The 72,089-nt window shown below is 41.7% G+C and overlaps 3 protein-coding genes across 3 annotated transcripts; 1 reads left to right on the top strand and 2 right to left on the bottom strand.

Annotated features, from left to right (window-relative positions):
- Positions 1 to 27,362: 27,362 nt before the first annotated feature.
- zmynd11 (zinc finger, MYND-type containing 11) lies at positions 27,363 to 48,821 on the bottom strand (the record flags this gene model as incomplete). Its single annotated transcript, XM_079213918.1, has 17 exons — positions 48,772 to 48,821; positions 45,759 to 45,894; positions 41,398 to 41,557; positions 40,655 to 40,678; positions 38,629 to 38,790; positions 37,136 to 37,213; positions 36,896 to 36,988; positions 36,494 to 36,581; positions 35,738 to 35,793; positions 35,336 to 35,413; positions 34,930 to 35,048; positions 34,244 to 34,406; positions 34,085 to 34,198; positions 33,399 to 33,467; positions 32,172 to 32,453; positions 28,218 to 28,403; positions 27,363 to 27,485 (listed from the first exon to the last, which is right to left on the bottom strand). The coding sequence occupies exons 2-17, from the start codon at positions 45,887 to 45,889 to the stop codon at positions 27,363 to 27,365; spliced, it is 1,926 nt and encodes a 641-aa protein (XP_079070044.1). The 5' UTR covers positions 45,890 to 45,894; positions 48,772 to 48,821.
- A 13,139-nt stretch (positions 48,822 to 61,960) lies between these two features.
- On the bottom strand, positions 61,961 to 64,826 carry epdr1 (ependymin related 1). The gene is made up of 3 exons (XM_079231497.1): positions 64,574 to 64,826; positions 63,916 to 64,124; positions 61,961 to 62,882 (listed from the first exon to the last, which is right to left on the bottom strand). Exons 1-3 carry the CDS (start codon positions 64,810 to 64,812, stop codon positions 62,689 to 62,691), a joined length of 642 nt encoding a protein of 213 aa, XP_079087623.1. The 5' UTR covers positions 64,813 to 64,826; the 3' UTR covers positions 61,961 to 62,688.
- A 2,455-nt stretch (positions 64,827 to 67,281) lies between these two features.
- On the top strand, positions 67,282 to 70,691 carry nol7 (nucleolar protein 7; the record flags this gene model as incomplete). Its single annotated transcript, XM_079218366.1, has 8 exons — positions 67,282 to 67,466; positions 67,586 to 67,646; positions 68,083 to 68,138; positions 68,224 to 68,249; positions 68,354 to 68,405; positions 68,492 to 68,613; positions 69,497 to 69,574; positions 70,333 to 70,691. 8 exons carry the CDS (start codon positions 67,282 to 67,284, stop codon positions 70,404 to 70,406), a joined length of 654 nt encoding a protein of 217 aa, XP_079074492.1. The 3' UTR covers positions 70,407 to 70,691.
- Positions 70,692 to 72,089: the final 1,398 nt, after the last annotated feature.

Here is a 72,089-nt window from a genome sequence, read left to right as displayed (position 1 = left end):
GCCTTTCAGCTGCTCTATTTCAGAGTGATTACCCCTCAGTGTCTCTTCAAGCGTTTGAACCTGAGTCCTCAGGATGTGTTCTTGAGTTGCCCATTCTGATTCACTCTCTTTGGCTTTGCCTTTCAGCTGCTCTATTTCAGAGTGATTACCCCTCAGTGTCTCTTCAAGCGTTTGAACCTGAGTCCTCAGGATGTGTTCTTGAGTTGCCCATTCTGATTCACTCTCTTTGGCTTTGCCTTTCAGCTGCTCTATTTCAGAGTGATTACCCCTCAGTGTCTCTTCAAGCGTTTGAACCTGAGTCCTCAGGATGTGTTCTTGAGTTGCCCATTCTGATTCACTCTCTTTGGCTTTGCCTTTCAGCTGCTCTATTTCAGAGTGATTACCCCTCAGTGTCTCTTCAAGCGTTTGAACCTGAGTCCTCAGGATGTGTTCTTGAGTTGCCCATTCTGATTCACTCTCTTTGGCTTTGCCTTTCAGCTGCTCTATTTCAGAGTGATTACCCCTCAGTGTCTCTTCCAGCGTTTGAACCTGAGTCCTCAGGATGTGTTCTTGAGTTGCCCATTCTGATTCACTCTCTTTGGCTTTGCCTTTCAGCTGCTCTATTTCAGAGTGATTACCCCACAGCATCTCAGCGAGCGTTTGGAGTTGAGTTTCCAATTCTGATTCACTCGCTTTGCCTTCGATTTTCAGCTCTAATTCAAAGTGATTACCCCTCAGTGTCTCTTTCAGCGTTTCAACCTGAGTCCTCAGGATGTGTTCTTGAGTTGCCCATTCTGATTCACTGGCTTTGGCTTTGATTTTCAGCTGCTCTATTTCGGACTGATTACCCCACAGTGTCTCTTCCAGCGTTTTGACCTGAGTCCTCAGGCTGTGTTCTTGAGTTGCCCATTCTGATTCACTCTCTTTGGCTTTGCCTTTCAGCTGCTCTATTTCAGAGTGATTACCCCACAGCATCTCAGCGAGCGTTTGGAGTTGAGTTTCCAATTCTGATTCACTCGCTTTGCCTTCGATTTTCAGCTCTAATTCAAAGTGATTACCCCTCAGTGTCTCTTTCAGCGTTTCAACCTGAGTCCTCAGGATGTGTTCTTGAGTTGCCCATTCTGATTCACTGGCTTTGGCTTTGATTTTCAGCTGCTCTATTTCGGACTGATAACCCCACAGTGTCTCTTCCAGCGTTTTGACCTGAGTCCTCAGGCTGTGTTCTTGAGTTGCCCATTCTGATTCACTCACTTTGGCTTTGCCTTTCAGCTGCTCTAATTCAGAGTGGTTATTCCCCAGCCTCTCAGTGAGTGTTTGGATTTGACTCGAGCTAGTTGCCCATTCTGATTCACTCGCTATGGCGAGAAGTAGCTTTACTTCCTCCTGATGACTTTTCTGCGTCTCTTCAAGAAGGACGCGACAATGCCAGTTCAGGTCTGCAGAGGCCAATTCTTCTTCCCTCTCTATTGCTTTAAGGCGAAGAAGCTCTAATTTAGCTTGGTGACTCTGCTTCGGTTTTGCAGGCTTTTGGCGCTCAGCTTCCTCCAATTCTTTCTTGGGCTTGGCAATTTCCAGGTCTTTGTCCACATTGCGCGCTAGACTTCTCTCCAGGCGGCTATATTTCACTTCCCCTTCGTGAACTCGTTGGATGAGATTCCACTTTTCAATATCAGCTTTGGCAAGTCTCTTTAACATCTCGCTTTGTTTGGCATTTAGCCAGGAGATGTGATAGTCCTTATAACCCATTGCAGTTTGTGGGAAATCCTGAGGGGAAATTCGTGCAGACTTGAAACCCTCCTTTTCACGTACGTCCACCGCACCAACTATAGCCCGTGGTGGATTGGCATGTTGGTTCTGTGGAGCACACTTGAAACCCTCCTTCTTACGTATATCCACCGCACCAAATATGGCTTGTTGCGGATTGGCATGTTGGTTCTGTCTATCAAAAGACTTGGAAGTCATCTTCGCACGGGATATGTTTAGCAGTTTGTGCACTTGTATGACAAGTTCAATACGAGAGATAAACTCTATGGGGTGGTGTATGACAAGTTCAATACTAGAGAAACTCTATGGGGTGGTGTATGACAAGTTCAATACTAGAGAAAAACTCTATGGGGTGGTGTATGACAAGTTCAATACGAGAGAAACTCTATGGGGTGGTGTATGACAAGTTCAATACGAGAGAAACTCTATGGGGTGGTGTATGACAAGTTCAATACGAGAGAAACTCTATGGGGTGGTGTATGACAAGTTCAATACGAGAGATAAACTCTATGGGGTGGTGTATGACAAGTTCAATACGAGAGAAACTCTATGGGGTGGTGTATGACAAGTTCAATACGAGAGATAAACTCTATGGGGTGGTGTACGACAAGTTCAATACGGGGGAGAAACTGCTAAACTGCGAAGGTTGCGAAGGGTTGTGTGGGTCGTGCGGACAATGTATGACGAGTTCAATACGTAAGCAAAGAATCTCTCCCAAGCGGCTTGACTTATGGACTAAACATCAATGCCACGTTGAGCGATATCGCATCACTAACAGTTCAAAGCCACAGGGACTTTCCCTAAAACGTTCCATAATGACGCATTCCATCTCCATGGATACGACATGGACTACAAACCAACGGCGACGGGGAAACGGGGCCAGATGTCTTGTTTGACAGATGTTGCTTAGCTTAGCTTAGCGCTGTCGGCTAACATATAGTTTCTACAACACAGGGACTTCATGCTAGCTTGTTAGCCTCGGCCAGTGCTTCGTCAGAGGCCGTGCGTTTAATATTGTCTTCATAAAAACACGACAATAAGACTTAAATCTATGCAATTAAAGAGCAGCTTTTAAATATGTAGCTTACCGGGAAGAGGAGGGTGCAGGTTCAGCAGGTTGGCCTCCATGTCAGGTTTTAGACAGACCGAGGCTGCAGGATACTCAGCAGTATCTTTACCAGTATTTCAATATTTATAATATATGTACTGTGAGTGAAAGTAGTGGAGGCACTTTATAGAAAGGATAATATTTTGCTCAGGGACAAGGGTCAGTAAAGACTGCTGATGTGGCTTTATGGAGCTCATTGAGAAACTGTGGGAGTTTACACTGCTTGTGTTTCATTAGACCACCATTTGTTCTGTGACAATGACACTTGTCTAAATGTTCAAATTCAGAAGCATTCATTTGTCTTTATAAACTATTTTGAAGTGGATGCAAGAGGTGTATTTGTGTGCTTTACAAACAATAACTCCATTCCAAAGTCTGTCCACAACAGTCTATTTTGCAACTGCCAAATATCCAGTTGAGCGCACATCTTGTTCACAGTTTTTTTTAATAACCAAACTGTCTAAGCCCATCCTAACGAAAACAACACTAGTGTCAGGAAGATGTCGGATGACTTGTCACTACTTTCTTACACTGTCCTAAAAAAAGAAAAAGGATGAGCACAAATACAGAACAAAAACAAGCCTTTGTTTCCTTCAGATAATCCATCAGGATTATACTTGTATTTAATTATGTTTAACTGTATATTATGTTTAAATGTATACAGTAATTCGATTTACTGTAATTAGCTCATGAAATATGAGCTCACCACTCATTCATTTTTCCTTTCAACACACAAGTCAATGGCATAAACTTAAACTCTGCTCTTCATTTAAAACATTTTGTATTTTACCAGTCCCAGTTAAATTAAATGAAAGCGGAGTGACGATGTTTGCTGTCGACTGAAGTCCACTCCGAGAAAGAATCAGTTCTCAGGTAAACGGCAGTAATAATGTTTCCCGCTCTTTACAGACTAATCTACCGCCTGTGTGTTTGGGCGAATGTACATTTGATGTCGCGTTAATGTCGTAATTCCCCCAAACTAACCTTCTGCTACCTGAATAAAACCACGATGATCTACACCTCCTCGTTTAACCCTCACAGGCTGAGATGGCTCCTGAGACCACGCTGAGTCCACAGAAAGGTAGGGGATCCGTTTGTCATGGCTCCTTTTTGAAACCTCTGCTGTGGAAACTCCCATGACACACAAAAGTGAAATCCATCTTTTTTTGTCCTTTTCTTTGGTGATCCTCTAGGAGCCAGTGAGATCTCAGATGCCTGCAAGCCCCTGAAGAAGCTGTGGCTTTCAAGGAAGGAAGGAAAGAAGAACTTCTTTCTACTCATGACTCAAAGTCCTTGGCGACGGTGGCCTCGGTTAAACTGGTTGTTGTTGTTGGGTTTTTTTTATTTGGGGAGGGGGAGGTACATTTAATCAGCTAAAATAAAGTATTTAATTGGCGACAAGAAAAATCAGAATCAGAAACATTTATTTGCCAGGTATGTTTACACAAACGAGGATTTTTTCTTGACGGAAGGGGCATAACATTAGACATTAGACAAGACAATCAACGACAACACCAGTGCAATAGATGTTAAATTAAGTGTAAGATAAAGTGCTCAGACAAACATAACAGTAATGTAAAGTGTATGTTAAAGTGACATGTGTATTTAAATATGAAGTGTGAAGGGATGTGCAGGGGAGTGACCGGTAAGAAACTGATATCAAGCTGGAAGGAAACGTTTATTCACTTATTCATTTATTATTCATGTGCCTGCAACAGCTCACAAATCTCCGTTTGCCAAATCACAGGCGAAATAGTCTCAAAAAGTTATTTTTATAAAAAATAATCAAATGGACACATCAAATGGAATAGAGGAGCCAGGGCTCGATCCACCGGGCCTCTGACTTATGCTGTGTTCACACCGACCGCGACACGATTTTGTCACGCAACCAGATTACATGCAAAGTCAATGCACGGACGCAACAGGTTGCGAAGGCGCGACATTTCCGCCGGGCGACGCGAACAGACCGTTTGACGCAGGGCGAACTGAGCGAAGGACGCTGGGCGAAGTCGCACGAGTTGAAATAGTTGCGTCAGCCAGTCAGCGTTGAGAATCAGCGTTGAGAAGCTCCGCCCGTCATCACCTCCGTCTTTGCCGTTGCTGAATCAAACCGTTGCTGCTCCTCCAGAAGTAGCGCTGGTAGTCATTCAGACGCTGTTGTGGGACTACGGGTAATATTATGAACCCAGGCACCATGGAGTTTGATGTACCGACGTATGTGGAATTTACACAACAAGTATAAAGCAGAACTAGTTATTTCCATGGTGGATGAAGGAAACGGTAACTGTTTTTACGGAGATAAGCCAGACGCAGTTCCTGGAGGAGTCGGTGAAATTCACCGAGCTGTGTGCGGCTACGGATGATGTTATGAACCCAAACTCGAGGGTGCTTGATGTTGCGACATGTTTGGGACTTCCACAACAAGTATAAAGCAGAAATAATAGTTATTTATTCCATAGTCGATAGCGGAAATGAAAGCTATGAAATGAAGAGCTATGAGAGCTATGAAATGAAAGTGAACTATTCACTCTTTTTGTTCATTGTAATGATTTTATTCATTGAAGAGAATAACTGTACATATTCTGTGTGAATATCAAGCAGTTTAACTTTACATCTTATTTCATACAGAGTCTGTTTACTGTGGTGATTGATTTTCACGTCATTAAGACATTTTATTAAATGTATCCCGTTACATATAAACACATTCGTGGGACGCGTTCATCTCTTAAACTCTGCATCTTGACACATTATATGGAGAATATCCATTTAAACCTTTGTTAAATCCACAGACATTTATTTCCACTTCCAGAAGAAAGCGCCTTCTTTAAAGACACCAAATACATGAAGCTGAAGTCTGACTTTGAGTAAATCTGGTAAATTAATTATATCTGATGTGCAACCACAGAAAACATGTTGATTAATAGTTTTGTCATAAAGCTTCATTTAAGAGTGAGGCCTATTACATTTACAGAATACAGTATGTGTTATTGGGTGATGAAAGTTAATAAATAGAATAGATGCAAATGTTTTTTTGGTGTGAAAAGTGGTTTGAATAACTATTAGTCACTTTGGCCAACTTTGATTTGTTTTGTGAATATTGGTGAGATGGATGTGGAGTTTACGGACAATTAAAAAAAGATAATCGTTATGTATTTTTTGGACTATAGACTGTATTGTTATTACACTTGTTATCATAGGGTGACCAGGCGTCCTCTTTTTCCCGGACATGTCCTCTTTTCGAGACCTAAAAAATGGGTCCGGCAGGGATTCCAAAAACGTCCGGGGATTTTGCCTCGTTGGATATTTGTGTTCCTCTGGGTCTTTCACAAACTAGTTATTACGCCCTTACAAGTTTTGGAAATGGTATCTCCCTTATGTTCCACCTTCTTGCGCGAGCTCTGACTGTCATTGGTCGACCGATCTCAGTGTTGCCAGATGCACGATAATTATCCTCCAAATACGACCATTTTGAGCCTTTGGTACGATACTTGGCCATTTCCAATCTGGCATCACTGAGCACCTTGCCACCTCCACTAGTTGCATTGTTTACAACAGCACATGACATCTGCAGCCATGCCGAAACCTAAATGTAAGTTCACGGACAAACTGAGAAAAAAATACCCATGTTTTCGCCTCGGTCGTGATGCTTCGGAAGCTGAGTGCATGACATGCAGAGCAGGCACTTACGTGTCAGTGGCAAATAAAGGTGGCAGCGATTTGGAAGCTCACGTGCACTCTGCAAAACACAAAACTGCAGCAAGAGGAGCGAGCTCATCCAGTAAAGTAACAGACTTTTTTGTGAGTAAAACAGACACTTCTGTTACGGCTGCAGAGGGTACCCTTGCTTTTCATACAATAAAGCATCACAACAGCTACAGATCAATGGACTGCACATCTGGTTTTTTATTTGTTATCATTATTGCTTTAATATATGGACAAGACACATTAAAGAAGCACCGGACTAAATGCCCCAAAAAAGATTTGTTTTACATTTACACTTTGCAATTTTGTTAAAGTTCAATAAACATGTTCATATAGTAATTTTTGTCATTTCATTTGTGACATTTGAATGCATTCACATATATTCATATGTGGCATGCTATACACTAGCAGCAGCGTTAGCTAGCAGCAGCGCTAGCTCGCTACAGCGGGGACACCCACCGAATGTAGAAGCGGCTTGTAACCCGACTTTTACGGTATGTTTAAATAGCGTCCCTAGTGGTAGCTAGCATGTATTACAATGTGTTTACAGGTAAAGGTCAAGCCAAAGGATTAACACTGAATGTACACAATTACATTAAAGTAGTAACACTGAATGTATTATGAGCCTATATTAAGGAATAACACTGAATGTAGTAGGTGAGTTTAGCAGAAATGTACGTATAAGAGACAATATTTAGGGCCCAAGTACTGACGTAGTCAGATCGAGGACCTATTGAAATGCTAAGTATTATTATTCCCGACCTATGCGCAGGGAAAAGAGGTGCTTGGGATAAACCTACATTCTTCAAACTTTGCACACCCATCAGACTCGGCGAAAATTTTAATATAATTTGGGTGTCGACCAAAAGTCTGAGAAAATGTCCCTATAGCGCCCCCTTTAGGCAGAAAGGCTACGCTTTTTGCCAACTATGGCCGATTGACTTGAAATTTTACACACATGTCCGGGTGGGACTGCTCTACAAAAAACTCATCCGTGAAATTAAAATGCGCCTAATTAGATTTTCCGCCATTTTGAATTTTGTAAAAAACACATTTTTGCCCATTCCTCCTAAACGCTGGGTCCGTTTCTTACGAAATTTACTGTGAATCATCATTGGCTCAATGTAATCAAACGGTATTGTCAACCGTGTTGATATCTCATTACGTTCAGAAGTTATTAACCAATTAACCTCTTAGGGGCGTGGCTCAATATGTCAATACACATAACTTCCAAATTACTTGGCCTATCTTCACAAACTTTGTAGCATATGTCAACATCGTGTCCCTTAACGTACCCAAATTGTTTCATAATATTTAAACACTAGAGGGCGCTGCAGTGAACCGATCAATTTTGGCATTTTCCTTGTTTCCAGGCGTTGTATTCAGATGAACTCCTCCTAGAGATTACACACGATTGATTTCACATTCGGGCAATATGATGTTGAGACCTTTGCAGGGAAAATTTATCAAAGGATTTTCAAAATATCGAACTATGTGAGCGCAGAGCAGCGGCAAAGAGACACCATTTTCCATGAAAATGGAAGTTGCTTTAACTCGGCCGGACATGATGGAATCTACTCCATATTTGTCATATGCCATGACCTCTTGACCCTGAAGACATCCATATGATCATTTTTAATCCTAGTCATAGCGCCACCTAGAGGCAACAGGAAGTTACATGTTTTCTACTTGTACACCGTGCTATATATATAGATATACAATATTTGATAGGCGTATGTACCACATATAAACTTAAAAATAACTCTCTTGGGACCATGCTCTAAACCGTACTAGAAGTCGGACAATTTCATTTTCGTCCTTCATTTCTAGTTCAAATTGCCATAGTTTCCCAGTAGGTGGCTATCTGACTATGAGTTCATATTGGCATGCAGAAGTCTTCCAGCCATGCCTCTCATAAAGCATGTTAACTTTGGAACAGTTTTGACAAAGTACAGTGGAGTTACAACAGCTTGCTGCATGATCACGAACCATATGCAATAGTCGTCACACCACTTCCACGCCGTTCCATGAAACCTCAAGCTTTTGATCACTTTTAATACATAGTTTTATCTTTTATATATATACTTACATGTACAAAATATATATACATATATTCCATTTTCCAGAGGTCAACCTTTCTGCGAAAAAGAGGAAATACGTGTCTGTCATCACATCAAATGACAGAACTCAGTCTGCGCTTCCCAGATCTTTCTGCCATTGAGAACGAATTCAAGCTGTTCTCGACTCTTGATGATGCAGAAGAAGTGAAGAGAGTCTGAACTAGAACTGATGGAGATGCAGTGATGAATCTCTGAAGAACCAGCTTCACTTTCTCTCCCTACCGACTTCTACTGGAGCTTGGAAAAGGCCAAATTTCCTCTGATGTGATTTATATATACATATATATATATACGTATATATATATATACGTATATATATATACATATATATATACATATATACGTATATACATATATATACATATATATATGTATATATATATACATATATACATATATATATATACATATATACATATATATATACATATATATATACATACATATATATATATATATACATATATACATATACATATATATATATATATATATATATATATATATATATATATATATATATATACATAATTGACCTCATTTGATTCATTTGGCCATATACCTTACCTGAGTAGCCCAGACTTTCATATATTTTTCTGTTTGTGGCCCTCGGTGAAAAACGCTTTGACACCCCTGATATATATGTGTATATATATATATATATATATATATATATATATATATATATATATATATATATATATATAATCTTCCTCTATATTAAAGCTGCGAGCAGCTGTGACTGGGCCCTCGCTTCAAGCACGTCGGGGTAAGCCGAAGGGTCGCCGGCTCGTCCGTCCGAGAACGTTCGCCTGCCAGGCGGATGTTCGAGGCCGGGAGGTTCGTATCCTCGGTAGTAAGTCAGACACGTTCCCGGTGGGTGTTGGCCTCCGCCAGGGCTGCCCTTTATCACCGGTCCTGTTCGTGACCTTCATGGACAGGATATGTAGGCGCAGCCAGGGGGCGGAGAGGATCCGGTTCGGGAGTCTCGGGATCGCCTCTCTGCTGTTCGCGGATGATGTGGTCCTGTTTGCCTCCTCGGATTGTGACCTCCAGCATTCACTGGGGCGTTTTGCAGCCGAGTGTGAAGCGGCAGGGATGAGAGTTAGCGCCTCCAAATCTGAGGCCATGGTGCTCTGCCGGAAACCGGTGGATTGCTCCCTCCAGGTGGGGACAAACTGCCTACCCCAAGCGAAGACCACAGTGAGCGTTTTAAATTTAGTTTTTTTATTGATCAACAAGAGGTTTGACTGACACACAACATCTCTAATCACACAACCATGTTCCCGGTTTGTCGCACACATACACTCATAAAAACAGAATGGTAATTTCATACTGCCATTGTACACCTGAGAGTATATATGTTGGTTCAGGCCACTTAAGAACAGGGTCCTTTGACACCGGCTGCAGGCAGGACGAGTGTCACGACATCTTAGAAAAGAGAGCAGGGACATCGTGGCAGAAAAGCAATCTGAGGGATGAAGGAATGTCAGACGTACACATTGCTCCATGATGTGTTGTGGCAGGGATTTCATTGGTATTTAGACGGTTCCAAATTGTAATTGGCATTGATTGCAGAGGCCGTGTTTTTACATTTTTTTTTTATATAAACTGGGGGTATCCGTTTAGAAACTATCAGACAGGAAGTAGTTTGTTGCAATGGCGAGGATGGGAGCTCCTGTTGGGACACCGGGGAACGGCCCACTGGACCCAGCGATGTCAATGTGGGAGTACGGCAGAGGGGCGTTAGAATCCACGCCATGCTGCGTCGGAAATAAAGAAATAAAAGTTAGTCACAGGCAGTCCAGGTTCTATTGTTCACACTTACAGATAAATAACAGCTCAGTCTGACAATATGCGAGCACCTTGTCGAGCCCCGCGGCCAGGATGAGGAACGCTGCAGGGGCCTGATGTCCTCGAGGTGTCATGGTGGACGGCAGGTCGTTGCTCTGCAGAATGTCCTCGTACTCAGACTTTCCCTTGTGGAAGGCGTAGTCCTCTCGTCTGACGCTGGACACCTCGAACACGTCGCCCAGCGCCTCTCCAGCTGCACGAGAGCGGACGAAGACCAAGAGTTTGTTGTTGGTGGAAGAAATAAAGCCTCAAATCACCATGAAGCAGTCGTGCTGGAACTTATTTACTGTTTTACAAGTCAAAATGGCGACATCTGCTGGGCAGCCAGAGTTACTGCAGTTATACAAAGACTATCCAAGATGTGTAGAGACATGGGTGGAAAATAATGTTCAGTCCAGGGGGACATTTGGGCCAAATTTGAAAAATCCCCCCCCGAGGCGTTCTGGAGATACTGTGTTCACGAGAATAGACCGGACGCCTGCGGCCATGACAGTCGTGGAGGCATAAAAATGAGCTTTCACCGTTAAACTGTTTTCTTCTTCTTTTATTAAACATTTATTCAATAATTTGCACAAGTACAATTTCATAAATTGACAGTAGCAAATGGCAAAATACATCGTTAATCCAACAAGTCAGGGGCAACTGCAGAGAGGAAGAAAAAAAAGACGAGGCATACAATTAAATAAAAAAGAGGAAACTAAGCACGATTGTGTAATTACAAACATATATTACTGGCAACGCATGAACTACAGTTCTCATGGCCTTTTTTTTTTTTGGAACAGCCTTTCAGAGTTTTTATACATAATTCAAATTCTTTGCAAAAAACACAAAAAAATAGGTTTTGGTTTGTAAATTTACATTTGTGAATATAAAATTTAGCAAAGATGATTAATACATTCATAATATGTCTTTTCCTCAAATTTTCTGTCATAGCTAACAAATCCAAATATAACATGTTCATTAAATAATATAACATCTTTGTACAAAACATTGCTAATACATTGTGGGACATTTTTCCATAACATTTTGGAGAACTGACAATGCCAAAAAAGATGAGGCACCAGCACAACAATACAGGAAACCACAAAGTGACATGTTGAGAAGAATACAGGCAAAAGCAATATTACATGGATAAAGAATGGTAAATTATAAGAAAGCATAATATAATTGGCCGAGCACATACAACGTAAAGGCAGATATTGAGTATCGCAATTCAGTGGCGGGCCGTGTATTTTTTACCTAGGCCTGCTGTCTGATATCGTATACATAAATACGCGCACGACGGGATGCTGTTTGGCGCACACTTTGTGGACATCGGCGCCGTGAACAGTTATCTCTTGCACAGCTGTTCACGTTGAGGCAGGACCCCACCCAGACCAAGCCCTTCACCCACAAGGCCTTCAGGGAGCAGTTGGCCAAGGAGATGCTGGAGTTTGCCCAACCCTCCACCACTTGCATGCCCGTGTATATCGGCAGCGAGGAAACACAGGTTAGGAAGCATTGCAAGAGGTGCCTTGATGCTGGAATGCCCAGGGTGAAGACTTCCGTGATTTACAGGAAGTGTAATGCTCCTCTCTGCTCCAACTCCAAAAAGAACTGCTACCAGCTGTGGCACGATGCACAGTGACTTCCTGATGGACGTGTGCAAGTAAATGGACAATTTGGTTTGTGTATTTTTACAGTTTAAAAAATCCAATTGTGTAAATAATGTAAATAGTTTATTTGTTTTATTTGTTTTTAATTTGCATTGTGAAGGAAATGTTTGCAGTTTTCTAAAAGTAAATCTGCTATGTTTGGATTCAACATTCAGTTAATTTGTGTGGTTATTTTTGGAACGGGAAAAGAAGTCTTGTTGAGATTTCAAAAAGATAAAAACTGCTTTATATGCATGTATTGAATAACATTAGTGGTGGAGACGTGAAATGTATTACAGTAACTTACTCTAACAGCTTTAAACAGCCTGAGGACTTTAGTAACTTGTAACTGAATCTCTGATTTTAAGTTTAGTATTGTATATCATATTGTCTGGTGTTCCTGTTGTGTAGAAATAATTATTTTCTTGTACAAAGATGGTCGTTCTTTGCTGAATGCAAATCTGATTTTACCCCAAAAAGACCCAGTTGTGATGTGATGGTACAAATGGATGGGATCAGAACTGTGGTGAGTTCAGGCTGAAACCACCAAGTGAACTTTTTACATTTCTGTTTGTGTCCAGATGAAACAAACTAGACACAACGTGTTGATAAGTGAGCTTCAGCGCTGTTTTCAGACCTGAGATGGAACCAGGCTGCTGTTTCTCCCTTTATGCTAAGCTAGGCTAACCACATTCTGTCTGTAGCTGCATGTTTACCACATAGACTTCTCTTTACTCACTTGGCGAGAAAGGGCAAGGGATCACTTTCCAGGCATGTCGATACACAAAAACATCGCCTGGTTTTTTTTCCCTGGATGACTGTATTTTACTTACAGTAACTCTAACTGGGGTCATATCTATCTCTCTTGGTGTTGCTTTGATTAAAATGTGGATGAACACAAAATACCACGTTGATTACTTGTTCCTGTGTTACTGCATACTGCATATTGTTGAAGAACTTGTAAATAGTGGCATACTTCTTTTTTTGCCTGTACAGTTCTGCTTCTAAATGTGTGTGACTGTTGAGACGACACTCTTTTTGTACATGACTGTCTTTTTATTTGAGCATATTGATTCTGTCCCTTTTCATTCTAAAGTTGAGTTTGAAGAGTTCAGACATGCCTGCAGTTTGACTTTAATAAAGCTGTACTCTGTCTCGGTGAAAGGCTCTCGCTGCATGGGATTCATTAGAACGCATTCAGTCAACTACTTTGAAATAAAAATGCAACACATTAAGATAGATTGAAATATTGCTTCCAAGCGTGGTAGAAAGAACGCAATTAATCATAATTACCCACAGTTCATAGCAATGTTATGTTAAACACATAGTTCCAAAAGGAAGAATGGAGAGGTTAAAAAAAAAGGTAAACAAAGAGACACGTGGGCGTTTAGCCCGATAAAATACATTTAATCAGAGGAATGCAAGCAGAAATTATATTCATAATATTTATTTACATTCATCAAACATTTCGTTTTGACAACACGAGTAAACAGATCATTTAAAATGACTTCTCATCTCGTGAGGAAGACGTTCAAATCAGTGAATAAAAAGTATAAAATAAATACACAATTGTACACAATATTTGGTTATGTAGTCACGTGATGTGTTGCAGCAAAGTGCTGTCCCATTCATATTTACACCATCAAGCCCTCACAGACTCTCACACTCAACCACTCAGCAGCTGACGTCAGTGAGTCCCTGAGGGTTCAGGGTTTGAGGGTTTAGGGGACATTGGGATTGTCCAATGTCTCAATCTCTAGTTTTTAGTCTTCTTCAATACAGCATGAAGTTCATTTATTAAATTATGGTCCATTTAGAGTCAAACAGACCATAATGCAGAGTATGCTTTAGGGGCGGGGATTACTGTGATTGACAGGTCTCTATCATATTAACACTAATTATTATTAGCTTTGTGTATCCAGTGGTTCACATTCAGAAAGAAAACATGTTCAATTAGTTTACAACTCTGTTAATGATTCAATTATAAAACCGGTAAATAATGTGAATATAAAAGATATCCATAAACGCGTCAGTAATGAAGGTCCTATGTTTCTTACTGTCGAATATCATTGATTACAGAACGAGCTCCTGTCGTTAACCTAAAATACTTATTTTATAACATTGATCATTTTATGAAAATCACAACTTAAACAGATTCCAGTACTTCTTCTTTGAAGTCACCATCATGTTATACAATTGTATTAATACTCTATATATTTAATAAGAGAGAAGGGACCATAGATTTGATTTGATTTTTTATTCATTCATTTGAGGGGAAACCTGGTCACCAGGAGTAAACCCATCATGAATAGGACTAATTGGAAATTAGTGTGTACATTTTTGGAGGTCATGTCATACAATTGTATTAATACTCTATATATTTAATAAGAGAGAAGGAAACATAGATTTACTTTTAATTTTTTTTATTATTCATTCAAGGGGAGGACCTGTAGTAGACCCATCAGTAGTAGTCCATAGTGTTTTTTGATTATGTGGGAGAAACCTGAGTACCAGGAGTAAACCCACGCGAACACAGGGAGAATATGCAAACTCCACTCAGAGACAAGGGTGGAGGTGTCTCTGTGAGGCTGCAGTGTTAAATCACTGCAGCCACTGTACTGTCCTTGATTGGTTCCAGCTGTCTGCCCCACACCTGCCTGAATAGACTGGCCTGGGTAATTGAACCGTGCCATACTACCTCAACCAGAGGGGTGTCCTCAGCAGCCAGGCTGTTCTGCGCCACTAGGGAGAGCGGTCTCCTCTCCCCATTCAATTAACATGGACTCACCGACTGCTACATACCATGCAGTGGGCGATGGCTCGGGAGTGTCTCTTGCTATCACGGAGACCTCATTATGTCTGTCTTGTATTCTAGTTTGTTGTTATTTGTCACTTTGTTAAGATTTTGTTTCCCCAATGATATGTACAGGTTAAGATGGGGAACAAAAGCTTAGCAAAGTGATAAATAACAACAAACCAGAAATCAAGACAGACATAATGAGGTCTCCGTGAAAGCAGGAGACCTCATTATGTATGTTTTGAATTGTAGTTTGTTGTTATTTGTCAGTTGGTTAAGATTTTGTTGCCCCAATGATATGTACAGGTTAAGATGGGGAACAAAAGCTTAACAAAGTGATAAATAACAACAAACTAGAATTCAAGACAGACATAATGAGGTCTCCCAGGAAGCAGGAGACACTCCCGAGCCATATCCCAAGCATGGTATATAGCAGTCGGTGAGTCCATGTCAATTGAAAGGGGAGAGAAGACCTCTCTCTCTAGTGGTGCAGAATAGCCTAGCTGCTGAAGACACCCCTCTGGCTGAGGTAGCATGGCACGGTCCAATTACCCAGGTCAGTTGATTCAGGCAGGTGTGCTGCAAACAGCTGGAACCAATCAAGGCCAGCACAGTGGCTGCAGTGATTTAACACTGCAGCCTCACAGAGACACCTCCACCCTTCTCTCTGTGTGGAGTTTCAACATTCTCCCTGTGTTCACGTGGGTTTACTCCTGGTACTCAGGTTTCCTCCCACATACTCAAAAAACACGTGGGTTTACTTCTGGTACGTCGGTTGCAGGTAACTGGCGGAAACTGTTCGCACTCGTGTCAACTCCACATATCTAAATTGAGTGCATTCAATAAAGATAAGGGATACACAGGTGTTTTCAGCTCCATCTAAAAGGTGTTCACTGCAGAGATCTAGAAAACATCACCTCCCATTAGGCCTGTCGCTGTTACGGCAGGTTCCAAACTTCACACAGAGACAAAGGTGGAGATGTCTCTGTGAGGCTGTAGTGATCAATTAAATCACTGCTGACTGTCTTTGGGGAAAGGGGACGGGAGGGAGATGGTGGGAGGGAGGGGGAGAAAGAGGTCACTGCTGATCTACATCAGCTGTAACCTCTTCCGCCTGTCCACCACCATCGCGTGTTGACTTTCTGCCAAGTCGGCCAAAAAAACCCGTCTTCACCTTTTCCTTCTTTTTCTCTTCCTTCTCCTTGTTTTTTTTCACCATCTTTTGAAGCTCTGTTGTTCTATCCACGATCTTCTTTCCAAATAGACCTCTGATTTTCTTCTTCTGCGCAAGGCAGACGTCTGCGAGGTCCTTGTTCTCTTCGGTTAGATTATGGATTTCAGACTCCTTACTCCTCAGTGGCTCTACCAGCGTTTGAACCTGAGTCCTCAGGATGTGTTCTTGAGTTGCCCATTCTGATTCACTCTCTTTGGCTTTGCCTTTCAGCTGCTCTATTTCAGAGTGATTACCCCTCAGTGTCTCTTCAAGCGTTTGAACCTGAGTCCTCAGGATGTGTTCTTGAGTTGCCCATTCTGATTCACTCTCTTTGGCTTTGCCTTTCAGCTGCTCTATTTCAGAGTGATTACCCCTCAGTGTCTCTTCAAGCGTTTGAACCTGAGTCCTCAGGATGTGTTCTTGAGTTGCCCATTCTGATTCACTCTCTTTGGCTTTGCCTTTCAGCTGCTCTATTTCAGAGTGATTACCCCTCAGTGTCTCTTCAAGCGTTTGAACCTGAGTCCTCAGGATGTGTTCTTGAGTTGCCCATTCTGATTCACTCTCTTTGGCTTTGCCTTTCAGCTGCTCTATTTCAGAGTGATTACCCCTCAGTGTCTCTTCAAGCGTTTGAACCTGAGTCCTCAGGATGTGTTCTTGAGTTGCCCATTCTGATTTACTCTCTTTGGCTTTGCCTTTCAGCTGCTCTATTTCAGAGTGATTACCCCTCAGTGTCTCTTCCAGCGTTTGAACCTGAGTCCTCAGGATGTGTTCTTGAGTTGCCCATTCTGATTCACTCTCTTTGGCTTTGCCTTTCAGCTGCTCTATTTCAGAGTGATTACCCCTCAGTGTCTCTTCCAGCATTTGAACCTGAGTCCTCAGGATGTGTTCTTGAGTTGCCCATTCTGATTCACTCTCTTTGGCTTTGCCTTTCAGCTGCTCTATTTCAGAGTGATTACCCCACAGCATCTCAGCGAGCGTTTGGAGTTGAGTTTCCAATTCTGATTCACTCGCTTTGCCTTCGATTTTCAGCTCTAATTCAAAGTGATTACCCCTCAGTGTCTCTTTCAGCGTTTCAACCTGAGTCCTCAGGATGTGTTCTTGAGTTGCCCATTCTGATTCACTGGCTTTGGCTTTGATTTTCAGCTGCTCTATTTCGGACTGATAACCCCACAGTGTCTCTTCCAGCGTTTTGACCTGAGTCCTCAGGCTGTGTTCTTGAGTTGCCCATTCTGATTCACTCTCTTTGGCTTTGCCTTTCAGCTGCTCTATTTCAGAGTGATTACCCCACAGCATCTCAGCGAGCGTTTGGAGTTGAGTTTCCAATTCTGATTCACTCGCTTTGCCTTCGATTTTCAGCTCTAATTCAAAGTGATTACCCCTCAGTGTCTCTTTCAGCGTTTCAACCTGAGTCCTCAGGATGTGTTCTTGAGTTGCCCATTCTGATTCACTGGCTTTGGCTTTGATTTTCAGCTGCTCTATTTCGGACTGATAACCCCACAGTGTCTCTTCCAGCGTTTTGACCTGAGTCCTCAGGCTGTGTTCTTGAGTTGCCCATTCTGATTCACTCACTTTGGCTTTGCCTTTCAGCTGCTCTAATTCAGAGTGGTTATTCCCCAGCCTCTCAGTGAGTGTTTGGATTTGACTCGAGCTAGTTGCCCATTCTGATTCACTCGCTATGGCGAGAAGTAGCTTTACTTCCTCCTGATGACTTTTCTGCGTCTCTTCAAGAAGGACGCGACAATGCCAGTTCAGGTCTGCAGAGGCCAATTCTTCTTCCCTCTCTATTGCTTTAAGGCGAAGAAGCTCTAATTTAGCTTGGTGACTCTGCTTCGGTTTTGCAGGCTTTTGGCGCTCAGCTTCCTCCAATTCTTTCTTGGGCTTGGCAATTTCCAGGTCTTTGTCCACATTGCGCGCTAGACTTCTCTCCAGGCGGCTATATTTCACTTCCCCTTCGTGAACTCGTTGGATGAGATTCCACTTTTCAATATCAGCTTTGGCAAGTCTCTTTAACATCTCGCTTTGTTTGGCATTTAGCCAGGAGATGTGATAGTCCTTATAACCCATTGCAGTTTGTGGGAAATCCTGAGGGGAAATTCGTGCAGACTTGAAACCCTCCTTTTCACGTACGTCCACCGCACCAACTATAGCCCGTGGTGGATTGGCATGTTGGTTCTGTGGAGCACACTTGAAACCCTCCTTCTTACGTATATCCACCGCACCAAATATGGCTTGTTGCGGATTGGCATGTTGGTTCTGTCTATCAAAAGACTTGGAAGTCATCTTCGCACGGGATATGTTTAGCAGTTTGTGCACTTGTATGACAAGTTCAATACGAGAGATAAACTCTATGGGGTGGTGTATGACAAGTTCAATACTAGAGAAACTCTATGGGGTGGTGTATGACAAGTTCAATACTAGAGAAAAACTCTATGGGGTGGTGTATGACAAGTTCAATACGAGAGAAACTCTATGGGGTGGTGTATGACAAGTTCAATACGAGAGAAACTCTATGGGGTGGTGTATGACAAGTTCAATACGAGAGAAACTCTATGGGGTGGTGTATGACAAGTTCAATACGAGAGATAAACTCTATGGGGTGGTGTATGACAAGTTCAATACGAGAGAAACTCTATGGGGTGGTGTATGACAAGTTCAATACGAGAGATAAACTCTATGGGGTGGTGTACGACAAGTTCAATACGGGGGAGAAACTGCTAAACTGCGAAGGTTGCGAAGGGTTGTGTGGGTCGTGCGGACAATGTATGACGAGTTCAATACGTAAGCAAAGAATCTCTCCCAAGCGGCTTGACTTATGGACTAAACATCAATGCCACGTTGAGCGATATCGCATCACTAACAGTTCAAAGCCACAGGGACTTTCCCTAAAACGTTCCATAATGACGCATTCCATCTCCATGGATACGACATGGACTACAAACCAACGGCGACGGGGAAACGGGGCCAGATGTCTTGTTTGACAGATGTTGCTTAGCTTAGCTTAGCGCTGTCGGCTAACATATAGTTTCTACAACACAGGGACTTCATGCTAGCTTGTTAGCCTCGGCCAGTGCTTCGTCAGAGGCCGTGCGTTTAATATTGTCTTCATAAAAACACGACAATAAGACTTAAATCTATGCAATTAAAGAGCAGCTTTTAAATATGTAGCTTACCGGGAAGAGGAGGGTGCAGGTTCAGCAGGTTGGCCTCCATGTCAGGTTTTAGACAGACCGAGGCTGCAGGATACTCAGCAGTATCTTTACCAGTATTTCAATATTTATAATATATGTACTGTGAGTGAAAGTAGTGGAGGCACTTTATAGAAAGGATAATATTTTGCTCAGGGACAAGGGTCAGTAAAGACTGCTGATGTGGCTTTATGGAGCTCATTGAGAAACTGTGGGAGTTTACACTGCTTGTGTTTCATTAGACCACCATTTGTTCTGTGACAATGACGCTTGTCTAAATGTTCAAATTCAGAAGCATTCATTTGTCTTTATAAACTATTTTGAAGTGGATGCAAGAGGTGTATTTGTGTGCTTTACAAACAATAACTCCATTCCAAAGTCTGTCCACAACAGTCTATTTTGCAACTGCCAAATATCCAGTTGAGCGCACATCTTGTTCACAGTTTTTTTTAATAACCAAACTGTCTAAGCCCATCCTAACGAAAACAACACTAGTGTCAGGAAGATGTCGGATGACTTGTCACTACTTTCTTACACTGTCCTAAAAAAAGAAAAAGGATGAGCACAAATACAGAACAAAAACAAGCCTTTGTTTCCTTCAGATAATCCATCAGGATTATACTTGTATTTAATTATGTTTAACTGTATATTATGTTTAAATGTATACAGTAATTCGATTTACTGTAATTAGCTCATGAAATATGAGCTCACCACTCATTCATTTTTCCTTTCAACACACAAGTCAATGGCATAAACTTAAACTCTGCTCTTCATTTAAAACATTTTGTATTTTACCAGTCCCAGTTAAATTAAATGAAAGCGGAGTGACGATGTTTGCTGTCGACTGAAGTCCACTCCGAGAAAGAATCAGTTCTCAGGTAAACGGCAGTAATAATGTTTCCCGCTCTTTACAGACTAATCTACCGCCTGTGTGTTTGGGCGAATGTACATTTGATGTCGCGTTAATGTCGTAATTCCCCCAAACTAACCTTCTGCTACCTGAATAAAACCACGATGATCTACACCTCCTCGTTTAACCCTCACAGGCTGAGATGGCTCCTGAGACCACGCTGAGTCCACAGAAAGGTAGGGGATCCGTTTGTCATGGCTCCTTTTTGAAACCTCTGCTGTGGAAACTCCCATGACACACAAAAGTGAAATCCATCTTTTTTTGTCCTTTTCTTTGGTGATCCTCTAGGAGCCAGTGAGATCTCAGATGCCTGCAAGCCCCTGAAGAAGCTGTGGCTTTCAAGGAAGGAAGGAAAGAAGAACTTCTTTCTACTCATGACTCAAAGTCCTTGGCGACGGTGGCCTCGGTTAAACTGGTTGTTGTTGTTGGGTTTTTTTTATTTGGGGAGGGGGAGGTACATTTAATCAGCTAAAATAAAGTATTTAATTGGCGACAAGAAAAATCAGAATCAGAAACATTTATTTGCCAGGTATGTTTACACAAACGAGGATTTTTTCTTGACGGAAGGGGCATAACATTAGACATTAGACAAGACAATCAACGACAACACCAGTGCAATAGATGTTAAATTAAGTGTAAGATAAAGTGCTCAGACAAACATAACAGTAATGTAAAGTGTATGTTAAAGTGACATGTGTATTTAAATATGAAGTGTGAAGGGATGTGCAGGGGAGTGACCGGTAAGAAACTGATATCAAGCTGGAAGGAAACGTTTATTCACTTATTCATTTATTATTCATGTGCCTGCAACAGCTCACAAATCTCCGTTTGCCAAATCACAGGCGAAATAGTCTCAAAAAGTTATTTTTATAAAAAATAATCAAATGGACACATCAAATGGAATAGAGGAGCCAGGGCTCGATCCACCGGGCCTCTGACTTATGCTGTGTTCACACCGATTCAATTCAAAGCTTCACACACCAAAGCCATGGTGTCGTTATGATCACTGCCTGTTTTACGTTTATTGTCCACTTGGTGGCGCAGTAGAGCAAATGAAGCTCCATGAAGCTTCGGCCCATGAGCGAACCAATTGGATGGAAAGCTTCAATGCTTTAGGAAGCTTCATCTCGCCGTCACTACCTTCAGGGACACCGGGACAAATAACTGGCCAAAACACTCTTTTATGGTCGGCATGGGCCTTCACAGTAAAGCGTTCACAAATTGAGTATTTTATGTTTTGTTTGCTTTTGTTCGAACCCTAGTCATACAAAACTCATCTTACATCACTGACTCACTATCGAGTGTCTTTATACATTCATTGTTCAAGCTTGAAGTTTACCAAATCTCAAACTGTGAAAACATCTGAGTTTGTACATAATAAGTATAGTTACTTCCATAACAATTATTGTAGTTCCCTCCCATATAACCTGGATGCTGATTGTTCTGTCTGCATGTTTTCTCTCAACATAAACACAGACCTTCCCGTCTCACCCAGGACACAGATTTGTGCTGAAATGTTGAGATTATTTGAATTTTCTCATGTACCAAACCATATATTTCACTTGTATATTATTTATGGCAGGGTTCATACACATTCTGACCAAAGGATTTCCATGACTTTAAATGAAATTTACATGACCAAACATTTTGTGAAATCTGGGTGTAAACATGAAAAAGTGAGAAAATGTAGTATTTAAACTAACAATGAGAATACAAAGCATACAGTAAACCGTAAAATGTACGTTATACTGTATGCTTTGTATTCTCATTCATTTGTGTCATTTACGGCATAAATGACACAAATGAATGAGACAATAGTTTGATTAAAAGAATAAACATTTATATAGATGCCTGTATGTATGCCTGCTTATATTTTGAGCGTCTTTCTTTTAAAAGCATATTCATTATTTCAAACTCAGCGTAAATGAACGACATGAACACATGAATATAACACATTTATATGACTTTTACAAAACTTCTGGGATTTAAATTTTTTCAAGGACTTTTCCAGGCCTGGAAATACAATTGTGTGACTGTGGCTAAGTGGTTAGCATGCCCATCTTTCAATCAGAGGGTTGGTAGTTCGTGCCCTGGCTCTGCTAGTCCTTGTTGTTGTGTCCTTGAGCAAGACACTCAACCCCTAATTGCTCCCCGTTGCTGTGTCTGGAGCAAACATGTAAGTCTCTTTGGATAAAAGAGTCAGCTAAATGAAATGTAATAAAAAAATACCCATTTTAAAATTCCATGACTTTTCCAGGTTTCGGGCTTTTATTTATCAAAAAAAAAAAAAAAAAAATCAGAAAACAAGCTATGATTTACAGTTATAGATAACAAATGGGATAACCAATTTAGATATGCTTTTAATTATAATTATTGTGGTCAAGTGTTGATTTCATAAAATATGGACAAAACATTCAGAGCCAGCAGAACTTGTTGATACATTTATTTCCTCCATGTTAGCACACAGAATATATTTATATACATATTGCTAGCTAAAGCATAAAAAAAAGAAAGAAATGTCAGGAGCATAAAAAATGTTAAGCCACAATTAATAGTTTACAGATGATGAGCGACGAGAGGGAAGAGCGGACGTCACGCTGGTTTGATTCCAGCACAGAACGACTGAGTTCAAGCACGACGTTCCAGTACTCACGTGGTACTACTATAGTACACAGTGAGTACTATAATACTCACTGTGTACTATAGTACTCACGTGGTACTACTATAGTACACAGTGAGTACTATAATACTCACTGTGTACTATAGTACTCACGTGGTACTACTATAGTACACAGTGAGTACTATAATACTCACTGTGTACTATAGTACTCACGTGCTATAATGAGCCCTGTGTCCTATAGTACCCAGTGCCACGTGACGACTATAGCACTCGCATGGCACTGCGTACTATGTGGAACTAGTACTAGTACTAGTGAGTACCAGTGAATGTCCGCTTATGGCCGACCTTCTGATCCTTTCCTCACTTTTTCCACCAAACATCTTCAAAAGACTGAAGTTCCAGAACTTAAAAACAAAACAAAGTATCATCGCCACATCGCGTCACTGAGCAACTCGTCTTCTATTTTACATGAAGGACAGGAAGAAGGACATGAAGAAGGATAGGAAAGGAAACACATCTTCACTCATGCAGTTTAAAAAATTAAAAAAAAACTGGAACGACGTCAAAATGTTTTCACACCAAAATCTTTTTCCTTTTTTTTACGGCTGGATGGACGAATATAAAATAAAATAAAAACATAAAATACGTCACCGTCCACAAAGTGTGTCAGTTTGGGGAGAACAAACAAATGCATTAGTTTGGCGTCCATCTTGAAATATTCAGATACAAATCGGAGGCGAAGTTCAAAGACAAAAACCTCAGAGCGACAGACGTGGGCGTGATTAACGGTTGTACATTGTACAAAACTAGAACCAACAGTCATTCGGATCACTGAACACACAACTCGACACGACGGAAACAGAGTCCTCGGGAATACATTTACAATGTGCATATGAAGCAGGAGGAAAAGGTATTTACATGTAGTGCAATGATGAGGAGGCAAAGAGGCCGTTAGAAGAACTTTGCCAGAAAAATGTAAATCAAATTAAATTTAGAAAGCCGTCGCGTAAGAAAAGGTTCAACCTGTACAACATGTTACATCTCAAAGTGATACATGTTACATCTCAAAGTGATACATGTTACATCTCAAAGTGATACATGTTACATCTCAAAGTGATACATGTTACATCTCAAAGTGATACATGTTACATCTCAAAGTGATACACTTAAATGAGTTCCCAAAAGAGTCTCGGCAACGAGGAGGTGAGAAGTTTTGATGTATTTAAAGTCGGGAACAACGGGGACCGTAAATTCTCTAATAGTGGACTGTTTTCAAACAATGATCATAATAATTATTATTATATATTTCGATGGATCTTCTTATTCTGGTTCACTTGTCATAAAGAAAACACATGAATGAGGTCCAGCACCATGAATGTTGGGTCAAAATCATCAAATATTGAACAACAAAAAAACAAATTTGTATGTTTGGGTCAAAAAAGTAATGCTCCCCCCAAAAAAAATACTCACTGTATGTATTTATACATGGTTTTAACGCAGTAGGAAACAAAGAGCTTGGAGCCACAGGCAGGAAGTCAGGCGGTTATTAAGACAATGATTACACTTTGTTGGTTTTAATCAAAATATATAGAACAATATCAGCCTTCGCTCATTTATGAAACGCTTCATATTTCCAGAACACGATTCCCCAAATGAAAACCTTCCACAACGATAAAAGTACATTTAGCAAAATGTATCGGCCACAATTTTCACAAGCGATGAATCAAATCAAACATTAATAATAATTGCTTATTGCAACTTCGACACAAAGTGAACATTACAGTCCTTTGAAGAGCAAAACTTTCCAACAGCAAACGGAGAAATAGAATATTTATTTTATACATCACAGAGAACTGGGAGGCGCTACTCTGATACTTTTCAATTTAAAAAAAAAGTTTTCTTGTGAAGGTTAATCGTCAGTTGCGTAATTTAAACTTTTTTTTTTACTTGCACACATATCGTATCATTACTTGTTGGTATAAAACGTTGAAGCGTGAGGATTTCTTTTGTGACACCTGCAAAAACAGTACACCAATATTAGTATAAAGTACACACTTGATTCACAGAGTATGTAGTACATAATTGGGAGTAATACCGACATAAATATACATCAGGTTAAAAAGTATTAAGTCATTGAAAAACACTTTTGTTTCGTCCGTTTGCAGATGTGTCGCCGTAGTCCCTGTTGAACGTGAACAAGTGTAACAGTTTCAGCAGGTAACTTAATGCGCAGTACATATTGTACAAATACTACGTAGTAGTGTGGTATTTGCACCTGAAGCGTCAAAAATACATTTTAAAATGTAATTTACAGCAAGAAGAAGCAACAGGTTGTTTTTTTTTAAAAGGGGGAATAAAAAATGTTTGATATAAAAGTTTTGTTCCATCCATTTAGTTGAGATGAATAAAAAAAAAAAAAGGTCCTGCCCACTATGTGAGAATTTACGGTATTTTATTTGCCACAAGTTCAAAGTAAAAAGCATCTGTACAGAGTCACCGATTCATTTTCCTCCGTTCAGTCAATCTTCATCACTGAGGAAACAGTCAACGGCTTTAAAAGTGTCACACGGCTCAGAGGAATAAAAACAAACAAACAAACGGACAATTGTATCGCCGCTTTAAACAAAAACAAAAAGTTTCCAAGCACCATAACTGTAATACACTCAACACCCAGTGCAGGGAAAGCTTTAGAAAAGATTAATTTGATCATTCACATTTGCATAAAGTTTTATATTGGTCCATCCGCCGTCACTGCTTATTAAAAACACCAGCGAGCTTCTGGTCTTTTTTTTTTTTTTTCCCTTTTCTTTTTTTAACCGTATTGAAAGAAAAAAAAGACAAATTATGAAACCATCAACATGCATGTCGCCATACTGGGATCAAGAGAAACCATCAACATGCATGCCATGTCGCCTTACTGGGAGCAAGAGAAAGAAAAAAGAAAGAGAAACAGGCACTGAGCACCAACTAGAGCATACGCAGTGAAAGAGTCACTTTAGGTTTCTTAAAAGAGTGCGCGTCACTTTAAGAAGAAGAGGAAGTCTCGTCTGAATGGTTTCTCCTTTCTTAGTTTACGGCTGAAGAACAGGAGGGAAAAAGCTCTCTCAGCTCCGTTTTAATTAGTTTCTCATCTATGAACATTTCCCCTCCAAATGTCTGTTGTTGTAGCGGCCACAAGGTGCTAAAAATTAGATATGTTATGAGTTTACAGGTCATGTAAATAAAAAGAAAACATGAGCGCTGATATTCCCATTTAGAACATGGGGTCGCGGCGCACATCTGCCTTTTGTGGCCAAAATAAGTATTAAAAACAAAACACAATTAAACTAAAAATTATCCTCGCAAGATCTTTTTTTTTACCCAGTTTTTAAGTTGCCTGGAAAAATATATTTATAGTTATTTTAGAGATTGTAGGAGGACTCACCAGATTTTTTTCGGTTCAACCAAATGTCCGATTTTTAGTTTTAGTTTTCTGGCAATATTACAAGCATTTTGGGTTAAAAGTGTGAAAAAAAAAAAAAGGGTAAAAAAACAGTCAAATCATGGAACCTCTCTAAGATCCAGCTCAGGAAAGATTGCTCTACATTTGTCCAATTTAGAACCGATCAAAAACATTTTTTTTATATCCCACTCAAAAACTAGTCTAATAAGAAAAGAGCTCCCAAAATGTGCATAACAATAATATAATAATACATGGAAGATGTTTTGTCGACGTCTTTTCGTGACCCTGTTCCCAATAAGTGACATAAGGACAATATGATTGTAGGTAGAAATGATAAAAAAGGTGCCAACCACCTCAATAGTTTAATGAAAATAATAAAAGATGCTAACGCGGTGAGCATGTCGTCCACAACATCGAAGCAGTTTTTTGTCTTTTTTTTTTTCTTAAATATTTTTTTCTCTATGAAAGCGGGGTTGGCGTGAAGCTGCGATCGTACTCGCGGTATCTTTTAATTCTTCCTGTACGGTTGACGGCGCGTGTTTGTTGCATTTACAGTAAGAAAAATGGATTTATTTAAAAAACTCGGGTAGTAAAATGTCTTCCGTTAACGACACACTTAAATAACACATTCTGACATTAGCGCTTCGGTAAAGAAACAACAAACTAAATAAAACAAATCATTCTACAACTCTGCATTTGAGCCATGCTCTCGAGCAATCTGTCCACGATCCAGGAGGAAAAACAACAATAATATAGAAATCAATACAATGGGTATATTAAATAATAATAGAAAACAAAACGAAAAACACAAAAAGGGAACAAATTGCTCTTTTCACGCAGAAAACGTTGAGTCCAAAGTTTTCTGGAAGGCAAGTAGAGAAGCAGGAGGGAAGTGTGTGTGTGTGTGTGTGTGTGTGTGTGTGTGTGTGTGTGTGTGTGTGTGTGTGTGTGTGTGTATAGACACTGACTGACAGGCGGAGGAGAGGGCGGGAGCCAATGGCGTGCTGTGTATGGTCAAAGGGGGCGGGGCTTGTTCATCTCTTCCGGCGGCAGGTTCGTTTGTGGTCGGCGTGCCAGTGCTCCTGCTGACACTTGATGGAGCAGTACGAGGTGTTCCAGCAGCAGTGATACATGGCCTCCTCCTCACAGTTATAACACTGTAAACAACAACACACAAGCTCACAAACAACACACAAACAACCTCAGGGGGAGCAACACACACACAAGCTCAGGGGATCAACAAAACACAAACAACCTGTGGGGGAGAAACAGGAGAAGCAACCTCAAGCAACCTCACAAACAACACACAAGCAACCTCACAAACAACACACAAGCAACCTCACAAACAACACACAAGCAACCTCACAAACAACACACACGTAACCTCACAAACACACAAACAACCTCACAAACAACACACAAGCAACCTCACAAACAACACACAAGCAACCTCACAAACAACACACACGTAACCTCACAAACACAAAAACAACCTCACAAACTCAGGGGAGAAACAACACACAAACAACATCAAATCTACTTAACTTTTTTCTCAATAAAAGTTAACGTTTTAACATACTATATTACAAATACTATATTACTGATACTATAATACTAACACTATATACTACATTACTAATACTATATTCCTAATAATATCAGCGCAGCTTTTGTTCAAACAGAATGAAGAGACGTGCAAAAACAAAACAAAAACAATGTTTACAGCTTTCTCTGTTTTACGTCATATGTTTTTTCATTTTGAAAAAAAAAACGTCCCACCAGTTTCTGACATTTTATCGTCCAATCGATTAATTGATTAAACTAGAGAGTAATTGACAGTCGCAGTCGTTTATGGACTTTTATGGACCCATTTCAGCTCCAGAACTCACCCACTGCTTCTTCTTGGTCTGGGAGACCAGCTGTTTGTTTTGGGCCACCACCTTCTTCACCTCCTCCACCAGCTCCTCTTTACACTTCTCCTTCACCTGCTTGCACTTCCTCTCCATCTCCGCCTGAGCGCCGGCCACCGCCTTGCTCACCGCCTGCCGCTTCTCCTCCTCCATCTCCGTGCGCAGCTGATAGAGACAGGTTTCTTATTAAGACCTGACGGACACAGACCCCACCCCCTTTTCCTCCAGACTCCGCCCCTTCTCCTCCAGAGCCCACCCCCTTTTCCTCCAGACTCCGCCCCTTCTCCTCCAGAGCCCGCCCCCTTCTCCTCTAGACCCCATCTCCTCTTCTAGAACTAGTCCCCTCCTTCTCATCCTCTAGAACTAGTCCCATCCTCCTCCTCTAGAACCAGTCCCCTCCTTCTCCTCCTCTAGAACCAGTCCCCTCTTCTAGAACCAGTCTCCTCCTCCTCCTCTAGAACCAGTCTCCTCCTCTTCTAGAACCAGCCCCCTCTTCTTCTAGAACCAGTCTCCTCCTTCTCCTCCTCCTCTAGAACCAGTCCCCTCCTTCTCCTTTAGAACCAGTCTCCTCCTCCTCTAGCACCAGTCCCCTCCTTCTCCTCCTCCTCTAGAACCAGTCTCCTCCTCTAGAACCAGTCTCCTCCTCCTCCTCTTCTAGAACCAGTCTCCTCCTCCTACTCTAGAACCAGTCTCCTCCTCCTCCTCTAGAACCAGTCTACTCCTTCTCCTCCTCCTCTAGAACCAGTCCCCTCCTTCTCCTCCTTCTCTAGAACCAGTCCCCTCCTCTAGAACCAGTCCCCTCCTCCTCCTCTAGAACCAGTCCCCTCCTCTAGAACCAGTCCCCTCCTTCTCCTCCTCTAGAACCAGTCTCCTCCTCTAGACCCCATATCCTCTTCTAGAACCAGTCCCCTCCTCCTCCTCTAGAACTAGTCTCCTTGTCTAGACCCCATCTCCTCTTCTAGAACCAGTCTCCTCCTTCTCCTCCTCCTCTAGAACCAGTCCCCTCCTCCAGAACCAGTCTCCTCCTCTAGAACCAGTCTCCTCCTCCTCTTCTAGAACCAGTCCCCTCTTCTAGAACCAGTCCCCTCTTCTAGAACCAGTCTCCTCCTTCTCCTCCTCCTCCTCCTCTAGAACCAGTCCCCTCCTCTAGAACCAGTCCCCTCCTTCTCCTCTAGAACCAGTCCCTTCCTTCTCCTCCAGAACCAGTCTCCTCCTCTAGAACCAGTCTCCTCCTCCTCCTCTAGAACCAGTCTCCTCCTCCTCCTCTAGAACCAGTCTCCTCCTCCTCCTCTAGAACCAGTCTCCTCCTTCTCCTCTAGAACCAGTCTCCTCCTTCTCCTCTAGAACCAGTCTACTCCTTCTCCTCCTCCTCTAGAACCAGTCCCCTCCTTCTCCTAATTCTCTAGAACAGTCCCCTCCTCTAGAACCAGTCCCCTCCTTCTCCTCTAGAACCAGTCCCCTCCTGTAGAACCAGTCCCCTCCTTCTCCTCTAGAACCAGTCCCCTCCTCTAGAACCAGTCCCCTCCTTCTCCTCCTCCTCCTCTAGAACCAGTCTCCTCCTCCTCCTCTAGAACTAGTCTCCTTGTCTATACCCCATCTCCTCTTCTAGAACCAGTCCCCTCCTTCTCCTCCTCTAGAACCAGTCCCCTCTTCTAGAACCAGTCTCCTCCTCCTCCTCCTCTAGAACCAGTCTCCTCCTCCTCTTCTAGAACCAGCCTCCTCCTCTTCTAGAACCAGCCCCCTCCTCTTCTAGAACCAGCCCCCTCTTCTTCTAGAACCAGCCCCCTCCTCTTCTAGAACCAGCCCCCTCTTCTTCTAGAACCAGCCCCCTCTTCTTCTAGAACCAGTCTCCTCCTTCTCCTCCTCCCCTAGAACCAGTCTCCTCCTTCTCCTTTAGAACCAGTCTCCTCCTCCTCTAGAACCAGTCCCCTCCTTCTCCTCCTCCTCTAGAACCAGTCTCCTCCTCTAGAACCAGTCTCCTCCTCCTCCTCTAGAACCAGTCTACTCCTTCTCCTCCTGCTCTAGAACCAGTCCCCTCCTTCTCCTCCTTCTCTAGAACCAGTCCCCTCCTCTAGAACCAGTCCCCTCCTCCTCCTCTAGAACCAGTCCCCTCCTCTAGAACCAGTCTCCTCCTCTAGGACCAGTCCCCTCCTTCTCCTCCTCTAGAACCAGTCTCCTCCTCTAGACCCCATATCCTCTTCTAGAACCAGTCCCCTCCTCCTCCTCTAGAACTAGTCTCCTTGTCTAGACCCCATCTCCTCTTCTAGAACCAGTCTCCTCCTTCTCCTCCTCCTCCAGAACCAGTCTCCTCCTCTAGAACCAGTCTCCTCCTCCTCTTCTAGAACCAGTCCCCTCTTCTAGAACCAGTCTCCTCCTTCTCCTCCTCCTCTAGAACCAGTCCCCTCCTCTAGAACCAGTCCCCTCCTTCTCCTCTAGAACCAGTCCCCTCCTCCTCTAGAACCAGTCCCTTCCTTCTCCTCCAGAACCAGTCCCTTCCTTCTCCTCCAGAACCAGTCCCTTCTTTTTCCTCCAGAACCAGTCCCTTCCTTCTCCTCCAGAACCAGTCCCTTCCTTCTCCTCCAGAACCAGTCTCCTCCTCCTCCTCTAGAACCAGTCTCCTCCTCCTCCTCTAGAACCAGTCTCCTCCTCTAGAACCAGTCTCCTCCTCCTCCTCTAGAACCAGTCTCCTCCTCCTCCTCTAGAACCAGTCTCCTCCTCCTCCTCTAGAACCAGTCTCCTCCTCCTCCTCTAGAACCAGTCTCCTCCTTCTCCTCTAGAACCAGTCTCCTCCTCCTCTAGAACCAGTCCCCTCCTTCTCCTAATTCTCTAGAACAGTCCCCTCCTCTAGAACCAGTCCCCTCCTTCTCCTCTAGAACCAGTCCCCTCCTCTAGAACCAGTCCCCTCCTCTAGAACCAGTCCCCTCCTTCTCCTCCTCCTCCTCTAGAACCAGTCTCCTCCTCCTCCTCTAGAACTAGTCTCCTTGTCTAGACCCCATCTCCTCTTCTAGAACCAGTCCCCTCCTTCTCCTCCTCTAGAACCAGTCCCCTCCTTCTCTAGAACCAGTCCCCTCCTCTAGACCCCATCTCCTCTTCTAGAACCAGTCCCCTCCTCCTCCTCTAGAACTAGTCTCCTTGTCTAGACCCCATCTCCTCTTCTAGAACCAGTCCCCTCCTTCTCTAGAACCAGTCCCCTCCTCTAGACCCCATCTCCTCTTCTAGAACCAGTCCCCTCCTCCTCTTCCTCCTCTAGAACCAGTCTCCTCCTCTAGACCCCTTCTCCTCCTCTAGAACGAGTCCCCTCCTTCTCCTCCTCCTTCTCCTCTAGACCCCATCTCCTCCTCTAGACCCCCCCTCTCCTTCTAGAACCAGTCCCCTCCTCCTCTAGAACCAGTACACTCCTCTAGACCCCGTCTCCTCTTCTAGAACCAGTCCCCCCTCCTCCTCCAGACCCCTCCTTTAGAACCAGTCCCCTCCTCTTCCTCTAGAACCAGTCCCCTCGTCTAGAACCAGTCCCTTCCTCCTCCAGACCTCTCCTCCTCTAGAACCAGTCCCCTCCTCCTCCTCTAGAACCAGTCCCCTTCTCCAGTCCCCTCCTCCCCCTCTAGAACCAGTCCCCCCTCCTCCTCCTCCTCCTCTAGACCCCGTCTCCTCCTCTAGAACCAGTCCCGTCCTCAAGACCCTGTCTCCTCTTCTAGAACCAGTCCCCCCTCCTCCTCTAAAACCAGTCCCTCCTCCTCCTCTAGAACCAGTCCCCTCCTCCTCTAGAACCAGTCCCCTCCTCCTCTAGAACCAGTACACACCTCTAGACCCCGTCTCCTCTTCTAGAACCAGTCCCCCCCCCTCCTCCTCCAGACCCCTCCTCCTCTAGTACCAGTCACCTCTTTCTCCAGACCCCACCCCTTCCTCCTTCTCCGCTAAACCCCGCCCCCTCACCTTCTCCAGGGCCTCCCTGACGACCCTCTCCGTCTCCCTCTTGTTGTCGGCCTTCATCATGTCCTTGACGTCGTTGAAGACCTTGGTGTACTTCTCGTGGCACATGTTCTGGCAGGCGGCGCCGTCGCTGCTGGTCTGCGTGCCGCGGTGCAGCGTCCGAGGCGAGCCGCCGCTCGGCTTCTTGGTCTGTGTGGACACCGACAGCTTCTCGGGCTGCAGCGGCGCCGAGGACGCCGGGATCTCCTGGCTGGAGCTCACGGCCTCCACCTCGGGCTCCGGGTCCTGGGGAGAGAGCATTTTATAGAACCGCTTCTACAGTACAATAACTATGATGAATATGATAGTAGTTCAATATGGAGGACGATGATTTATGTCCGTGTTTTTTTGTCCCCGTCTGATTGTTCGCAAAGTTGTTATGCTGTTATGTATTTTTATTTCTACTTATTTTTGTTGTTGTTGTTTTTTGGTGTCTAGTGATGTGAGGTAATGTGTAACTCTTAAAAACTTAAAATAAAATGAAAACCTGCTGTGATGTCGTCCTTTTATGTCCGTTTATGATCTTTTATGCAGTTATGTTGTTCCCGTTTTTATTTTATTTATTTGTTTTCAATTCCATTTGCTCTTTTTATTTTATTTTTATGTATTCATTGCCTTTATGGTAAGGTCCTTTTTTTTGTTATTTGGTATTTAAGTTATGTATGACTATACTTGCTTCTCTGTAGAGCACTTTATTTTTTTAAAAGGTGCCATAAAATAAAGTTATTATTATTATTATTATCATCATCATTATCGGGGCACAGACTGAAAGTCAGAGAAATGGATGCACACGGTCTCTGCAGGTCTCCTCAGATTTAATTATTAAATTTAATTAAATTTGTAATATCACAGTTTTCCTTTTCTCCCAGGAGAGCATAAGAATCATAAATTACTGACACAGTTTATCAAATTACAGCAACTTGACTTCCATGAAAATTTTTCATTTTTATAAATTATTATGAATTATTCTTATATTCTTATTATTAATAATGAATGTAGTTAATTAGCTTGTGAAATAAAAATAAAAAACAAGGACAATAAATTTCTTCTAAAAAACTTTCTTCTAAAAAGCTTTCAAAGTATTTGGAATATCTCGCAATCTAAACGCTGAGCAAATAGAGAAGAAAACATACAAACATATTCATCACATTCACAAACAACAACAAACAACAAATATCAACTCACGCTGACTTCTTCTTTGGGCTCGACCATTTGAGATCGACGACTTTTCTTGGCTTTCGGCTCCAGGCTGCTTTTGAGCTGGAAAAGGGGGAAGAAAAATAGATGTATTTATTTATTTTGTTGTTCTTATAAATATATACGTTTCAAAAATATATAAATATATATATATTTTTTAATAAATATACAAAATCCATCCAAAAGGAAAAGTGGCCACTTGGAAAAACCATTAAAAAAAGTATTTTAAACACCTTTTAAAACATAATAAAAGAATAGGTTTTCGCTTTCTGCCATTCTCTCCCAAAATCCTTTGGTTATTTCTACTTTGATATTCTATGTTTGCCATGATCATAAATAAAATACAATTTATTGAAGACAATTTTTAAAACCAACCACTTGTGGATGGTTTAAAAATAAAAGCTCCACGTTGTACTAACAATGTGCAGTTCAGCAACCAGGTGGCACCGTTATCTCTGCAGGATTTCAGTGTTCTGCTTCTGCAATACATTTCATGACTTTGTATAACTTCAATATTAACGAGTTTCATTAGAAGACACGTCGCATTAATCAGCTTTAAACCGATTTTAATGACAGAAGACAGAGAGGACCGTTTTACTGGAGACTTTGGGCTAAATCCACAAGAAGAGACGCTGCTGGTCCAAGTGCTGGACTGGTCTGACCCCACTTACCTGTCGGACCTGCTCGTTGCTGGTGGAGGAGATGCTGGACTCGGCTTCGTCGGTCCGCTCCAGCCTGTCCGTCCTCCCGCTGCCCTCCTCCTCCTCCTGCTGCTGCTGCTGCTGCTGCTGCTGGTTCTGCTGGTTCTGGTTCTGCTGCAGAGGCTGGGGTGACGGCGCGTTGGTTTCCTCCATCTTGGTTTTGAAAAAGCGGCCCTCCCGCAGGAAGCGCTGGTAGAGCTCCAACTCCTCGCACGCCTTCTTCCAGCCGCTGCTGCGCTTCACCTGCAGCTGCTGGATGCTCACCTTGATGTCCTGGATGTTGTCCGCGGGGATCCAGGCTCTGAGGAGGGAACACAGGGGAAGAACAGTGCTCGAGATTTACCAAGCAGCACTGCACCTGTTTCATTCGTTTCGGTCATTTGAAAAAGAAAAAAAAAACGTGTTTCCGTCTGTTTTGGGATGAAGTTTCAGCTTCACAAATGCTGCGAGAACAGCGGCAGTTAGGAAGCTAAACATGGAGGGACTTAGGACACAGGGGAATGTAGGTGGGTTTTTTTCACCTACATTCCCCTGGGTCCGAAGTCCCTCTATGTTTAGCTGCGACGGAGTTTCCTCTTGTGATAGTGGGCAAGCTTTACACAGCATGCTGTTCGGGAGTGTAATTTATTTATTTTTCACAATTATTAGTGTTACAAATTGTTTATGTGTCACAAACTGTTGTGTTGTGATGTTTCACCTGTTAAAGAGCATTAGTTGTTGTTATAAAGTTTTAACCATGACTAAAGTTATAACCATGACTGTTCTGGACATTAATGAATGAATGAATAAATAAAGACGCCCTCTAGTGGTGAGGACGTGCTCACCTCTGGTGCTGGTGGCCGAAGAAGCGGACGTCCACCTGGGTCTCGTCCCGCTGAAGGACCTTAGCCGGCCAGTAGCCGAACCCCTTCATCTTGGCCCACACCAGGTCATGGTTGGGGGTCTGCAGAGGACAGACAGACAGACGGAAACACACACAGACAGACACATGCACACGCACGCACGCACACACACACACACACACACACACACACACACACACACACACACACACACACACACACAATTTGTCACATTTTAGTTCTTCAGTCTAAAATTTGTCAGAATCCCCGTCCCACAAAAAAAGCAAGTTTGAACTTTTAGCTAAAACTGTTCTATAACGAGATCTCACCACTTCTCATCAATAGAGCGACAGAAACAAGAAGAGTTGTGTTGTTGTGTTGTACTCACACAGGGGTAACAGAACCAGTTGTCTGGCCGGGCGTTGGACAGGTAGAAACAGTTCTTACACAGCAGCAGCTCATTCAACTGGGAGGGAAAAAGAGATGGAACGAGGGAGAGGAGAAAGAGAGAGGAGGAAGAGTTCAATGTGATTCAAATCAAAAGGAGACGAGGCCGATGAGTCAGGAGGTCTTTTTAAAAACTAAAAACCAGCTCCGTCCAACACGAGGACGCTCGACGTGAACGTGCGGCAAAAGAAATGCGTTTAAAACATTTTTTTTTTAAAAGGGAAACGTGTAGTCATGTGGTCGCGGCCTGAATGTCAGGGCTCCGAACCTGTGTGTGCGCGCGCGTGTGTGTGTATGTGTGTCTGTCTGCATGCATGTGTCTGTGCATATGTGTGTGTGTTACCTCGTGGCACGTGTCGCTGAAGAGCAGCCGTGCGATCTCCGCCTGGTCGCTGTGAACTGACACGAGGGGAAAAGCAAGAAAAAAAGAGACAAAACGGTCAACTTCAACACGACAATCAATGACACAAAAAAACTTGTTTTTCTTAAATATCCTGTTTTGTTTTTTCCCGTCTACTTGCTCATTTGGCTCGTTCTGAAATCATATTCAGCAGACAAATAAATACTAAAATGACCAATAATAATATAAATAATAAATAAATGCACGCATGAACTGTCCCACGTATTTATTTATTATTTATATTATTATTGGTCATTCAATGCGTTTCGGATGTGTTTATTCATAGTTAATTTATCTAGAAGGGAATTAAAGTTAGATTTTGATCACCAGTGGGCGGAAAAAGATTTATGTATTTTAAATGTAAACTTGTTTTCCCAGAAATCATTGCATTTCCCAGGAGAATTGACCAAAAGCTCAAACGACAAATTTTCCTAATACAACAAGTCTAAAAATGTAAAAAGATTTTTTTTTTTTTTTTTTTTTTAAAGATTCACAACATAAGTCTTCTTTCTAAATATTCTGCATGAATCTAATAAAAAGCTGATTTTAATAAAAAAACAAAATCTGATAAGTCACTTTATTCAAATTAAGGATTTAGTTTTCGGTTTTTAAAATATGATACTGAAATAAAACGAGACCTGAAGGACATCGGTTCCGGTCCGACTGGGATCTGAACCACATGCTAAAGCTCTGACTCACCTCCATACAAGATGGCCGTGTTGTGAACAATCAGCTGAGCATCGGCTTTGAACTCCTCAAAGTTTTTATACTTTCCTTCAGCCAAGTTCTAAGAGAGAGAGAGAGAGAGGAGAGAGGGAGGAGAAACAGAGAGAGAGACAGTCAAGCATACAGAGAGAGAAAGTACAAAGAAGTCTAATCACATGCTGGGAGTGTGTGTGTGTGCGTGCGTGTGCGTGTGTGCGTGTGTATTGTGCTTTGTTGTCCAGCAGAGGGCAGTCTCCTTTTTTTTAAAGTCTGTACGTTCAGCGAGTATTTTGATACATTGACATTTCTTTAAAGTTGTTAAACTAGAAAGAGTGTGTGTGTTTGTGGCGCAGGGATGTTTAACTCAAACAAATCATGATATAAATAAAATGTTACCTCGTGGATGTTCGAGACCTCCAGCGCCGTGTGGATCAGCCGTTTGTACATGGGATGTCTCGTGTCTTTGCCTTTCTTGTTCAGGTCCACTGCCTGCAGAGGAGGGATGTGATCAATACACTTTATAGGGGGGGATTTGATACCTTTTTCATTTATATAGACCAGAGGAGTCGCCCCCTGGTAGTCAGGAGAGAGAATGCAGGTGGCTCTGGGTAGAAATATATATATGGTTGTTCTCACCCTCTCCTTCATACGCTGGACGATGAAACGAAGGTATTTACTCATCTCCTGCTTGTTTAGAATCTTCTTTTTACTGCCCTGCAGGACAGAGAGGAGTAAAGTTGAGTAAAGTCTGATCTGAAACCTGTAACCCAAACACTCGTGTACACAGTTAAAATGTATATTCATAACAGCTCAATGCAATGCCAGAAACACACACCTGGCAGAAGAGGCAGGAAGCGAAAAGAGGAACCGGGAAGGAATAAAGACGACGACAGCCAAAAACAGAGCTAAAAATAATCAAGAATAATATTTTTTGGGCCGTCTATATCAGGCGTCCATGTTGGCATAAAGCTTACAGTGAAACCAGATGGTAAATACAAGCTCCTTTATAGCACAGACATTGGTTTAAATGACAAATATTTACACTACCAACACATTTTATTTGTGTTTCAGCTCTAAAAAAAAAATTAAAAATAAACTGATTTCTTAAATGAAAAACAAAACTCTTCTCTGGGAGAAAAAGAGAAACTGTCAACTCAGCAAGATTTCTGCAGGAGAAACCAGACTTACTGGTCTCTGTTATTACAGAAAGGTTATTACACATGAGCACGACCAAGACTTCAGACAAAGAGGCACAAATAAATCCAAAATTAAGAAGGAAGAACTAAAGATAAAGAAACTGCTGCTCAAAGAGGGTTTCCATATTTTCTAAAACGATGCTTTAAAAACATATTTTTCTAGTTTACTAAGACGAATAAACATCTGATCCAAAAGGTCTAGTAAACCTGACGGCATTTCAAAGATATCGAACTCTGAAGCAATGACAAAAGGGCTTTTTTCCCTTTTCAGAAAAAGTATGAAAAATTAATAAATAAATATACACAACAGACATGTAATAGCGCGCACACACACACACTTCAGGGTTCATACACATGTTGACCAATGGATTTCCATGACTTTTCACAAAATTTCCATGACCAAACATTTTGTGAAATCTGGGAGTAAACATGAAAAAGTGAGTAAATGTAGTATTTAAACTAACAATGAGAATTCAAAGCATACAGTAAACCTTAAATGACACAAATGAATGAGAGACAATAGTTTGATTAAAAGAATAAACATTTATATAGATGCCTGTATGTATGCCTGCTTAGCGTCTTTCTTTTAAAAGCATATTAATTATTTCAAACTCAGCGTAAATGAACGTCATGAACACATGTAAATCCACTCGTGAAACATCACAACTTTATTAAAGGCTGTGAGTTCTTCTGGTGTTCCACAGGGTTCAATCATAGGTCCTCTCATTTTATATTTACATGTCGTCTTCAGATCAAATTATGTTTAAAACACAACTTCAGTCTACATTATGTTGCTGATAATATGTGATTATTGAGGCCATTAAATTACAGTAATCATGTTGGCTGGTTTATTACATCCAGGCCTGGAAATCACCATGTTAAACTCCATGACTGTTCCAGGTTTTCCATGACCGCAAGATCCCTGCTACTTACCCTGCAGACGGCGCACTGCCAGGGCGAGCCTCCGTCTCTGGGTTTGAAGTCCTCCGACAGACACTTGAGGTGGTAAACCCGGAAGCAGTTGTCGCACGAGAGGACGTCGCCCGGCAGGTGACACTCGAAGCAGTACCAGTCGTGGCTCTCCGCCTCCCACTCCTGCTGCAGGGCGAGACAAGTCTGTGTGAGGAGAAGGCAAGCTTCTTCATCCTCAATTCTTAATTAAAACAAGCTCCGATTGGACTTCTGGGTGTTAAAACTTAATTAGTTAAATGTCTAGGCTTTGAATGATCACTGATGCTTTTTCAAATCTCTCCTGGAATTATTATTATAAAAAAATGTACTTTCCTTCTGAATGTACATATGTAATTATAGCAATTAAAGCATTAAATAAGGGGAACGTTATAGAAAAAAGAATAAGCGTCACCACGCTGGCCGTAGCAACTGCAGCATGTGCTGACAACATGGAGTCCATAGATTAGCTTTTTCGATAATAATAATAATAATAATAATAATAAGCTAAGATAATAAGCTTTTTCAATAATAATAATAATAATAATAATAATAATAACAACAACAAGCTAAGATAATAAGCTTTTTCCGCTTTCTTCTCGTGGAGCAAACAAAATAAATCTGCACCGAGTCGTTCTCGTACAGATGTGGCAGGACTCGTTTTATAAATGTCTTTATTTCTCAAAGAAATCGTTAAAAAGGTGTTGGAATTAGAACTTGATTTAATTAAATTAAATTGTTGCATTGATACAATTGTACTTTGCTTCCAGGAGACTATTTGATGCAAAGATTTGCACTTTAGCACAAATGTCACAAAGCAGTGCGTTGTTGGTTTAAATGTGAAATTGCAATAAAAAAAAGAAAATAGCCTGTTCCTAAAAATCTATGAATAATCTCAATATTATTAATAATAATAATAATAATAATAATAATAAATATATATACATACATATATATATATATATACATATATATATATACATATATATATATATATATATACATATATATATATATATATATATATATATATACATATATATATATATATATATATATATATATATATATATATATATATATATATATATATATATATATATATATATATATATATATATATATATACATATATATATATACATATATATATATATATATATATATATATATATATATATATATAATTTTTTTTTTGTATTTGTATTTTTTGTATAAAAAAAAAATATATATGTATATATATATATTAATAATATTGAGATTATTCATAGATTTTTAGGAACAGGCTATTTTCTTTTTTAAATAAATTTATATATATCATTTTGCAGCCCTAAACAGACACGTGTTGCAGTAATAGTTTTCATTCAGGTGTTCAAGTGAAGGGCTCAACGACAGGAAGTATGAATAGCTATTAACCCGCCACGAGTCCACTCCTCCCACTCCTCCCACTCCTCCCACTCCCCGTCTGGAGCGACTCGGTGGGGGAGATAAAAGAACGTTGGTGTGCTGCGTGTTGGGATTGAGCAGAAAGAAGCTCGCTGGAGGAGCATCTCGACGAGGGGAAAGATTCTTTCTAAATTGGTCGCATAGAAGACTTTCATAAGAACGGGCCACGAGAGCCGACTAGAGTCAATCCTTTCCCGCCCGCGGGGCGCGAGAACCGACCGTGAAAGACAGCGGCTGACGATTTCAATAATTAAAGCTCTTCTACGTGTGATTTTACTCTGAAAATCCAGCCGAGGTACCTTTAAAAAAGGACTTGTACTTTTTCAACAACAATTAGCATTAGATAACGCCTCATTTGCATAGTTATAAATAACATTTTAGAAAACGAAATTAAATTAAAGTAATCACTTGGCACCTTTATGGCGATATCTACTAGGTCTTTTTTGGGAGGGATATGGATAGAATATTCTAATCACGATTATTAGAAATCTGCAAAATCTAAGAACATTTAGAAATTAACTGAATAATTACTGATGGATAAAATAGCAAAACATTTTGGATTTACCTTGGTTCCCTCAGCTCTGGGATCCTGTGAAGTGATTTGGAGAGAAGAGTTTAAGTCTGCTGCTCACAAGAACACTAAACAATCATATACATATCATATGGTGACGCCACAAAAAACAACAACAACAACAACAACAACAACAACCGCATGATCAAATTATGGTCGGCGTTAATGGATTGCTGCGTTAACGCATTTGATAACGCGTTAACGTGCCCAGCCCTAATGTATGTGTGTACAAACACACACACACAAAAACATGGGGACATATTTTGACATCAATTTATTTTTGGCTTTTTTCTATCACATTTAACAGGCATTTTTTTCAGTTTTCTGATGTTATATTATAAATGATGACTACGATCAACCGATCGAGAATAATAATTTGTGCAGCGCTTCAAAGTTCTGATAAATGTTGGAACGAAGAGTCAAGCTTTGAGTAGCTAGAATGATATTTCTTGTTCAGTGTGCATTTGCTAAAACTACAGAAAAAAAAAATCAAAAATCCCATCATGTTGGCCGTTAGAGGAGAAAGCAACTTGATTTAGTTCTTAGCTAACAAGTTTCCACCATTCAGTTCTATGGGAAAGGTTGGACTTCCAGTGATTGCTTTAATAAATAAAATAAATACACTTTATTTTAAGAGTATTACAATAAAATAAAATCCCTTTATTTTAAGAGTATTAAAATAAAATACAAAACACTTTATTTTAAAATAAATAAATAAATAAAATAAATAAACTCACCATCTCTTCCCCGGGCAGCCAGTATCCTTCCTGCTCGATGCCGGCCTTGGTGCCTTTGCAGCCAACAGTCAGGGTCTCCACCACCAGGCCGTCCTTCACCGCCAGGCTCAGCTGCCGGGCCGTCTCCTTCGGGTGCATGCTGAAGGTACGGCTCAGGTACCTGGCAGGCGGCGGCGGAGAACCAATTGAGCCATGAGCATATGGTAGCCATTTTTATTTTCATTACATTTTACATTGAAATGGTTGCTCAAGATGCTTCAACACAGTCGTGAAATAGTCACGAAATGCAATCTGTTGGTTTCATGTACAGGGAAACAAATTGTCTGTTTTTTTTGTGGAAAAAAATAATAATCCAAACAACTTTTTATGTCTACCCAAAAAACTAAAGTTAAGACAAAAAAACAACAATTATTTAGGCTACAGTTGGGCTTAAAATAACTACATAGACTTAGGTTTAGGCAACAACAACCACCAACAGTCTGGTTTAGGCAACAACAACAACAACAGTCTAGTTTAGGCAACAACAACACCACCAACAGTCTGGTTTAGGCAACACCAACAGTCTGGTTTAGGCAACAACAACCACCAACAGTCTGATGTAGGCAACAACAACCACCAACAGTCTGGTGTAGGCAACAACAACCACCAACAGTCTGGTGTAGGCAACAACAACCACCAACAGTCTGGTGTAGGCAACAACAACCACCAACAGTCTGGTGTAGGCAACAACAACCACCAACAGTCTGGTGTAGGCAACAACAACCACCAACAGTCTGGTGTAGGCAACAACAACCACCAACAGTCTGGTGTAGGCAACAACAACCACCAACAGTCTGGTTTAGGCAACAACAACCACCAACAGTCTGGTGTAGGCAACAACAACCACCAATAGTCTGGTGTAGGCAACAACAACCACCAACAGTCTGGTGTAGGCAACAACAACCACCAACAGTCTGGTTTAGGCAACACCATCACCAACAGTCTGGTTTAGGCAACAACATCACCAACAGTCTGGTAGAGGCAACAACATCACCAACAGTCTGGTAGAGGCAACAACATCACCAACAGTCTGGTAGAGGCAACAACATCACCAACAGTCTGGTAGAGGCAACAACATCACCAACAGTCTGGTTCAGGCAACAACATCACCAACAGTCTGGTTCAGGCAACAACATCACCAACAGTCTGGTAGAGGCAACAACATCACCAACAGTCTGGTTCAGGCAACAACATCACCAACAGTCTGGTAGAGGCAACAACATCACCAACAGTCTGGTAGAGGCAACAACATCACCAACAGTCTGGTAGAGGCAACAACATCACCAACAGTCTGGTTCAGGCAACAACATCACCAACAGTCTGGTTCAGGCAACAACATCACCAACAGTCTGGTAGAGGCAACAACATCACCAACAGTCTGGTAGAGGCAACAACATCACCAACAGTCTGGTAGAGGCAACAACATCACCAACAGTCTGGTTCAGGCAACAACGTCACCAACAGTCTGGTAGAGGCAACAACATCACCAACAGTCTGGTAGAGGCAACAACATCACCAACAGTCTGGTTCAGGCAACAACATCACCAACAGTCTGGTTCAGGCAACAACATCACCAACAGTCTGGTAGAGGCAACAACATCACCAACAGTCTGGTTCAGGCAACAACATCATCAACAGTCTGGTTCAGGCAACAACATCACCAACAGTCTGATTCAGGCAACAACACCACCACCAACAGTTTGATTCAGGCAACAAAACCAGTTGTTTTGCTCTGACTGTCACGTGGTTTCATTTCATTTGCTTGTCCACCACAGTAAAGCTACTAATTAACTTTCCATTGGTATTATTTTCATGCACAAAAAAAAGAGAGAAAGATTTGTGTCGAAAAAACCAGATTGCCTACCGTGAAACCAGCGCTAACGAGCATCCGTGGTCATCAGCACACATTACTTGGGACCTGACCAACAACACCCCAATGCTCCATAAAATACATTAACATACCCAGGATACACATTAGAGACATGTTAAAAATTACAGCAGAGGGACTTTCTCTTCTGGTTTCTCCTCCAACGCGATCCACCATTTCAAATGAAGGCCCGTTGGAGTCCTGCCGCTGCCGACGGGCACCGAACGCCTCGGCTCAAGGTCGCGTAGTTAAACGTGTATGAAAGAATGCATATTAAAAAAAGAATACATATCTTTGTGAGTTCTATTGATGGAGTACAGCGTTAATCTTTAGTGTGTGTTATTATTTTTACAGCTGGTTAAACACATAGCAGGTTCTGTCAATCAGCACATTGGTTAATGATGAACTAATTGGCTCCACGCAGCACGACTGCCGTGCCGTGGACTCCCGCCAAATGAGAAGGTTACTGTTCATTCTCGTCACGCGAGAGAGGGCGCTTCATTTATCCACCACCGCCTGTCACTGACTTTAGTCTCCTCCATTTCCACAAAGACATCAAGGCCAGTTTAGCGAAATTAAGCTCCAGTGCGACTGGAAACCGTGTGTGTGTGTGTGTGTGTGTGTGTGTGTGCTGAGGCTATCCGTTGCAATGCGCTGCATACTGTTGCCATGACAACAGCCGCCAGGGTATTGATTTGGCAAGCAGCCGGCCCCTCAAGGTGCTCACCACGTACGAGATGCGTTTCATTTGCTCCACCCGCCGTAGTCGCCTTCCTATTTGCATAGTTTGAACAACGCGAGACTCACGACACAGATTAAAAAACATTATGAAAAAATAAAACATGTTCAAAGAATCGTGACACCGTAAGCGGCTGCGTTACAGCTGACTTCATGGTAAGAAAGGCAACGAGTGGTTAGGCATTGATTGCCGTCCTGGTTCTGAACAGCTGAGTCTCTGCAGCCAACAACGGGGCAATCGATGAGTCGCTGATTAATAAATAATAATAAAAATCTGCATTCTACTCTTGACGCTCGATCCATTGCTCAAGTCATTCATCAAGCAAAAAATTTATTAAAAAATACCAAACATTCTCCGGCTCCAGATTCTCAAAAGTGAGTTTTTACTGCTCTTCCCCGTTTTATCACCTTGCGAGTTGAATATATTTGATAAAAACAGCAATTTGAAGACGTCATTCAGGCCATAAATTTATAACCTCACGTAGAAAAAGAAGATGATGATTTTTCAAAAGATCTGCAGACACAATGCAGGGCCGAGAAACGACTCATATTGCGCAACACGTCGGTGCAAGTAACGACACGTTTGTGCGGGTCGTCGCCGAGCGGATCACTTGAAACCCTTTGAGGGAATACCTGGCTCCAGGACACGAGTACGCGGGCCAAAACCTTTGTATCGAGTAAAGATCCCTTCCAGAAAAGAATTCCTCCCGGTGAAAAAAGTGAGCTGAGACGCACCGATTACTCAACTCTCAGCGTTCGTGACGCCGCCCACTCTCTTGTCACTTTATGTTGCCCGGCAAAAAAATGTAAAAATAAAAACAGCTTGCAGAGTTTACGGAGAGTTAAATCCAGTGAAGCTGGCGCGAGGCGATCACGTGGCCCACTCGTGATCAGAGTTAAAAATCAGGGTTAAAAACCTACATTGAGTAAATAGATATTCTAAATAGATGCAATGAAGTATCAGTTTACGAAAAATTAGAACCACCATTGTGGAGGTTGGTTCATGTCCTTCTGCCGGATACACCGACAGTCTTTGTGCATATCTACGACACAAAAGAGTCCCTCTAAAGCCTAAAAACCAAGAAGCCTCAAGGTCTCACCTGGTAGATGGTTGAGGATTGAAATGGCGTGAATACTAATGCGACAGCACTCACCTTAAATATCATAATAACAGCAAAATATCACGTTAAATATAAAAAATAGGATGTACAACTGTGTATTTATGTGGTATGTGAACGTCTTCCAGGCCCTTTTCCCCAAATGAAATATTTGATGAATAAATAAATAAATATCCTCTGATTTCATTGTTTTTACGTTCCATAATGCTTAATGTTGTGGTGTAAATGTAACAGGCCTTTCTCTTTGTTTACGTATGTTTTACGTCTCCACGCTTCCACTGGTAACCCCGTGTTTAACATCACACTGCAATGAATTGTGGGTAATTCCCTTAGACAAAGTCTGCATCTGATGCCGACTTATGGAAAAGGTTCACGGCGGACTCAAAATGTCGGCCAGACTCAAACGCTCGACGATTAGAATGCGGGGACGAAACTAAACCCTCTCCGAGTCCACGTTCCTTCACAGCTCGTTTTTGTTTGTGCGCCCTCTGGTGTTTCGGAGAATAATGCAGCGCACAACAGAGAATAAACGCATCCACACACACACCATGACAGAGACACATCCTCAGATCCGTCGTGTCCGTGATGATTTAACTTACTTGGAGATCCTGTCCATGTTTGCGATTTGTTTCTGGTTGCGGACGACCTCGATGGCCGCCCACACATACTGGACCACCTTGGGGTCCGCCTGCCTCTTCTTCACCACGCGCGACAGGATTTCCTTATTCATCTCAACTGTAGGGGGAGGGGCAAAGGAAAAATAAATAAATAAACCAGCAGATGTCATTTTCTTTTGTTCTGTGACTGAAAAGATACCGAAATCACAGATTTGAGGATTTGTAACAGAACTATTTATAGTGTCACTTGTGTAACAATGTGTGTAGCAATAGTGTGTAGTAATATTTGTGTTTCTTTGCTGGCCTGCAAGAGACCGTCTATAATAGTGGTTCTCAACCTTTTTTCAGTGATGTACCCCCTGACCCATGCAAAGCATTTTTCGTTGAAAGAAAGATGTAATATACAGCGCTGTGCCATCAGTGTCTGGTTTAATATAGAGTATATACAATTCAGTTTGTGAATTTACGCTCAAATTTTATTGAATATTTATTAAATAACTTTTTTAATATATAAAAAAATAATTTGAGAACCACTGGTCTATAAGAACAATCAGCAGTACGTCTTACATATAAAAGCAATAATCACATAAAATTGTAATTTTGATTTTAAAAGAGAAAAGGTTCTTGTTGTTCATTTGGAGCGCACAAATAATCCACGAATAATGCACCAGGAGATAAACCCGAGGTCTGGTCAACTCAATGTAAAAATAATATATATAAATAGATATTTTTAATTGTCCAAATTATATTTTACAAGCAAATATAACGACAAACTTTCCCCAGAACTGTGATTTCTTTACAGATTGAATCACATCAACATTTATAAACTGCCAGTCGCATTTTGTGTTACACCTTTCACTAAGTTACAGGTCTTGTTTTATTCTTTTGTGATGTCATCTGATTATTATCATGAGACAAAAATAATAATATTCTGTTCTCCGAGAGCAAACGAGTCTTTGAGAGATTACTGCCCGTCGAGCACGATCAGATTCGATACAACCACTTCACACTTTTGTCATTTTTTGCACGCTTTGTCCAAATATTCAGACTGCTGTGCAATAAGCACTTTGAATAATCAAACCAATGTTCTTAGTGTTGCATAAAAAAAGGTCATAATAACATGGGAGAAATTAAAACTATTTTTAATGATTTTTTTTGTTTTGCCATTTCAGATTGCATTTTCCTGGAGCGTCTTCAGTTGTTGTGGATATACTTGTAAAGCAAAACAATGAACATGTTTCTGATGTTTCAAATGTTTTGTACTTGAGTTCTTGGAAACCAACGTGTGAGGTAGCTTTGACCTTTGTTGCGGCCACGGATGATCTACTTCCAGTCAAACTAAAGCATCACACACCTTTCTGCTGCAGACATTACATATCTGAGCCCCATTTATTTAAAACGTGTAAGCTACATTCCTGCTGCCGAGCATCGATTACATATCAGACGTACATCTATCGTGTCCTGTTGTCACTCAGAGGACAGTCTTAACGGGACATTTCCCCTTGGGGGACGTGTGGAGATCAGAACAAATAGTCGTGGGGAGCTGGACACTCAGAAAAGAGAATATGACAAAAAGACTCCTTAAGAGACCTTCAAAGGTATTTTATTTATAATACCGGCTGCCTCTTAACCATGGTGCACAGCCCTGGCCTTCCCCGAATATCTTCAAATCCAATTAGACGCGGTCCTCCTCTTAACCATCCATGAAACTTAAGATGTCACTTTCATAAATCGCAGGCAAAAGCGAACCATAATAAAGCCCGGAGCACATTTAATGCGAAGGAGGAGGCTTTGTGTGAGGACGCTTCATCTTCACACTTTTCTCACTCGTTCAAAAAACATGTGAGAAACATATTATACACAGAACAGGTGGGCAAGGAATGTAGACGTGAAGTTTATACGTTATGGGATCATCTTTGAACGTAGCATTTCATTCTTTATTTTGCTCTTTCCTAGCCTTATGGACACAAATCTGCCGTTAAAGTCACATGTTGGACTCGCATCATGCGCTCACTGTCAACATCTGGATTCTTTAATATGACCGAATCGCCCATCTCTATTAGAGTTATTATTCGGGTGCGTTTAATGCTTCAAAATTGAGTCGTTTCTTTCAGAGTTTAAACATGTTATAAGATGATGCTGGACAAAATAAATGTACAAATCGGGAAGAAACTGCCAAAATAAAAACACACTTTTCAGACATTGCAAATTCTGAAGGAGTTTAATTAATTAATTCCGGCCAAAAGATAATTTAATAAATAAAAAGGTGTTTGCTGTGTCTGTGATATTTAAAGTTCAGGTGAGTTGATCACATGTTTTCACCCATGTTTTGGAGTTCATAAGCGTCACACAGGTCGCGCTGCAGACGTCACAACAAAGCAGCCAGGTGAGCCACTCCGGATACCTGTGCACGCACGGTACCCCTCTGCCTCTCCACAGAGCTCACACGTACACGTGCACCCCAAATCAATTAGGCAAGGTGTGCGACACCGGAGCCAATTAGTGAAGACGCGTGGTTTGCACACACAAAAAAGGCTACCAGGGGCCAAACGGTGAGACAACACGCCGCCGCAGCACACACACCCACGTGACCCCCACGCTCGCACCTCGACATCAACCGTCACGTTTATAAGCACCTCGTAGATTGGTCCCAACAAAGAGGGGGCTTTTTGGTCGTGGAAGGCCAGCAGGGTTAGCACGCTAAGCTAACGGCCGAAACCAAGAGCGCTGCTAGCTTACGCGGTCACGTAGCTCACTTGTGGGCTCACCTGGGTGATAACCAGCACCGGGGCGACACGCTGGCGGTCGTTCCGGCTGCTCCCTGAGCCTTCCGCCCGCCAACTAACCGGGGCTCCCTGCTCGTTTTGTTTTGGAGGAGGGCGCCATGTTCCCGGCTAAGCTAACACCTAGCTTGCTAGCTAGCGAGCTAGTAGGTGTTGTCACTGAAGGAGCGCGCGCCGTTTCTTCCGCCCCCTCGCCCAAAAAAACAACTCACCTTTTGCTTTATGGTGTACCGACACGCGGCGGCGGCTTCTGCAGGAAATCCGCAAAGGATTGAGGGGTGAGGCGGCTCACATGAGTCTGTCTCCCGGCTGTGGAAGCTGTCCAGCTGGAGGTAAACACAGAACCCTCTCGGCGGGTGGAGGTACTGCGAGGGTATGACCCGCCCTACTCTGCCTCTGATTGGCTGGTAAATGTTGCCAGCGCTGGTCGGATTGGTTGGGGAAGGTATGACCCGCCCTACTCTGCCACTGATTGGCTGGTAATTGTTGCCTGCACTGGTCGGATTGGATGGGGAAGTTATGACCGGCCCTACTCTGCCTCTGATTGGCTGTTCAGTGTTGCCTGCGCTGGTCGGATTGGTTGGAGGATTAGTTTAAGAGCATTAAGGTAAGCCAATCAGAGGAAGAGTAGGGCGGGGCCATGCCTTGGCTGTATTGGTATTCATTCAAGTCCTTTACAGCAATTAATAATTCACATATCAATCTTTTTTTTTTTTTTTAACTGTTGTTTCTTCATAAATACTTGAAGACTTTTTTTCTTACTTAAAAACATATTTTACTATAACAATAGTTATAATATATAACTATTATACAGTGGTGTATAGTAACGAAGTAGAAATACTTCGTTCCTGTACTTACTGTGTAAGTAGTTGTTTTGGATATCTGTACTCTACTTTACTATTTATATTTCTGTTTACTTTTACTTTTACTTCACTACATTTTGCAAAGAAAACTGGTACTTTTACTCCAATACATTTCCCCTGAAACCTTTGTTACTCGCTGCAAAATCAAATCTATCTTTTAGAAGAAAAAAAATGCACATCCGGGACTGGACTCCACCAAGCAGATTTTGCGAATCACAATATTATGCATTTTCCCTCCACATCCTCTAGTCCAGCGCTCCCAAACCTTTATTGCGCCACGGACCGGTTACGTGAAGACAATATATTCACGGACCGGGTCCGACCGCGGAGAGACGGGAGACAACGACACCCGACGTGTGTTCGTTATGTCCAGCCTACTGACTCTACTCCTAACTAAACCTTTAGTCCAGTCAACTGACTCTACTCCTAACTAAACCTTTAGTCCAGTCTACTGACTCTACTCCTAACTAAACCTTTAGTCCAGCCTACTGACTCTACTCCTAACTAAACCTTTATGTCCAGTCTACTGACTCTACTCCTAACTAAACCGTTATGTCCAGTCTACTGACTCTACTCCTAACTAAACCTTTAGTCCAGTCTACTGACTCTACTCCTAACTAAACCGTTATGTCCAGTCTACTGACTCTACTCCTAACTAAACCGTTATGTCCAGTCTACTGACTCTACTCCTAACTAAACCTTTAGTCCAGTCTACTGACTCTACTCCTAACTAAACCTTTAGTCCAGCCTACTGACTCTACTCCTAACTAAACCTTTAGTCCAGTCTACTGACTCTACTCCTAACTAAACCGTTATGTCCAGTCTACTGACTCTACTCCTAACTAAACCTTTAGTCCAGTCTACTGACTCTACTCCTAACTAAACCGTTATGTCCAGTCTACTGACTCTACTCCTAACTAAACCTTTAGTCCAGCCTACTGACTCTACTCCTAACTAAACCTTTATGTCCAGTCTACTGACTCTACTACTAACTAAACCGTTATGTCCAGTCTACTGACTCTACTCCTAACTAAACCTTTAGTCCAGTCTACTGACTCTACTCCTAACTAAACCTTTATGTCCAGTCTACTGACTCTACTCCTAACTAAACCTTTAGTCCAGCCTACTGACTCTACTCCTAACTAAACCTTTAGTCCAGTCTACTGACTCTACTCCTAACTAAACCGTTATGTCCAGTCTACTGACTCTACTCCTAACTAAACCTTTAGTCCAGTCTACTGACTCTACTCCTAACTAAACCGTTATGTCCAGTCTACTGACTCTACTCCTAACTAAACCTTTATGTCCAATCTACTGACTCTACTCCTAACTACACCTTTAGTCCAGTCTACTGACTCTACTCCTAACTAAACCGTTATGTCCAGTCTACTGACTCTACTCCTAACTAAACCTTTAGTCCAGTCTACTGACTCTACTCCTAACTAAACCGTTATGTCCAGTCTACTGACTCTACTCCTAACTAAACCGTTATGTCCAGTCTACTGACTCTACTCCTAACTAAACCTTTAGTCCAGTCTACTGACTCTACTCCTAACTAAACCTTTAGTCCAGTCTACTGACTCTACTCCTAACTAAACCTTTAGTCCAGTCTACTGACTCTACTCCTAACTAAACCGTTATGTCCAGTCTACTGACTCTACTCCTAACTAAACCTTTATGTCCAGTCTACTGACTCTACTCCTAACTAAACCTTTAGTCCAGTCTACTGACTCTACTCCTAACTAAACCTTTAGTCCAGTCTACTGACTCTACTCCTAACTAAACCTGTAGTCCAGTCTACTCCTAACTAAACCTTTAGTCCAGTCTACTGACTCTACTCCTAACTAAACCTTTAGTCCAGTCTACTGACTCTACTCCTAACTAAACCTTTATGTCCAGTCTACTGACTCTACTCCTAACTAAACCTTTAGTCCAGTCTACTGACTCTACTCCTAACTAAACCGTTATGTCCAGTCTACTGACTCTACTCCTAACTAAACCTTTATGTCCAGTCTACTCCTAACTAAACCTTTAGTCCAGTCTACTGACTCTACTCCTAACTAAACCGTTATGTCCAGTCTACTGACTCTACTCCTAACTAAACCTTTATGTCCAGTCTACTCCTAACTAAACCTTTAGTCCAGTCTACTGACTCTACTCCTAACTAAACCGTTATGTCCAGTCTACTGACTCTACTCCTAACTAAACCTTTAGTCCAGTCTACTGACTCTACTCCTAACTAAACCGTTATGTCCAGTCTACTGACTCTACTCCTAACTAAACCTTTATGTCCAATCTACTGACTCTACTCCTAACTACACCTTTAGTCCAGTCTACTGACTCTACTCCTAACTAAACCGTTATGTCCAGTCTACTGACTCTACTCCTAACTAAACCTTTAGTCCAGTCTACTGACTCTACTCCTAACTAAACCGTTATGTCCAGTCTACTGACTCTACTCCTAACTAAACCGTTATGTCCAGTCTACTGACTCTACTCCTAACTAAACCTTTAGTCCAGTCTACTGACTCTACTCCTAACTAAACCTTTAGTCCAGTCTACTGACTCTACTCCTAACTAAACCTTTAGTCCAGTCTACTGACTCTACTCCTAACTAAACCGTTATGTCCAGTCTACTGACTCTACTCCTAACTAAACCTTTATGTCCAGTCTACTGACTCTACTCCTAACTAAACCTTTAGTCCAGTCTACTGACTCTACTCCTAACTAAACCTTTAGTCCAGTCTACTGACTCTACTCCTAACTAAACCTGTAGTCCAGTCTACTCCTAACTAAACCTTTAGTCCAGTCTACTGACTCTACTCCTAACTAAACCTTTAGTCCAGTCTACTGACTCTACTCCTAACTAAACCTTTATGTCCAGTCTACTGACTCTACTCCTAACTAAACCTTTAGTCCAGTCTACTGACTCTACTCCTAACTAAACCGTTATGTCCAGTCTACTGACTCTACTCCTAACTAAACCTTTATGTCCAGTCTACTCCTAACTAAACCTTTAGTCCAGTCTACTGACTCTACTCCTAACTAAACCGTTATGTCCAGTCTACTGCCTCTACTCCTAACTAAACCTTTATGTCCAGTCTACTGACTCTACTCCTAACTAAACCGTTATGTCCAGTCTACTGACTCTACTCCTAACTAAACCGTTATGTCCAGTCTACTCCTAACTAAACCTTTATGTCCAGTCTACTGACTCTACTCCTAACTAAACCTTTATGTCCAGTCTACTGACTCTACTCCTAACTAAACCTTTATGTCCAGTCTACTGACTCTACTCTTAACTAAACCTTTAGTCCAGTCTACTCCTAACTAAACCTTTAGTCCAGTCTACTGACTCTACTCCTAACTAAACCTTTAGTCCAGTCTACTCCTAGCTAAACCTTTAGTCCAGCCTACTGACTCTACTCCTAACTAAACCTTTAGTCCAGCCTACTGACTCTACTCCTAACTAAACCTTTAGTCCAGTCTACTGACTCTACTCCTAACTAAACCTTTAGTCCAGTCTACTGACTCTACTCCTAACTAAACCTTTATGTCCAGTCTACTGACTCTACTCCTAACTAAACCTTTAGTCCAGTCTACTGACTCTACTCCTAACTAAACCTTTAGTCCAGTCTACTGACTCTACTCCTAACTAAACCTTTATGTCCAGTCTACTGACTCTACTCCTAACTAAACCTTTAGTCCAGTCTACTCCTAACTAAACCTTTAGTCCAGTCTACTGACTCTACTCCTAACTAAACCTTTAGTCCAGTCTACTCCTAACTAAACCTTTAGTCCAGTCTACTGCTTAACTTATAACCCGCTGCACAAAGACAGGATGTTGAAATGGACGCATGTTTTCGTGCTTTTTTGGCGATCTCCGGATACTCTGCCTTGGTTTTAATCCAGAACACCGGCAGAGTTGAAACAGACTTAAATTTCATTTTTAGGGTAACGTAACATCTTGACATGTGTCAAGGGGTTCCGTCTGAGGTTACCACAGACGGATGTATCCAGTCCTTTTTCACAATAAAACATCTTTCCGGCTTTGATTTTTTTAAATTTAATTTTAATTTTCCATTCATTCTTTCTGTGCGGCCCGGTACCAAGGGCCCCACGGCCTGGAACCAAGGAACCCACGGCCCGGTACCAAGGGCCCCACGGCCCGGTACCGAGGAACCCACGGCCCGGTACCAAGGGCCCCACGGCCCGGTACCGGACGGAATGAGCATAACCACACTGTTACAACTCCTTCATAGTGTCATATTGCTTTTTGGAGAATTATGATGATAAGTTCATAGTAGATGCAAGAGTACACTTAGGTACAATATATTATTTTGAACATAATATATATGGATGGATCACAGCCAACCCAGTTATTTTATCAACACAACTCCCTGTCCTTGGTCCTGGTGGCCACAGCACTTAAAAGAATAAACTTCATAATTCTCAAAATTCTGACCCTTTGCTTTTACTTTCTACTTTACTTTTTAAAGTAGTATTTTAATAGGTGACTTTTACTTTTACTGGAGTAATTTTCCAGTAAGGTATCTTTACTTTTACTCAAGTACGACTTTTGGGTACTTTATACACCACTGCTATTATATGATCACTGTGAAGCGTCTGAGCTTTCTCACTGTGAATAAAGGCATCAGCCAATCAAGTTTTGTGGAACAGACAGATTCTAAATAAACTGAGTGCCAGTTTCTTTTTTTTCATGCAATTAATTCACACGTTAATTTATTTATTTATTTTTTAAACTGTTGTTTTTTGCATTAATACTTGTGAAAAGCGACCATTATACCTGCAGATCTGTGAAGAGGCAGGAACTGTTCTCTCTGGTTTGAGAGCATGAAGTAGAGGGAACCAGCTTTTCAGCCTTGACTGCATCGCATTTACAATGTGCAGTAAGAATAGAGCGTTAGAGATTATGACACTGTACAGTAACTCAACTTATTTATTTTAAATTGTCCAGTAGCCTGAAACTAAAAGGCTGCAACAGGTGAAGTCTTGGACTCAGTAGGCAAGCAGCAAAAGCAAAGGACCATAAAAACAGACATCTTATGTGGTTGATAAAAATGTAGTTTATTTATATAAACAAAACAAGCAGGGTTAAAGGCCTTAAAATATGTGTTTAACTGAAACTGGAGACAAAGAGAGTTGAGGTGCTTTGACCTCCACTACATCCTGGTTATCAGGATGAAGGCACCCTCTTGTGGTGTGCTTCAGTTTTCACATCTCACCTGTGAACCTGCTGTGATGTTCACTGCAGGAATATGGGGTTAGTTCAGTGTCAATAATGACAAATGCACACAGAAAGATTCACAAATGTGCACAGAACAATTGACAAATATATTCGATTTACAAATGTACACAGAAGGGTTTACAAATACATTCCAATGATTTATATCAATGTGAAAAAAAAAAAAAATCACATATATTTCTGCATTTGTTTGTGAAAAGCTTCACATTTACGAGTGGCTTTTTTGAGACTCCCCTGCCGTGCTCGGTTTCGCAAATGCATTTTTTTTAATATGGACCTATCTGTAGCCAATCAGATGTCGCCCTCATTTCCAACCAATCACATGAGTGCAGCTCCCCCCTCCCCTACCCACGAGGGCGGTGCCAGTGTACAGTTACGGAATTTGTGGAGGTGATCAGTCAGACTATGGCATCTGGTACACACATCCAACATCTTAACTGTACCAGTACAGCCCAATGAGTGCCCATTTGACCACGGAGACCCGGTGCGGCGGGTCGCATTCGCGCCACACCGGGTCCGGAGAAGACCGCGTCTGAAGACCGCTTGCCCATCGGTGTGAGGCCGGTAACAGCCTCCGTTGCGCTGGGTCCGGTCTTCTCTGAGTCGGCCCAAAGTGGATGATAATCTCCAGTGCAGTGTAACACTGCAGTCAACTCAGCAGACACTCGGGTCTCCGTGGTCAAATCACCTGCAGCAGACATTGACATTAAACATATTCAAATGGATGGAAACAGCCACGTGACACAACATCTGGTTTTCAAAATACTGACTGATATGGATGTGTTCAGAACACATCCAAACATCTTAAGATGGTGTTAGGATGCTGTCACATCCTCAAAGTATCTCCACCAGCTTGTGTTTCTTTAATGGAGGTACATAAAAATGACGCTGAAGGTGTTTCTCACAATAAGAGACCAGACAGGACTTGATGGTTTTCCGTCTCCTCCCAGTGCAGACATCACAGGCCACATCTTCAGGTCCAGCATAGCAGTGATCAGCAGCAGCAGCTTGGAGTCCAGTCTTCTTCACCTCCTCCACTAAATCTGCTAACTTGGTGTTTTTCAGTAGGACAGGCCTCGGTGTGAAGGTCTGCCTACACTGAGGGAAGCTGTAGAGTTTCTTCCCTTCCCATTCCTCTTCGGCCCAGTGTGCTTTAATACAGTTCATGCAGTAGTTGTGTCCACAGGGAGTAGTCACCGGATCCTTCAGTGGATCCAGACAGATGGAACAAGAGAAGGTTTCCCGTTCCAGCTTAATTCTTTTCTGTGCCATTTTCTCAGAGTTTAAATTAAAAAAAATCTCTTTTTTGTTCCTGTTCATGTACTAATCTTCACTGAATGAGGTTTCTGCTCCAAAGAAGGCAACATGTGCTCAGAGTGGAGCTCCCTGTGTTTTACAGGAAGTAGAAGAGGGAGGAGTTATCAAGCTCTCATGTGATTGGACAGCAAAGCTGGAGAGGAGGAGGGTGGGCGCAACCCGGTGAGAGCAATGAAGCTACACCATTGGCCGGTCGAGTTGGAGCTCCCCCATTGGCTGTTGCTATTTCAATAGAAATAGGGCTGTTTACCCTGACAGCTAAGTAGCTCCACTGCGCTCCTAGTATTAGACTGTAAAAAATACATTTTGCCACCTGCTGTTCTTGCGGATATGCACGGCTTGTTGACGGCGCTGGTCGCTGACGGCACCGCTGTCTAGTTGACCGCCTTAGCGCAACAACAGTTGTATGACGGTTTATGAAAAATTCATACCGTATGGAAATCTGAAACCGGTATACGGTTTGAACCGGTATACCGCACAGCCCTACCTCATTGGACTCATCTCTGGTGTGGACGAGTCCGCCTACAGGTGGGAGACTGACCACCTGGAGACCTGGTGCAGCCAAAACTACCTGGAGCTCAACGCCCTGAAGACAGTGGAGATGGTTGTGGACTTCAGAAAGAATGCAGCCCCACCCGCCCCTCTCATCCTGTGTGACTCCCCCGTCGACGCTGTGGAGTCCTTCCACTTCCTGGGCGCCATCATTTCCCAGGACCTCAAGTGGGAGCTGAACATCACCTCCATCACAAAGAAGGCCCAGCAGAGGATGTTCTTCCTGAGGCAGCTGAGGAAATTCAACCTGCCAAAGAAAATGATGGTGCAATTTTACACTGCCATCGTTGAGTCCATCCTCTGCTCCTCCATCTCCGTCTGGCATGCTGCAGCCACTGCCAAGGACAAGGCCAGGCTGCAGCGCATCATCCGCTCTGCTGAGAGGGTGATTGGCTGCAATTTGCCGTCCCTCCAGGACTTGTTCGCTTCCAGGACTCTGAAGCGAGCTAGAAAGATCGTAGCTGACTCCTCTCACCCTGGACACAACCTGTTTGAGTCCCTTCCTTCTGGCAGGAGGTTGAGGTCCATCAGGACTAAGACCTCACGCCACACCAACAGTTTCTTCCCGTCGGCAGTCGGGCTCATCAACAGAGCCCGGGTGCCCACTGACTGATTCTGTCACCACAGGACTATTTCGGACAATTTTTTCTGACTATTTTTCTTTCTTTTCTCTCTTCTTACCGGTCACTCCACTGCACACTTCATATTTAAACACTCATGTCACTTAACATACACTTAACTTTAACCTAAACACTCATGTCACTTAACATACACTTACATTAACGTTATCTGAGCACTTTATCTTTATCTTATAATTGATTTAAATATTATTGCACTGTTGCTGTCGTTGGCTGTTGATTGTTGTTTGTCTCGTCTAATGTCTGCACCTTCCGCCTAACAAAATTCCTCGTTTGTGTAAACATTCCTGGCAATAAACGGTTTCTGATTCTGATTCTGATTGAAGAGTGACCACTCGCATAGTCATTTACACACAGATCAGCTGAGGGTTAACAAAGGAGCAAGAACAAAAGGACTGGACCACCTGTGGTCTAGAGCAGGCCTGGCCAACCCCTCTTTGCCTGGTTTCATGCGGCTCTTACGTTCATATCAAAGTTTTTTCTTTTCTTTTTTTCACAAATTACGATTTATATAAATGTAAAAAAAAAAAAAATCACAAATATATTTCTGCATCTGTATGTATTTGTGCGTGGATTTTTCTATTTGTTTGTGGATTTGTTTGTATTTATTTGTGGATCACACTGCAGTTGTTTGTGGATGGCTTCACATTTGTGTGTGGGTTTTTTGAGACTCCCCTGACGTGGCTGGATTCGCAAATGCATTTTTTTCAACATGGACCTATCTGTAGCCATTCAGATGTCGCCCTCATTTTCAACCAATCATGAGGGCAGGTCCCCCCTCCCATCCTAGCGTGGCTTCATTTGCGCTGGAAAGGTAGTGTGGAGGTTGCAGTGCTGGAACGAGCCTAGCAGGCCTCATCTGTGACGAAGACTTTGAGGAATCCGAGACCGAACCTGTGGGATGCTCTACGGAAGGAAAAGAAGATTAAACACACACAAACACACACACACGCACGCACACACACACACATATACTTACCTGGACAACACTGCAAAGAGACACAGCGCACTGGACAGTGGATTTGTTTGTGGCAGAACACGCGTCCGAACATGTTCTCCCATTCGCCCCCCATAGTGGCTTTAATGGTTAAATTGATTAAGGTTTGAGCCTCTACAACCATGTTAAACACAAGCACACGTTTTCATCTTCAGCCTGCATACTGCACGTCTTCCTCACTCCTCTTAAAGAGACAGCGCTCTCTTCTACTGGGTCAATACAATAATCTTCCCTTCAGTCAGTATGTGTACAGGTAATCAATGTTCTCAAACATTGGAATAACAACATATGAATTAACTTAAACACACATTTAAATTATTAGAAATCAACAGTTGCATTAAATCAGTAAGACTTATGAAATAACATATTTCAGGGTGCTATACCAGCACTTTGGGATTGTGAATTATGTGATGTTGAATTAAAAAAAACAAGGCTGTTTCATAAAACCTGAACCTATTACCTAAATATTCTAAATTGCTTTCAAAATAAATACATATACTAAGATAAGGTTTACGCTTATTAATTAAGGCATTATTTGTAAATGCATTCAGGAAACTCAGAAATCCAGTGCAGATGTAGAGCAGGTTTAGGAAGCAGCAGTGTATTGAAATAAGACATCAAAGGGTTAGGCAGTGGCCCGACCAATGCTGAGACCAAACCTACGCCCTTGCCGGTTTATACTGAAGAGTATTATGAACAAACTTTAAAACTCAGCTCATTAGACTTGCTCTTTCAAGAAATGTCTGTGTAAATTACGATACATAGAAAGTCATAACTTGGAGTCTGTTTAGTTTCATATCAATGTGTATCAATAACATAGCAGAAATTATAATACAGGTAGATCAAATCAAGCATTCTGATTGGTTGAGAGTGAGTCACGAGGTGTAGTTTATTCAGCCATAAAGTACTGTACAGCCTGTTGACATTTAGAGCGTTCCATGTCAGTGCGCACTTAAAAATAACAGGTAGATTTAAATTGCGCGACCGTTAATTGTCATTTCAAGCTTGACATTTACCAAACATGTTCGTGTAAACTTTGATATTGTAACGTCCGCAGTAACGACTCGCAGACGTTGGTTTCCTTAACTTGCAGGTGTATCGCTTGAGTGTTCACAGTATTGCAACGGGGCTCTTCGCTAACAGTAACGTTAGCTCAAACGGAACAGCTAACAAGCTCACTTAGCATCCCCCACACTAGCATAACGAACGACAACATACACGTCACTTCCTCCCTAAAATGAGATGAGGAATGAAAAGGGTTTGACCACAAAATCATGATAATTTCTAGTGAGAGATAATTACGTCGGTAATTTCCCGACGCGAGGCAAGTTCTCTAAACATCAGCAGTCAGTTTTATAGTCCCGTATGTGCGTCCCGGGACTATTTTCTCCGTCGCTGAAATGCGATACACAGCGTTTGGTGGCTACAACTATGAGGTTCAAGGGAGTTATTGCACGACACAGTACTGCCTCTCGTACCTTATTGCTTAAGTAATGCATTCAATGTAAAACCTCCTCGTGCCGCGGTGATTGTAAAACCATAAAATCGATCTCACTGATACTGGACTGACGGACATGTGACTGACGGACATGTGACTGACGGACATTTATACATCGTATTTATACAACACACACAAAACCAGTAGTAATGTATTTGACAGGCAGACATAAAAAGAACAAAGGATGCAGCTACACACACATTTCTACATAAATACATATTTACAAACACAGATCACATAAATCCAAACGTGATCTGTAAACTACAAGTAGATAAAAGTTCGGAACGAACAGGAAGTAATTTTTTTCTGTGACTTCCTGTGTTTACTTTGATGGCAGCTGAAAACTGTCCGACTTGATCGCAGTTTATTGACAGCGCCTCCTGCTGCGACCGCCTGCTCTCGTCTGGATTCCAAAAAAGAAAAAGAAAGAAATAAGATGCACGCCATAAATGCAATACAACGGCACTGCTTTTACTTTACGATTTACGTATGTGTGCGCGCGCGCTTCCGCAGCCTCACAGACCGCAATGTTGCCAAGAGACTGAAGCACGTCTGCCGCGAGCCGCTCCGCCTCACAGAGCTCTCACAAGCTGTCAGTCTCACAGGAGCCTCGCGCTGTCCAGAGTGAACATTAATCGCGCATGCGCAAAGCCGCCGCTGAGATACCTGTCCTCCTTCAGCATGATATTAAGCTGTTTTACATTAGAATACAATAATCTATAACATCTGAAAATAAATACAATATTTAATTGAATGACCAGTCATATAGAAGCATTACAAAAATAAAATACATCATTTTTTTTCTTCCCTGGCATATATTTTTGATTTATATACTGTTGTTAACTTGCTGATGCTCCAGAGTGCCTGTTATATTGTTCTGATAACGTAACTTTAAAATAAAAGCGCGCAATACACTAGTTTTTGCTTCATTATTGAATTTGGCGCATAATGGGATTAATCGCAATTAATCCCATTATGCTTATGATTAATCAGTTAAATATTTTCAACTTTGCCCAGCCCTAGATAGAACACAGGAAATAATACAAATAAAATAAACGTTCAGGATGTATTTCCTCTTTTTAATTATGCATATCATTGCTTTTCCCCCTACTATAAAATAGCACTATGTGTTAACAGTATCCCTGCACAGTATGACTTTGATTAAGTGAAGTTAAATATTAGTTTAGTGCAGATTTCGTGAACCGTAGGTTTAGGTCTGCTGAAAGCAAAAATGCCTTAACTTTCTCCCTGGACGCCTCTAGTTCCACAACAGACGGGCTCTGCTCAAGCAGATGCACCAATAACATACCAAGCAAGTATCCCTTAATCCATAAATCATATTTCAGTTTTTTGGCTGGAAAAAAAATGCAATGTGGTTGATATTTTGCTGAGGCTTTGTCTGACAGTGGTTTTGGCTCAAGTCCTACGAGTCATTTTTATGGTTGAATTGTGTTATAAACATGTAAAATTGTGGTATTGATTCATGGGAGTACGAGGACTTTGAGAGTGAGAAAGACCTCCTGATTTTCTCAATTCTGCCCTCATTTTTGGGGGCGCTGGGGCTCATAAAATCGGGCAAATGGTCATTTTGCATAACAAACAAAGCAGTGTTACTCATTTACGTGTACATGTGTACAAACATGTGTGGGACGGGGACTTACAGGAACAATTTCTCTGCACAAGAGAGCTCCCGACTACTATGACTGCAGAGGACATTTTCAGCTCTGTGGACTTGTACTTGAGTTGAGGATGACGACTGGATACGTGACCCGTTTGGAATCGACATAGAAAGCTATTACCTCACTACTCGCTACTACTCTACTATGACCTCACTACTCATTACTATACTACTATGACCTCCCTACTACACTACTATGACCTCCCTACTACACTACGATGACCTCACTACTCATTACTACCCCAGACTTTGAGACTCTTGCCAGGAGCAAAACACATCCCCAGTTCTCCCATTAGAAATTCATCCACTCAGGTCTCAACCCTGTCCCCTAAAAATTACGTTCCCCCAGAACTAATACGCATTCTCAATTACGTTTGATCAAAAATGTATCTCCTCCCTGATTATGTTTGTGTTTGACGTATTAACTCACTGTTAAGGTGACTGTGAGTTTATGGCTGTTTAATTGAATTGTTTGAATGTTCGTTTGGCTCTGTGATCAATGCTTTGGGGATCAGTTTCACCTCCATTTAGTCATAGAGGTGATAGAGGTGTTAAATAGATGTCTTTGAAAGAAAAATGCATCACGTTTTTACTGGTTTCCAGTTGGTTACTTTATTGTTCAGAGGAAAAATGAATTCCATGTGAGCTATCATATTAAACATATTAAACCTTGAAAAGATCACTGTGTGTCTGAGAAAATATGCCTGAATCTAAAAAAAGAAACAAACAACCATCCTGTCTTTGATTTGAATTTATTATCGCGTCCACTCATGATGAGGAACTTCCCGTGTTTGATGGAATATTTGGAATTTAAATCAAAACTCCCCTCAGAACGGAGTCACAACGCTTCTGACACCCAACTGTTTGTTGTTCGTTAGCCGTGTAGCTTAAAAATTTATAAAAACCAATTGGTTGCAATGACGAATGCCAACAACACTAAAAGTTGCATGTATAGCATGAAGCTAATTGTTGAAGGATCCCAACAAGCTAGTTTGTCAGGTTGCAGTCCGGACGACAGTTTCAGCAAATTAACCAACAATTTTCTGAACCACGAGACAAAAGACTGCGTCTGAAATCACTTCCTTTCTTTTTACGCTGTGCTCGATCGTGGTGCGTTGTATTAACCCGGCGCCATTTATTGTGTGCGCACTACGAAGAGCCTAACAACACTACTTTCTGCTCACCATCCCAAAAGGCAAGGTGCCAGATGTCATAGATGCTATTGTTCTGTTCTCTAGGAAGTAGTGGACGAGTGAACAAGGGAGTGATGTCGAGGCGCTGCTAAGTGTCCCGGGTTCAAAGCGGCGGGCCGGCGAAGCCTTAGCAGTCAGACTCGGCCATCCTGTCGGGCCGAGCCGACTGGCAGGTGGCGGGCGGGGTGAAGACGTCGGGGTCGCTGATGCCCAGCTGGAGGTTGAAGAAGCGGGTGGAGGTGGTGACGCTGCTGTTCTTGGCGTAGGTCTCCTGCACCGGGTAGCAGTCCTTCAGGGTGTAAACGCCCACCCAGGTCTCATCTGGGGGAGAGACGAGCAGACAAGGACGTTTTTATTTCACCAAACCGCTGCTCTTTAAATCTGGTGAGGCCTGCTGGAAGGCTTTACTTGTATTGTGAAGCAGCTGCAGGAGCACTGGCTTAGAGGTGCTCTCTGAAACCCAAGACCTACAGTATCATTATTGTAAAGTTTTCATCTTTCTGACAGTCCTTGAACACATCATGTACTACGAACGCTCATTGAATGAACGAAGCATTCAGGAGAGGAGAGGTCATAAAAGTGACAATAGTTGTTGTAGAGCTTCCGTTTTCTTTTTTCCCCTCCAACATTCATAACACTTAGAAAAATGTTGGATATATAGATTCCATTGTGCTCCAATCATTTTTTTTATATATTTAAAGACATTTTATTTGCGTTTTTTGTTCTTTTTTATTATAACTGTATTTTACTGACAGGGTTCATACACATTTTGACCAAAGGATTTCCAGGACTTTTCCAGGACTTTAAACCAAATTTCCATGACCAAACATTTTGTGAAATCTGGGTGTAAACATGAAAAAGTGAGAAAATTTAGTATTTAAACTAACAATGAGAATACAAAGCATAAAGTAAACCTTAAATGACACAAATGAATGAGAGACAATAGTTTGATTAAAAGAATAAACATTTATATAGATGCCTGTATGTATGCCTGCTTATATTCTGAGCGTCTTTCTTTTAAAAACATATTCATTATTTCAAACTCAGCGTAAATGAACGTCATGAACACATGAATATAACACATTTACATGACTTTTACTAAACTTTGGGGATTTAATTTTTTTCAAGGACTTTTCCAGGCCTGGAAATAACCATTTTAAAATGTCCATGACTTTTCCAGGTTTTCCATGATGGTAAGAACCCTGTAACTGCACTTGCAATTGCTTTCGGTATTTTTTATTAAATTCCCTGATTTCCAGTGTTGTTCACATCTTTTTGTCCAGGCCTGTTCTCTGTATTTCAACATGAAAGACGGCACGAAAAGACACAGGCGTTAAAAATAAACCTGACTCACGCTGGCGTGCAGGCTTCCTGTCCGACCACTCCTGAACCTCCACGTTGTCCCCGGGGCCCCCGATGAAGTACTGGTCCTCGAAGGTGGAGTTGTCTGGGATGTCGAAGGGATCCCAGGCCCCTGCGAGAGCCATCTTGGAGCAGTCCTTGGTCTTCTGGTCGATCTGGAACATGATCATGCTCTGGTACAAGTAGATGTACTCATAGAACCTGGAGGAGGGATATATGATGATGATATATATATATATATATATATATATATATATATATATATATATATATATATATATATATATATATATATATGATGAGTATTGAACTTTAAAATGTGTTATTGTTGATTCTTTGGCCACTTTGGGGACGTGAAGCCAGGCGGCGACCTCTGGTTCAGCTGGAGATTAATGCAGAAGTGTATTAAAACTGCTTCTCTCTACAATGCATATATATATATATATATATATATATATATATATATATATATATATATATATATATATATAAAAAATATACAAACACATATATAATACATATACTCTTACACATTAGATAATAACTGCAACAGGCAGACAGTAACGCCTTTATTCAGACAATAACCCCTTTATTAAAGACAATAACACATTTTTTCAGACAATAACCCTTTATTCCCCTAAAGCCCTCACCTCTGGCACGGCGCGTGCTTCCGGTTCTCCTGCAGGACTCGGATCCTCTGCGTCAGGCCGTCGTAGGAGACGGAGGCCCGGCTGTTCCTCCCGCTGCTGTGGTCGTACACCACCCATCTGCCCTCCCACTGCGGCGGGGCCAGGCAGGGCGCGGCCGCCCGGGAGGAGGCGTCCGGCCCGGGGAGGCCGAGGGCCGGCGGCCCGGCGGCGGCCAGGAGCGCCAGCAGTAGCCGGTGCATCGCTTCTCTGTTAAGTCCCGTTATGGATCCCGTTGTTGTCGTTGTTGTTGTTGTTGCTGATGCTGCACCTGCTGCCGACCATTTGGATTGGGTTTCCGGTCGTGGTTTTCAAAATAAAAGCTTTAATAAACCGTATGAAGGTATCTACAAATTGAAATGAACCCATAATATTTACCCAGGAACCTTATTAAATAATGTAAACTAGCAAGCATTTTCGCACTTCTCTACTGTTTAAATTTAATTTCCTAAATTAATACACGCTGCGCTGTACAGCTTTTATCCCAGTTATTTTAATTTCATTTTGTATATACAAATATATAGGATAAAATATAAAAACAACAGGGATGTTGTTTTTATATATTTTTATTGTTGTGTCTGTAAGCTGCTACTAGGCAATGCTAATAGGCAAAAATAAAACATTGCATTTTTTTATATATAATTATAATAGGCTCGTTTGAGATTAGCCAGTTCTGCGCAGAATCGATCGGCGGCGATCGGCGCGCAATGCATGCCGGTTAGATTTGTGTCCGATTTGGGCTGCGGTCGAATAGTCCATTTTGGTTAGGAACCTTCCTAACTGAGTGAAATGACCCAGAAGTACCTAAGTGGCCACCATGATCAGAGCCGGTCGAATTGTCCAAACGCAAAGGAAAGGAGCTCCAATGCTTCCTAACTTAGCTCCTTTAGCATAGGAACTACTGGACCTGCCTTTACGAAAAGAAAGGAGATAATGCTGACCCACAATTCCTTGCGGCGGCAACATTTAAAGTGACGTATCATTCGGCCGTTCACGAGAACAGATGATTCTGTTCTATAATTTGGGAATACTTTCAATAATCTGTTAAACCGGCTGGCAAACTATAAACGTAACGTTGATGAAAAAAACTGCTGTAAAGTGATCAAACTGCTGTAAAGTGATCAAACTGCTGTAAAGTGATTAAACTGATGTAAAGTGATCAAACTGCTGTAAAGTGATCAAACTGCTGTAAAGTGATCAAACTGACGTATTTGATATTCTCTCTGGTGTTGAACTGCAGCTTCAGCCCTCATTCTTTATTTTATTTGACTTCAGTTACAGAAGCTTTAATAAAAGAGTTAAACTGGACGAGCTCTTCAGTCTGAGTCATGTTTCTGATTATCATCTTTTTAATCAACTATTTTGTCACATTACAATAAAACATATCAAGTCAACACGAGTTGTGTGATGTTTCATAAACTGTTGTCTGCATATTTTTATGATCAGATTATAATCTGCATGTAAATAAACCATAACAACATAAAGGGATATGAGACACACATATATGACACACATCGTTAGTGTGATCATGTATTTAATTCAGCATGTTTGAAACTGAACAAAGAGACAGTTTAGTAGCTTTGTACTCTGTGAAAAATACGTTGGTTTCACTTTCATATTCAACCTCGTTATTAAAGTAATACTATGAACCAGGTTGTTTATGTCGTTATGACACAACACTGCAAGAAGACGGACGAAGTATCTAAGATGCGCTTTTTGTAGTCCATCTTCGGAACATTGTAGTTTCACCGCTGGCTGCAGACTGACGTCACTAACATGCGCATGCCGTCGCGTAGGGAAAGTGGAGTCGGATTTGCCAAACGCCGCGGTTGTCTTCTCCTAACTCCTCATGAATTCTCCTTCCCATCTTTCCTTAACCCCGTCACGTTTTCCACAGAGGTTAAGGAGAAGTGCTTAGGGTTAGACGTTAGGAGGTAATTATTTGACTATTCAACCGCAGTCCAGGTCCCGACTTGCTCTGACGTCATGCACACGTGGTCAAAGGCGCCGCAGTTGCTCTCCAACGACTGCTTGGCCCAGTGCATGATGGGAGACGCCTGGCTCTCGCCACATCAGAGAGCTGATTGGCTCTTTGATCTGACAGCAAACACCACGTGTTGGAGAAAATCCTTATTTTATGTGTAGTTGTAATACTTAACGCTGGATTGTTGACTATTCGTCTCATGTTTAATCTAAAAACATATCTTGTGTGGTTGATAATACAAAATCGTATTTATACAACACACATCAAAACCAGTAGTAATGTATGTCACAGGCATAAAAAGAACAAAGGATGCAGCTACACACACATTTCTACGTAAATATATATTTACAAACACATATGAATAAATCCAAACGTGATCTGTAAACTACAAGTAAACAAAAGTTCGGAACTAACAGGAAGTACTTTTTTCTTTGACTTCCTGTGTTTACTTTGAAGGCAGCTGAAAACTGTCCGACTTGATCGCAGTTTATTGTCAACGGCTCCTGCTGCGGCCGCTGCTCTCTCTGGACTCCAGGCGAGGCGCAGCTCTAACGAACGAGACTATTGATTTTGGTGGCAATCCCGGTTTTAATCTCCAAGCGCCGCCACACATCTCGTCGCATTTCTTAAGCGTCACCACCCTTGTGACGCTACGCGATGACGTCATCTCTCCGCTCTGGCCCCAAACATGGCGAAGGAACAACGTGGGAGAACGGCTTGGTCTACGAGGACGGCCGAAATGAACCACAGGACCGAGGGCTTCAGTTTGGTGCTGACGTCCAGCGACGACGAGGCGCCCGAGGAGATGAGCTTCGTAGACGCGAAGGCCGCGGCGTTACGGAGCATGAAGGAGGCGCTGGACACCGCCAGAAGGTAGCTAGCTAGCTAGCTAGCTAAGGTAGCTAATCTAGCTACCTCACAGAGAAACACGACACCACAGATCTATATGTACATATGAGCTTTTTGACCTGATTGCATTTCCATGTTTGCAGAGATAAAGAGCTGCTGAAAGAGAAGAGGAGGAAGAGACAAGAGTTCTTCCAGGAACAGAAGGTCCGTGTTCTTATTTATTAATATTGGTGTTTATTAATATACCTGTGCGGTAGATATGTACATCTTCTATTGGAGTAAACACAAATTAGACACATCCATGTATTATCTCAGAACAGATGGTGGCTACAAATGTTTAAATATTGTGCATCCAACTCTTATTGAATTCTTACTTAATTTGTGTTTACATAATTATTTATTTACATTTTTTTTTGTGCCAATAAATGAGAATTAACTCGGTGATGTGCTGCATTTGTCCCGTTGACAAATAAGAGAGCCATAAATAATGACTTTCTTCTTCAATTAATGTTCCGTTTGTTTTCTGGCTTTTAATATGGCGGTTTAGTCATATTATGAGAGTAATGTTGCATCCTTTGCCTTTCAAAATATTGCTATAAAATCGATTGTTTAATAAAATAAATCTCCTTCGTTCCCATAGAAAAGAAAACTCTTACCGGCCGACGTGTTGGAGGAAATCGACTCGGCCCCTTTAAAGTAATGTCACTTTCACTTTGAACATGTTCTCTGCCATCGCTGCGTCACGAAAACTCACTCAACATGCTTTTATTTTTTTAAACAGGAAGCAGAAACCGACTGAGGGCGAATGTACGGAAGCACATTTGTGCCCACGCATGTATTTTAAACATTTAGAGGAGACTCTGGCCCCGAAAGCGCTTCACATCGACTTATGTGGTTTTATTTGTCCTCAGCGGCTGAAGAAGACGAGGTGGAGAAGAGTGAGAAACTGAGACACTCCCGAAAGTATGTAAACGCACATTTTCCAAGATAATTTAGTTTAACGTCCAGTTGGTCGTTGAAGTAGTTTAAACTCGTCGTCGTTGTTTCAGACTGAAGGGAAACTACACGGTGACGACGATGAAGAAGCGAGCGGCGGCGACCTCGCAGCAGCGAGCGGCCGAGGACTTCCTCCGGTCCCGGCTGTACGGGCCGGGAAACTGCCGGACCACAAGTAAGATATATATATATATATATATATATATATATATATATATATGTGTGTGTCTGTGTGTGTGTGTGTGTGTGTGTGTGTAAGCTTTTAGTGCCGCGTGTCTACGGAAACTGAACGCAGTCATTAACAGTTATACCATAAATCCTAATGCAGAAGAAGAAACCCTTTATTCATGTTTGTAGATAAATGTTTTGACCACTAATCAATAATTGTTCGATGATTTCTAGAGAACACCGCACATTTAGCTGATTAGGCTTCTGAAGTGTTTTGTGTTCGTTATTTTTTTATTAGATGTATTTGTTTTCCATATTTCACTGTTGACACCAGCAGTTTAAACAATTTAGAGCAGAAAAATCATATATATAAAAAACTAACCTTACATAAATTGTCTAGTATGCCTGATCTAAAATCTGATCTACAGTTTAACAATAGAAACTAAATGATCTGTATCTGACTGAATACATCCATATTGACCTTATGCTAGTATAATACAAATTTAAAAACATGGAATAATTACCATATTTTTAATCAAATAACTTATTGTCCCAATCAATATTCTCCTTGTCAACTAATCCTATTAAAAGACGAATGAGTCTGCTAACTCGTATTGTGTGGTGTTCGTCGGGAGCCAATGAGAGCCTGACAGGAAGTGAACGTGTGTTGTTGTGTTTTGTGACCCTTGCAAGCTACACTCTGTGCCAGTAGTCTGAAGACGATGATCTGTCTCACTTTTTACGTTCTTGCTACAGTGACGGCCGTCTGGTTCCACGTAGGTGTCCCGGTTCTCCTGGGACTCCTGGGAACCCGACGGCCACATCGACGACTCTATCAGTGTTTGTTTGTCGGATGAAGTCATTCACCCGTCATGTCCTCCTGCTTTCAGGCAACGAGATGCTGTCCCTCCAGAACAAGACGGGGACGATCAAGAGCGCGGCCGTGCTGTTTGTGAAGAAGGACTGGGGTGAGTTCAGTGAACAGATTTTATCTAAAAATAAAGTTAGTTACGTCAGGCTGCCGGCCGACCCCTCTGGAGTAAAATTAAGGGGTTTTCTCAAGGGAGTCTGGTGCTGAGAAGCACTAACGCGTTTGACCACAGGGGCCGCCAAAGTCAAACTTTAACCCTGTTTTTTTTATGCTTCTGGCCTCGTTTTTCTCCAGTATAAAAGTTCTGCTTCTCTATGGAAACAGACACATAATGACTAGAAATAGAGAAAACTCAAACATGTAGTTTGTGAGCTTATAATGTCATAAATCAAAGTATTAAAACAAATACATTTCTAGTTGAATGTCCTTCATTTTGCAAAAAATATAGGAATCTATATACATTTTCCAAGTGTCCCCAGTATAGAAAAGAGGCTTTTTAGTGTTATATTCTTTAAATTATTTATATATATTTTACAACTTCTACTTCCAGCCTCTCGGTTCAGTTCATGTTTCACTGAATTGTTGTCGTGACTGTCTCAAGGGAATCCATCATGGCTTCCTAGTTGCTCAGAATTGAATGTTGAACAGAATCTGGTTAAATCAAAAGGTCCATTCGGTACGAGATGTTGAATAAAATGTTTTTCATGAAAATCACAATTGTACGCTTAGTTTTGGCTCCTTTCTCTGAGAAGTATTTGTCGCACATGATGTGTTCAAGGACCATCGGAAAGATGAAACTTTGGGGTTTATATCTAGAGCTTGTTCTCTAATCGGTCGTCTCCTCTGTCCGATCAGCCTGTCAGGAAAAGGCCAAAGCGGAGAAGCTGAAGAAGAGATGGATCCACAAGCAGCAGCTCCCCTCCTGCTGACCGGACCCGGTACTGCACCCTGGATTTAACCGGACCCTGAACGGCTTCCTATATTGACTAAACGAGAACTCGGCAGAAGCCCGAAACGCTCCAGTTCTTCACCAACAAACCTCACGTGGGGTTGAGACACGGGACAATTCCTCATCTGCTTTTTTTTAAAGAGCAGAACATGTGGAGATGCAGCTTTTAGTGCTGAAGGTGGGATTAAAACAAACAGTTTAGTCTGGAACCGTAAACTCAAGTTGTTTGTTAAGATGCTTTGTTTAATAAAAGTTTGTTATACGTTCACCTTTCTATATTTTTCCCAAGACTCAAGTGAGTCAAAACTAGCTTAATATTCAATTACTCGATGAGTCAATTAACGGATTTTGAGCAGAAAATGTTCCGTCTGGTTTCTGTTCGAAGCGTTTTGAAGTCACTGCTTTGGGATCCGGTCCGTTAAAAAAATGCTTTTTTTCCTGACTGACAAGAAAAATAATCAGTTTCAGAATTTGACTGAACCAGTTTCTTTGTTTTTGGACTCCAATGATTATTTTAGATATTTCACTTTAAATAAAGCTCAGGAGGTAAAACTGTTTGCACAATAAAAAACATTTGTGCACTTTGCTTTGTAACTCATCAGATGCACCACTGGTCATTTTAATATCTTTGGTTTTTGGACTCTTGCTAAAAGACAGACGAAGTAGAGCCAGTCTAATATGTTGTAGCCTATAATGTAACTTTTTAAAATCTTGTTTTGATTGTAAAATGTATGGTGCAAATCATGTGGACAATATGAATTTCAGTTATAACTTTAAAAAAAAAAAATCCATTATCGCGCAGGCTTCTCCTGCCACCTTGAGCCATACAAACTTAAACATTTAAATAGTTATTACGGTTGACTTTTTCCTTCCAGGTTCCATATCTGGAAAAATCACAACAGGATTATTTTATGATCAAACAGGACTTCAGCATCCAGACACATGCCAGCATAATTTTTGTCATTTTCTTTTTTTAATATAAATCTTTTCACCCTCACACAAATTGCACTTTTTTTCCCCTCCTCCAAAAACACACAGTCAGTGGACATCTTTCCTCAAACACTGAACTGGCTAAAAAGAAACAAAAAGGAGACGTCTAACGTGATCTTACCACTTTACTGCATGCAGAGGGTTCAGACGTACTCAAAGACAGACACTTTGTCTAAGAAGCTGGGTTTTCTTTTCTAAACGATGCTGCGAATAAAACAAGAGAAACAAACTTAAAAAGAAAAGCTTGGTTCCACCGCGTTGAAATATCAACTCCTGAGGGGGGAAAACTAAAATATCCAAACAACTGACTTCCTGTTTCTCTGCAAGTGAGTTCAAAGCTGCAATGATTTGGTTCTTTGTGTTAACAAATACTGAATTAATTATTGTTTTATTCTCCCGCTTGACGAACCCATTTCCTATAAACTGACCCCTCGTCCTGAGGGACGACTCGGAGGTCTTTTCATACAATGCTTTTTTAATTTTTCCCAAAAGCAGAAAAAAATTAAATGATAAACTAGACGGTAAAATGCTACCAGGGAGCAACTGAAGTTTAATAAACTGAAAATAAAACTACGACAAATTTCACTTTTGCTACCCGACATTAAAGCCAACAGAAATAAAAAAAGGTGTACATTAGTTTCAAAATATAACTTTTAAGTGACAACTTTTTTTT

The sequence above is a fragment of the Taurulus bubalis genome (genome assembly GCF_910589615.1).
Source record: "Taurulus bubalis genome assembly, chromosome: 1".
NCBI lineage: Eukaryota > Metazoa > Chordata > Actinopteri > Perciformes > Cottidae > Taurulus > Taurulus bubalis.
This window is presented reverse-complemented; position numbering and strand designations above follow the sequence as displayed.

Coding starts and splice junctions, on each gene's coding strand:
- epdr1 (XM_079231497.1), bottom strand. CDS start 64,812: ATGCACCGGCTACTGCTGGCGCTCCTGGCCGCCGCCGGGCCGCCGGCC. Junction 64,125..64,573: donor AAGCACGCGCCGTGCCAGAG/GTGAGGGCTTTA, acceptor TCCCTCCTCCAG/GTTCTATGAGTACATCTACT. Junction 62,883..63,915: donor CAGGAAGCCTGCACGCCAGC/GTGAGTCAGGTT, acceptor TCTCTCCCCCAG/ATGAGACCTGGGTGGGCGTT.